General features: G+C 34.4%; 8 protein-coding genes, 1 non-coding gene and 3 pseudogenes across 10 annotated transcripts; 9 read left to right on the top strand and 3 right to left on the bottom strand.

The window, feature by feature from the left end:
- The first annotated feature begins 1,915 nt into the window (after positions 1 to 1,915).
- Positions 1,916 to 3,815, top strand: LOC146953742 (uncharacterized). The gene has a single exon (XM_085749523.1). It carries the CDS (start codon positions 2,423 to 2,425, stop codon positions 3,080 to 3,082), a length of 660 nt encoding a protein of 219 aa, XP_085605649.1. The 5' UTR covers positions 1,916 to 2,422; the 3' UTR covers positions 3,083 to 3,815.
- A 5,086-nt stretch (positions 3,816 to 8,901) lies between these two features.
- On the top strand, positions 8,902 to 9,527 carry LOC146953741 (uncharacterized; annotated as a pseudogene).
- A 1,164-nt stretch (positions 9,528 to 10,691) lies between these two features.
- Positions 10,692 to 11,582, top strand: LOC146953740 (uncharacterized; annotated as a pseudogene).
- Positions 11,583 to 11,621: 39 nt separating this feature from the next.
- On the top strand, positions 11,622 to 13,634 carry LOC146953739 (uncharacterized). Its single transcript, XM_085742483.1, has one exon. It carries the CDS (start codon positions 11,622 to 11,624, stop codon positions 13,632 to 13,634), a length of 2,013 nt encoding a protein of 670 aa, XP_085598609.1.
- A 10,082-nt stretch (positions 13,635 to 23,716) lies between these two features.
- Positions 23,717 to 23,823, top strand: LOC146953738 (small nucleolar RNA R71). The gene has a single exon (XR_015025249.1). It is a non-coding gene; the product is annotated as a small nucleolar RNA R71 (small nucleolar RNA).
- Positions 23,824 to 27,363: 3,540 nt separating this feature from the next.
- LOC146953737 (protein TRANSPARENT TESTA 16-like) lies at positions 27,364 to 30,095 on the bottom strand. The gene is made up of 7 exons (XM_085711607.1): positions 29,859 to 30,095; positions 29,059 to 29,143; positions 28,714 to 28,881; positions 28,244 to 28,285; positions 28,082 to 28,123; positions 27,699 to 27,889; positions 27,364 to 27,607 (listed from the first exon to the last, which is right to left on the bottom strand). The coding sequence occupies exons 1-6, from the start codon at positions 30,044 to 30,046 to the stop codon at positions 27,716 to 27,718; spliced, it is 699 nt and encodes a 232-aa protein (XP_085567733.1). The 5' UTR covers positions 30,047 to 30,095; the 3' UTR covers positions 27,364 to 27,607; positions 27,699 to 27,715.
- Positions 30,096 to 42,288: 12,193 nt separating this feature from the next.
- MOS2 (D111/G-patch domain-containing protein) lies at positions 42,289 to 46,278 on the top strand. Of its 2 annotated transcripts, none has more exons than XM_085711618.1 (2): positions 42,289 to 43,776; positions 46,009 to 46,278. In XM_085711618.1, exon 1 carries the CDS (start codon positions 42,363 to 42,365, stop codon positions 43,725 to 43,727), a length of 1,365 nt encoding a protein of 454 aa, XP_085567744.1. In that variant the 5' UTR covers positions 42,289 to 42,362; the 3' UTR covers positions 43,728 to 43,776; positions 46,009 to 46,278. The 2 variants fall into 2 exon arrangements, with proteins under 2 accessions (XP_085567744.1, XP_085567738.1); XM_085711612.1 differs by lacking the exon at positions 46,009 to 46,278 and adding an exon at positions 44,318 to 45,039.
- A 2,120-nt stretch (positions 46,279 to 48,398) lies between these two features.
- Positions 48,399 to 48,809, top strand: LOC146953735 (protein argonaute 3-like). Its single transcript, XM_085742465.1, has one exon. It carries the CDS (start codon positions 48,399 to 48,401, stop codon positions 48,807 to 48,809), a length of 411 nt encoding a protein of 136 aa, XP_085598591.1.
- A 990-nt stretch (positions 48,810 to 49,799) lies between these two features.
- LOC146953734 (lysine-specific demethylase JMJ13-like) lies at positions 49,800 to 53,287 on the bottom strand. Its single transcript, XM_085742454.1, has 9 exons — positions 53,182 to 53,287; positions 52,653 to 52,809; positions 52,343 to 52,562; positions 52,127 to 52,180; positions 51,962 to 52,041; positions 51,597 to 51,874; positions 50,703 to 51,098; positions 50,431 to 50,606; positions 49,800 to 50,306 (listed from the first exon to the last, which is right to left on the bottom strand). Exons 1-9 carry the CDS (start codon positions 53,285 to 53,287, stop codon positions 50,055 to 50,057), a joined length of 1,719 nt encoding a protein of 572 aa, XP_085598580.1. The 3' UTR covers positions 49,800 to 50,054.
- A 2,341-nt stretch (positions 53,288 to 55,628) lies between these two features.
- On the top strand, positions 55,629 to 56,042 carry LOC146953733 (uncharacterized). The gene has a single exon (XM_085742444.1). The coding sequence runs from the start codon at positions 55,629 to 55,631 to the stop codon at positions 56,040 to 56,042; it is 414 nt and encodes a 137-aa protein (XP_085598570.1).
- Positions 56,043 to 61,970: 5,928 nt separating this feature from the next.
- On the top strand, positions 61,971 to 62,998 carry LOC146953732 (protein argonaute 2 pseudogene; annotated as a pseudogene).
- A 1,113-nt stretch (positions 62,999 to 64,111) lies between these two features.
- On the bottom strand, positions 64,112 to 67,741 carry LOC146953731 (lysine-specific demethylase JMJ13-like). The gene is made up of 9 exons (XM_085749430.1): positions 67,362 to 67,741; positions 66,991 to 67,147; positions 66,675 to 66,894; positions 66,386 to 66,439; positions 66,208 to 66,287; positions 65,843 to 66,120; positions 64,948 to 65,346; positions 64,763 to 64,860; positions 64,112 to 64,515 (listed from the first exon to the last, which is right to left on the bottom strand). Exons 1-9 carry the CDS (start codon positions 67,714 to 67,716, stop codon positions 64,237 to 64,239), a joined length of 1,920 nt encoding a protein of 639 aa, XP_085605556.1. The 5' UTR covers positions 67,717 to 67,741; the 3' UTR covers positions 64,112 to 64,236.
- Positions 67,742 to 70,775: the final 3,034 nt, after the last annotated feature.

The following is a 70,775-nucleotide window of genomic DNA, read 5'->3' as shown; positions in this document are numbered from 1 at the left end:
TCTTCACGAAGCTCGCGGTTCTCTTGTTCAAGCTGATCCATTTTTTGTCTTTGCATGAGTGTTTGCATGTGCGAGCTGAATTTGAATGAAGACATCAGACCACTTTTGAAATGTTTGACCTTTTGAAAAGAAACAACGACTTGTGAGACTCGGACTTGAAACTATGAAATGCAAGATGATGCATGATGTTTATGCAAAAATAGAGACTTTTTTTTTTATCGAAGGACTTGTCAAAATAATTGTACACATCATAAGAAACATTGTTTCATTTGATAATTTGAAATATTACAGACAGTTCCCTTAAGAGCAAAATCAAAGTCCAGGAAAAAGACCCCAACAAAGGCTAAGGTCTAGTTAAGACTTTTGAAAATGAATTTCTTTGTGTTCCTCTTTACAAGGTCCACACCTCTGATGTTTACAAAAACTTATCTAAGTCCTTCGATATTTAATGAGAAAAAAAAATGTGTTTATGAATGTATACATGTATGCATGATTATGCTAAAGAACATAGAAAACATGGTGAGGTTAAGTCCATCATGTTGGAGTCAAGGGTAAACATGCCATTTGGTAAGGACTATGGTTTCTAATGTACCTGTATCATGGGTTCTACCAATTTCTCAAAGTTGTCAACCCATTTTGAATATTATCGGCTTACAGGACTGACTCCTGGTCCAATAATATTTGCAAGGAAGTCTAGTTTGGGTATAGTATCACGTGTCAACTAATTCAAGACTGCTCTTGGTTAGTCACCGCACTAAAAAGGCCAAGATGGGTTAAAGGTAACTCTAAAGGTTCTCAACTGCAAGGAACACTCAAAAATAATAATGTTGATCACGACTGCTGATAAGTGTCATAAAAGTGTTAAATTCATGTTATATTTTAAGCACTTTTTGTTGCTTGCTTTGCAAGTAATTGAAGGAAAAGCCGAGAAATAAGCGTTAAATGCCTTATTACGCTTTACTTATCATTACTCTATCCTTTTGTGCAGTAATTAGCCTCAAGACACTGATCAAAGTCCAATTCATCATGAAAAAGTGCAAAATGGTAAAAGCTGTCCAGCAAGCTTGAAGAAATGGCGCTAATAGCGTGTTCTACGCTATTAGCGTGTTCAAAGAAGTGTCAAAGTCCAGAGAGATACGCTATTGGCGTATCTGGAGCTTAAAGAAATTTCGCTATTAGCGATTTTGGCGCTATTAGCGTAAGTTAGGCGGTTTGCTCAATTCAAGTGGCCCACTTGCTATTCTTGGAAGATATTATGTTAGATATTATTTAGATATTATGTTAGATATTATTTAGATATTTTGGGCTTGATATATTATATATTATTAGAATTTCATTAGAGAGATATATAGTTCATATTAGTCTTAGTAACTTAGTGAGTTTTTTATAGCTTTTCTCTTAGTTTTCATTGTAATATCTTAGAGAGAAAATAGGGTAGATCATATGAAGTGAGAGTGATTTTGGAAGTTGGATCCTTATTCCTTTGTTGAGACATCACAAGTGTAATGGTTCCTTCCTTTTCAATCCATCCTTGCAAGGCTTCCATGATGATGTGTAGCTAAACACTCTTTGTTGGGATGAGAGGTACTTGATTCTTGCTAACATGTAATCTTTTGATCTTGCAAAATATGATTCTAGCAATTTATATTCAATATTGTTGTTATTCTTGTGTTAATGCTTTCAATGAGATTCAAGATGATTTGGACACAAACTCTTGAATCTAGAGCTAGAGTAGCAATATATCTTAGGTTATATCATTCTTGACAAGTTTGTTAATCTTGTGATAATCACCATAATCAAGAGTTAAATGCTTTCGGATACTTAATCAGGCTGGACACGGTCGATTAGGTTATTCGATCGACTTTGTTATCGTTTAAGGGATTTGGACACGAATGTTTAAACGATGCCTTAGAATTAATTATATCGGTTTGGACACGAAGGATAGTTTAGAATTGATTGTGATAATGTTGTTTATAAAGCTAGAATTCGTATGGATCATTAGTTTACGTGTGACGCTTGGTTAAGAAACGCTACTCCTAACAAGTTTCAATCCTTATTAATCTCATCTTTTACTTTTTGCATTTAGTTAACATAGTTGTAAATTCAAACAAACAATCACCCTTTTTACTTAGAATGATATTTGATGTTGAAATATCCGTGATGTCGCACTAATCCCTGTGGAGACGATACAAATACTTATCTTGTTTTTGATGCAAAACTACTTCATCAAAATGGCGCCGTTGCCGGGGATTGGTGTTTAGATATCATAGATAGAACGATTGATTTATTGTTTTAAGTATTCGTACATATTCCGTAAATATTTTTCTTTACTTAATAGTTGTTACCACTAACCCCTCTTTGATAAACAAAGAAAAGTTTCTTGTTAGTTGTTTCCATTTCAGATCATCACCTAGACAAAATCATGGCTGATCATGGTTATAACAACTTCTACACTCCACCCGAGTATGAACCATATCAACAGCATCAGCAATATCCTTTTGAAGATGAACGAATGACCAATGTGGAAAATACTTTGAATATCTTCATGCAACAATCCATGATAAACATGCAAAATACCAACCAAAGATTGAGGAATTTATCAATTCAGTTGGAGATGATTCAAGCTCAAATCATGGATAACCAAGCCAACATTCAATCCAATCACGGAGAACATGAAAATTCGTCAAATCTGTGTGAGGAAAATGGAGAGACTGTTGAAGAAGGTGTTGATGAAAATGAGGAAGATGCAATAGTAGAGGAATGTGGTGCACCACATGAAATCGAACTTCCTCAAGTAAAGTCATTTACTGAAGAGGACAAAACTGTTGATATTGGAGAAGCAATGAAGGTGACAGAGAAAAAGGAACGGTTACTAATCAAGGAAGACTTAGTGGAAGCAAGGGGGAAGAAAGTGAGCAAGGCTGAAATAGACCGGGTCATTGATGAAATTTGCGCCTTGTTCAAATCAAAGTTAAGGAGGACATGGACTCCACATCATTTGTATCTTAAGTTCATGGAATTCCTCCCGAAAAGAAGGAATACAAAGGATGATGTATTGTCCGTCTCATTTTGGCCACCCTAACGAAAAAGGCGTCGAGCTAACGACGTTAAACAAGCGCTTGTTGGGAGGCAACCCAACTTGGTAAGTTCTCTTACTGTTAAAATAATGTGTTAGCACTTTTGGTTAATTTAGTACTTCATATTATAGTGGAAGTCTTTTGTATCACTCTTGCTTAATTTCAAATCTCAGATGATTGGTAATGATTCATAGTTGTGATCAAAAGCGCAAAGCCAAGGTACAAGTTTCCAGTTTTTCTAGGTTTTTACTCGAATATGGAACGGGTACTTTGTGTAAATTTCATGTCATTTAGTTCTTCGCAATAATGTGTTTGTTTGTGAACCACTTAGTTCTAGCCTAAAAGTGAGGAAACCTCAAGTGTTTGTACATATGCAAGGAGACCGGATTCATTGTTTAACTCGATTGTGTTATTTTAAATCCAATAATTGTTTTGAATTGTGTGAAGGCATGGAAGTGATCAAGGCACATTTTTTGTTAATGAGTGAAACATACTTGACCACAAATAGCCTACTTTGTGAGAAGAGCGAGTATTTGCTAACCCACTTGAGCCAAATGAATCGGAGTCCTCAATTACGAACTGTCAATTCATAAGCACAATGCTTGATGAATTTGCCTTTAAAACTTTTCAATATCCAGTTCATTTTTGACACACTTTAAGACTCTGATATGTTTTTAATTATTGAACCCTAAACCTTCAATGTTTATTTGTCTCTTTTGCCTTAGAGTAAGGGAACATTCAAATAGGGTGTATTTTAATTCAAGTTGGGGAGAGAAGGTAGATGTAAATCTTTTGTCAAGTATAATGGTGTAATTTTATCTTTGATCAAGACAACATGTTGTTGTAAATATAAAAAGAAAAGAAAAACAATGTGTACATGAAAAGAAAAAGAAAAAGAGAAAAAGAACGAAAAATCCAAAAAGAAAATAAGTTGTCAAGATCAAAGTTTGTCATGTTTAAGCACCAAGGGTTTGTGATGATTGGTAGGAAAGATTGTGGATTTTAATGGTTGATACAAGAAATGTTTCTCTTTGATAGGCTTTTTGATTTCAATTGCCCCACATATGACATTTCTTTTGTAGCCAAGCCAAGTTATAACCCTCAAAGACCTTTTGATCCATGTTTTCATGCCTTTTGAAATGATATTTGGATGGACACATAACTTGATTGGAATGTTAACTTGATTGCCGGATGTGTGTTCATAACCCTCATTTTTATGTTTTCAATTGTTTATCTACTTTCAAAAAAGTGTGTTAGGTGTGGTTCGTGAATAATTATATTATTGTCTTGAAATATTTGACATGAACTTTGTACTTAGGACTCATCTCATGTTGGTAGTAGAATTTTAGATTAGTTGAAAACTTAGACTTGCCCGCGCATTCACTTTTAAATCATTCGTCTGAGAAAGTTTTCAAAACCATTTGTACTTGTGTCTTGTCATTTACTTGTTTGATCTTTTGTTTGAGGACAAACAAAGAGTTAAGTTGGGGAGAGTTTGATAAGTGTCATAAAAGTGTTAAATTCATGTTATATTTTAAGCACTTTTTGTTGCTTGCTTTGCAAGTAATTGAAGGAAAAGCCGAGAAATAAGCGTTAAATGCCTTATTACGCTTTACTTATCATTACTCTATCCTTTTGTGCAGTAATTAGCCTCAAGACACTGATCAAAGTCCAATTCATCATGAAAAAGTGCAAAATGGTAAAAGCTGTCCAGCAAGCTTGAAGAAATGGCGCTAATAGCGTGTTCTACGCTATTAGCGTGTTCAAAGAAGTGTCAAAGTCCAGAGAGATACGCTATTGGCGTATCTGGAGCTTAAAGAAATTTCGCTATTAGCGATTTTGGCGCTATTAGCGTAAGTTAGGCGGTTTGCTCAATTCAAGTGGCCCACTTGCTATTCTTGGAAGATATTATGTTAGATATTATTTAGATATTATGTTAGATATTATTTAGATATTTTGGGCTTGATATATTATATATTATTAGAATTTCATTAGAGAGATATATAGTTCATATTAGTCTTAGTAACTTAGTGAGTTTTTTATAGCTTTTCTCTTAGTTTTCATTGTAATATCTTAGAGAGAAAATAGGGTAGATCATATGAAGTGAGAGTGATTTTGGAAGTTGGATCCTTATTCCTTTGTTGAGACATCACAAGTGTAATGGTTCCTTCCTTTTCAATCCATCCTTGCAAGGCTTCCATGATGATGTGTAGCTAAACACTCTTTGTTGGGATGAGAGGTACTTGATTCTTGCTAACATGTAATCTTTTGATCTTGCAAAATATGATTCTAGCAATTTATATTCAATATTGTTGTTATTCTTGTGTTAATGCTTTCAATGAGATTCAAGATGATTTGGACACAAACTCTTGAATCTAGAGCTAGAGTAGCAATATATCTTAGGTTATATCATTCTTGACAAGTTTGTTAATCTTGTGATAATCACCATAATCAAGAGTTAAATGCTTTCGGATACTTAATCAGGCTGGACACGGTCGATTAGGTTATTCGATCGACTTTGTTATCGTTTAAGGGATTTGGACACGAATGTTTAAACGATGCCTTAGAATTAATTATATCGGTTTGGACACGAAGGATAGTTTAGAATTGATTGTGATAATGTTGTTTATAAAGCTAGAATTCGTATGGATCATTAGTTTACGTGTGACGCTTGGTTAAGAAACGCTACTCCTAACAAGTTTCAATCCTTATTAATCTCATCTTTTACTTTTTGCATTTAGTTAACATAGTTGTAAATTCAAACAAACAATCACCCTTTTTACTTAGAATGATATTTGATGTTGAAATATCCGTGATGTCGCACTAATCCCTGTGGAGACGATACAAATACTTATCTTGTTTTTGATGCAAAACTACTTCATCAACTGCTCATCATGACATAGCATTACTTTCGAGAGGCCTCCATTAAGCGGGGTTATATCACATGCACGCAATGTGCATGACTGCTCCTGGTATGGCACTATGATTATACCACCATCCTATCTTATATTTCCCTTAAGTGCGGGTATAGGACTTATATCGCACCATTCACGTAAAAAAGATTAAAAAAAACATATATGCACGTATTTCCATCTTTTATTTTAATTTTATTTTAAGCAAGTTATAGCACATAAGTTTAAACAAATTCAAGTTAGGCTCAATCCTCTTTGGGGAGTCCCCAGTGAAGTCGTCATTTCTGTCGCATCATTTTTTTGAAGGTCAAGCTATTTAATTAGCATAGACTCACAATTTTTATTTTATGACTGAACTTTTAATTTTTCAAAAGAAAGTGGAAAAAAGTTCAAATTACCATAGTTTAAAAATTAGGGTTTGGGGCTTAGTTACGTTTAGGGAAGGTGTTATCACCCTAAACATTCGTAATATTCTACGAGAACCTCTTGATTTTATTTGATTTTCGTGCTATAACTTACTTATTTAGAAAATGAAATTAGAGAAGGAGTGGTGATTATAAAAGAAAAAGGAAGGTTTTTTATTTACATTTTTTTATTGATTTGGAAGGACTAGGTCATTTGCCTACGCACCAGTGAGGGATCAAAACCTCATAGTTCGGGGTAGAAATTACCGTTTGATTGGTTTTGTGTTTTTTATTAGTTTTGAAAAAGTTTAAAAATAAAAGCCAAGTGGCAAAGTAAGAATTTGTTTGTATTTTTTAATATTAAAAGAAAATTACTCAAAATATGATTAAATTGATTGAAATTTGATTAAGAAAATAAAATAAAAATGGGAATCACTTGATTGAAAATCAAGGTTTATTATGAATTTTTTTTTTTGTGAATTTTGGTTATTTGAATGTTTTTGTTGTTTTTAAATACTAATTAGAAACTAAAAAATAAAACTAACGTGACAATGAAATAAAAGCACGATAATGTCGTAACCTATTTTTTTGCATTTTTTATATATATAAAAGCAGGATAAATAAAAGGACACATGCATGATTTATTCATTTATAGTTACATTGGCCCTAAATACATTCTAATTGCAAACAAATAAATGACAAAAATTAAAATGCTAAATAGAAATAAAATAAAATGCAAAAATGATAAAAAGAAATAAAGTGCAAGAAAATAAAATAAAGGGACAACCGAAGGGACAAAATTCCGAAGAGACTTTTCCGAAGGGACAGAAAAAGAGGGAGAAGAAAAGAATAGCTCATCAACACAAGCTAAATGAGGGAGAATAGAGAAAAGTTCTTTGACAACTCAAGAGAACTTTTGGTGTGTGAAATTGTGAGAGATGAAGGCTCTATTTATAGGTTCTATGGTTGATAAAAATGGAAGATTGGTTTAATGAACTTTGATGGGAAATTATGGTGATGGAGCACGTTTTGCTTCTTTTGGAAAGAAAGTTTTGACTATGCATTGATTGTGGCGTGGAGAAGAAATAAAAAATTTGGACCCTGGACATTTTATTTTTGGATCTATTCTAAGTAATAAATAAAAAGAAAATAACCTAAAAAATAAAATAAAATAAAAGTAAAAATAAATTAAAGATGGAAATAAAATAAAATAAAAATAAAAGGACTAATAATAATAAAAATAAAAAAGTGAGAAGAGGGCCCGAATCGGAAAAAAAAAGAGGTATTTTAAAATACTTCTCTGCCGAAATTTTCACTGTAAAGACAGAGAATACTTCGGGTCCGAGGACATATGTCAGTAGGACCTTAGGTCAAAAATTGGGGTATAACAGTTGGTTTTGTGCAATTCATTAAATTTTTTATCAGTATCATGCATATATTGTTGAATCACTTAAACTTTGGATGTTCAAACTTTGCATCATTCAAGCATTCAATAACAGGTTTGAAAACAAGAATTTAGATACAAAGAATTTAGACCTATAATTTAGATAAGTATGTCTATACTTACTTTTTCATTATACAACAAATTTTTCTATAATAAAGATTGTTGTTGGTATCATTAAAAAAATAAGAATTTAGATTATAATTTTTGTTATATTGTTGGTGTCATTAAAATAGATATTAATAGTTAGTTTGATTTGTTATAATTTTAAAGCAAAAAGCATTTATATTTTTACTTTTAATCAAAATCAAAATTCATACAAACATCGTTAATAATTTTCAAATGTTAACGCAATTTGCGTGTCCGTCTTTTCGCTAGTTATTATAAAAATAATCAAGACTCCACATATTTTACCTCACAAAATTAATTAAACAGGAATCCGGGGTGTTACGCAAATCGTGACATGATGCATTCAAAATTTCAAATTTCACATCTGGTGCTCCCCTAAATTATGCCATGATATGCAGACCGTGTCACTATTTTCTGGCATGTGGCAATTCTCCAAATCTGGTCAAAAACTGTGTTATGATGTAAAAATTTGTGACAGGATGCTATTAATCAGGCCGGACCTTGGGGAGTGCAAGAAGTGCTACCGAACCGAGCCTCTAAAAACTATGGGCCTCAAAAAAAATTATAACACCCACCTCCATTAAAAGAATCACAACAATTATTTTTTTTTCGCATAAACCATTCGTTTTCCCCTTTTCTACGACGTAAGAGTGACATTCCAAACGACACCGTTAGGTGAATTTCACATCTCTTTCACTTAATTTTATTTTGTTTTGTTTCGTGTTTAAAAGTTCTTCTGATTCTGATTTTTTAATGAAGCTTAGCTTTTGCTGGGGCCTATTTTAAAAATAGAACCGAGCCTCCTATTTCATAAGAACGACCATGCTATTAATTCAACTTCTTCATATTTTTATGCTTTATGCATCTCCAGAGTATCGAAAAATGCTACAGACTCAATAAAAACATCAAAGTAATTGATAAAAACCATGTAATGACAACATGTCTTCACTGCATTATCCTTTGATAATGAAGTTGATTATAAGAATATTAAGTACACTTTTTTTGCAGCATGAACAGTTTCTGGGATTTTGCATGCAAGTTTATATTTTGATTCAATTTTGTAACCCTTATTATACCGGTTTCTACGCGTTAATGTCTTCGACACTTTCAGGTGAATGTGCAACATGTGTGTGTAGGAAAGAAGCTTTGGTTGTTGGAGGGAAACTAGTAAAGTACAACGGCTGGTCAATGACAACATTTTTTGTTGTTAGTGTTCTTTGTTTGAGAATTATACTTATGTAAAATCTTTGGAGAAAATGTGGGGAAATTTGTGTCCATGATTAAAGTGTTGATGGAAAGGTTTAGTTGGATTTTGATAAGTTTGGATTGTGTTTATTTGATTGCAAAGTCACCACCAGAAAAAGTAATGTCGAGAGTTGTTGCTTTTGGAGGCATATTTCTTTTGATTTTGCTTCGAGGCTTGTAGTCAAATTTGTGCAATGGCTTATGTGGCAGAAAAATTGAGATTGGTGTCATATCAACACCAATTGCATAAATAAAAAAATATGTAATATCAAAACGATGGTTTAAAATTGCGGTCTGCAATATAAAGGGTTTTGAGGTATCTGCAAACAGAATCACAACTACAATTTTGATCGCATCAGTCATGCAGTTTTAAAGTATTTGTTTTTTTCTTGACACAGTTTTGTTTGCTTCTGTACATCACATATGTACAACACAAGTCAGCTTTTAGAAGTCACGCTTTATTTTTCAAAATATTTGACATATTATCATTTGTGTAATATAATTCTTAGAAATGGTAGTTGAGCCTAATACACCACAAAATCAGTTTGTGAGGTGAGGATTGCCCCCTCTTATAAACACATTGTCAGATCATCTCCTATCTGATGTGGGACTCTTAACACACCCCATCACGATCAACACTATTGAGCTTGGTTCGTGGACATTAATGGTGGGTGGCCCGATAGCAGACACCTGATAGCAGGTGGTCCAATGGATCTTGAAGAGGCTCTGATACCATCTTAAAAATCGTGGTTGAGACTAACAAAACCCTTTAAAATCAGCTTGTGAGGTGAGGATTGCCGACACTTATAAACGCATTGTTAGATCATCTCTAATATGTGGGACTCTTAACAATAATTAAATGAAATAAAATGAAAAAGCAGCAAAGCATGCCAACAAAATGGAGATGGCCTTAGGAATGTGTTATAAACAAGAATTTTGCTCTCCACCCAGCACATTTTGCTCGCACCCTGCAGTCATGCCAATTTTGCCCTTGCGCAAGTTAACTCACGCTGCGCAAGTTAACTCACGTAATGTTCCTGTTTTTGAACAAAACCCATTAGTCAGAACTCCAACCACCATTTTCTTTCCCTCCACCTTCAAGAACCCAAAAAGTGCGATTTTTTGGGTCAAAATCATCATCCCAAATCATTGCAAATCGTCAGGAAGAAAGTTTCTACGCTCATCAAGTATCAAATATCAGGTATTGTACCATCTAAACTCATCTCATTTTGCTGGTTTTTGAGCTTGGTTCGTCTGGTTTTCGTAGGCACTAGGGCATGGTACGCAAGTTAACTTGCGCAGGTTAACTTGATGCGCGACTTAACTGGCGCAAGTGCATTAGTGCTACGTGACTTAAGTCACGCCACTGTGCAGCCATGTTTTTTGAATTTTTTGCGCCACTTTTGTTCTTGGTTAGCTTGTTCCGCAAGTAATTTATTTATTCTTCCTTTGTAATTTTTTTATTCAATAGATATTTAGGGAGATGGTTGACAAAGTCGCGGATGATGACGTTGAACCGAAACCGGCCAAAAAAGAAGGTTCCGGGGAAGGTTCCGGCAATGTCAAACCAAGCTTTAATTTCAAACCATTTAAAGTCCAAATTCCAATTCAAGCTCGAATTGGTAAAATTCAAGAACCTAAACCGGTACCTACCGGTGTTATTTGTGAAGCTCGTGACACCGCCTCATTTTTTACAACAAATGCAAGATGGAGAGAGCGAGAAGAGTTACTTACTTGGGTTCGCGGACAAGGGGTGAAGGCCGGATTTGGTGTTTATATAGATAAATCCGTTATAAAAAGGTTGTACTTGACGATGCAATGTGAAAGGAGTGGGGTATACAAGCCACCTAAGACAAGGAAGAAACCGAATCTTGAAGGCATTGACTCAAGGAAACGTAATTGTCTGTTTAGGTTGAAAGGTTTCTTTGATAAAGATACAAATGATTGGTGGCTTGCAATGCTTTTTGGAATGCACAACCATGACTTGGAGGTGGGAAAGTTACAAGGACACCTAATTGCGGGTAGACTTCGTGCGGAGGAGAAGAAAAAAGTTATTGAAATGACAAAGAGCTTGACGGTGCCTCGGAATATTCTCACCAATTTGAAGGAAAACAACAATGAAAGTGTGACAACAATCAAGCAAGTGTACAATGTGAGAACAAGATGGCGCAAGGGGGAAAGAGGTGACATGACGGAGTTGCAATTCTTGATTTCAAAGTTGGTGGAGCATAAGTGCGTCTATTACACAAGATGCAATAGTGAGGAAACCACTCTTGAGGACATCTTTTTTACTCATCCGGAGTCAATTAAATTGCTCAACACCTTTCTGACCGTTTTGGTCATGGACTCAACGTACAAAACCAACAACTATTGAATGCCGTTGTTTGAGATAGTTGGTTGCACCTCTACAAAAATGACGTATTCCGTTGGTTTCGCCTTTCTTCACTTTGAACTAGAGGATAACTTTGCTTGGGCACTTACGATGTTGAAAGGTCTCTTGTACTCAAAAGACAACATGCCTAAGGTGATTGTCACCGATAGGGATGGTGCTTTGATGAAGGCCGTTGGCACAGTTTTCCCTGAAACATACACCATGCTTTGTTATTTTCATATTGGGAAGAATGTAAGGTCCAAGTGCATCACGGATTGTAAAGTGGTGCCAAAGCCTCCTAAGGGTACAAAACTAGACAAGAAAGAATTGAAGAAGAACAAGATGCAGAATAACAATGTTGTTGAGAAAGTGGTGAATGCTTGGAGAGAATTGGTTGAATCCCCCACGGAGGAATCATATTCAAGTAATTTGTTGAAATTCAAAGAGGTATGCATGCCATTTCCGGAATTCTTTAAATATGTCGAAGAAACGGTGTTGAATCTTAAGGAGAAATTTGTGAGGGCATGGATGGATAAAGTCTTGCATCTAGGGTGTAGAACCACCAACATTGTTGAATCCGCTCATGGTGTTTTGAAAAAATATTTGAGGAGTAGCGTGGGTGATTTGGCATCATGTTGGGATGAAATTCACAAGATGTTAGCAGTGCAATTTGGTGAAATACAAGGTAGTTTCGGGAGGAACAAAACGGTGTTTGAGCACAAATACAAAAAGATCAAGATGATGAAAGAATTGGAGGGTTATGTTTCTAGGAAAGCATTGAGATTTGTCTATGATGAATTGAAACGCTCCAAAACATTCGGATTTGGTGAGGAAGATTGTGGTTGTGTTCAAATGACATCCTACGGGTTACCTTGTGCGTGTATTATTGCCATGAAGAGCAAGCAAAAATTGCCTCTTGTCTTGGATGATATATACCCTCACTGGAAAAGGTTGTGTGTACAAGGAGAGAAGATTAATGATGACTTTTCCATGATGGAGGAGTGGTATGGCATTCAAGAACTTCTCAAGAAAAACCCTTACAATATGAAGCTCCACATCAAAGAGATGATGCGTCAAATTGCATTTCTGGAAACCACATTTTTGTCTCCGCCTTTGAAAAAGGTGGTAACCAAGGGAGCACCTAAAAGGAAGAGGACTACACTCAAAGTGTCATCAACAGGTCGAATCCCCTCTAGGTGGGAGACCATTGATTCTCAAAATCCGGATAATCAACCTTCACAACCAAAGAGGTCACTTCCAAAGAGGAAAGATGCACGCCTTGGCACTTACTCCCGCTCACAAGCTTCATCCTCCGCTTCAAAACCGTTTTGGAATATCCCATACATTTCACAAATTCCAAATATCATGAGGCCTTTTGTTGAAGAAATTGTGAATGTTAAAGGGGATGGTCATTGTGGATTCCGGGTGATAGCTAGGCACTTGGGGATGGATGAGGAAGATCATGTATTGATTCGTCAAGCACTTATTCAAGAGTTGAGAAATCACAAAAGTGACTACATGCCGATATATGACACGGAGGAGCGTTATAACATAATCTTGAATGGTTTATACCCTCCAAAACGTACAATTGGTGTTGCGCCTCCAGATAAGTGGATGACCACTCCGGATATGGGTCACATTGTTGCTTCTTGCTACAAAAGACCCGTTGTTCTATTGACTTTGTCCGAAACGACGGGTGGTGTATGTGATACATATTTCCCAATCCGAAGTGCTCCTCCACTTAATCCACATTCCAACATCATGTGTCTTTGCTTAATTCCCGGCCACTATCTTCATGTGATTTTGAAGGAAGGTTGTCCGTTACGACCGAGTTGTAAGGAGTGGATGAACAACAAGATTGGTGAGGCGGAGAATTGGCATTTTGCGTTTTTGGATAGACAAAACACTTTCAATGAACTCATGTCTAAGGAGCCTAAGCCACCAAAGAAACCAACAAATGAGCACAATCCAATTGTTTGTGGTGATACTTCCACCCCGCAAAAAAAGGAACAAGAATTTGAATGGACGGAGGACATGGAAGAGGACGACAATTAAGGAATGTCACTAGGTGGTATTACACCCCGACATATTTTTTGGTGGTCGGTTATGTAATTTGTATATTTGTGGCCAATATGTAACTAATACTACCTCTGTCCCTAAATATAGGAGCATTTTGCCAAAATTGCGGAGATTAAGAAAGTTGGTTGTAGTATTAAATTTGTATATAATTACTATTGTTTTTACAATTTTATCCTTAAGAGAGAGAGTTAATTGATGTTTTCAATATAATATTTATTGTTGATTGAAGAAAAAAATGTAAAATAAATAAGGGTATGTTGGTAAAGAAATAATTAATGTACTTGGAAATATCAAAGGGGTCTTATAAAAAGGGACAAATTATTTTTTCAAAAGGGTCTTATAATTAGGGACGGAGGTAGTATTATATATATTAAATGAAATGAATTATTTTTTTAGTGGCCGGTTATGTCACACCAATTATTGTTTGCATTACTTACTTTGTCTCTAATTATTGTCATATTTATTTTATCTCATTTATCTCATATCTATTTTTCATTATATTTTTGTGAAGTTTGTGAGGTGAAACATGTCTGAAGATGCACAAGATCTGGTTAAACTTGAAGTCTGTTATGTAGATGTGAAAAAGAGGGCTTGGTTCACTGTAAACCCCACCGACAAGTTGGACGAGTTGAAGGCAAAGCTTGACGACTTCTTTATCCATATTGGTTCAAATCATAGAACACGTGATGTGATAGTAAATGTGTCAGGCCTGGACTTTGGGGAGGATAAGGAAGAGGACTTCTGGAAGACCGTGTATTATCCACAACTTATCAAAGATGTAATCGTTATTTAAGTGTAATAGTGTAATGTTTGACCGTTTATGTGAGACTATGTAATTTTATAAATTTATGGACAAATTTGTGTAATTTGAATCGTTTACGTGTCATTAAGTGTGTTTAAATGATTACGGGTCATTACCGGCGAATTTGTGTAATTTGGACCGTTTGGATCGTTATGTCTGATTATGTGATTGTGAAAAAAAAACGATGTTTTGGTGTAATTTTGATGCACCAAGTCGTATTATCCAATAATATTGTTAAACTGGCGTAATTAGGTTCAATTACGAGCATATTAGGGTTTGGACCCAAACTGCATTCAATGCACATCAGTACAACATTTAATGTTGTACTGATATATCAGTAGTGCGTGAGTTAACTCACGCAAGTGTAATACTATGCGTGAGTTAACTCACGTAGTGCTTGATATCATATATGCCTATGCGTGAGTTAACATGCGCATAGTTTTACCCTTGCGCATCTTAAGTCACACAACGTTACTTAACTAACGCATAGTAATACACTTGCGTTAGTTAACATGCGCAAGGGCAAAATTGGCATGGCTGCAGGGTGCGAGCAAAACGTGCTGGGTGGAGAGCAAAATTCTATGAACAAAGTCATGCACTTTTGGGCTTTTTGTACAGACTTGGTCCAATATTATTTAGAGGGCCTAGATCAAAGTACTGCACAACAACCTTGTCATTGTGATCAAGAAAACACCCTCCTTCCAAGATCTCATTATTTGATATGTAAGTGTTGGATAAGTGAGGATATATGTGTCATTTAAACACACCTCAAAGGTAAGTGTAACCTTTCTTTAAAATAAAATATTGATTGGTGTTTATTTAAAATTTTAAGGTTATTCACGCTTTTTAAAAATATAATTGAGTGTACTTATATTCTATATAATAAAATGAGCTTCATATATGACCATCAAGTCTTAGTTCAACTGATAAAAATATCGAAATTACTCGATAAGATATGTGACTCATTTCGAATCCGACTGATAAATCCCGAAGTCCGATTTGCGATTTGGGCTTTACAGAAGCAGACCGGATAGTCCATTTAGCAGACTCAAACGCATTGGGAATGCTATGATAAGCTTCCATATATATAGGAGATTTACTTTTCCCACCCTATGCATTTCCTAGCGCGCCCTATTTTTTTTCCAAAATTACCCTCGGGACATTCCGGATTACGTTATCCGGACACATCCGGACTATATACTCCGGATTTAACCAGTACACAGAACTGAAACAGATTTGCATGTCATTGTGGCTTTTGAAAGACAAAATCATTATATATGTTTGTATAAGTGACAATTATCTTAAATATTATATCAAAAAATGATTATATATATATATATATATATATATATATATATATATCATTATACCAAAAAAGAGTTGAATTTATATCATTACACATTTCACCTAATGATATACATTTCAACTAAACTAATGATATATATGTAATCTATGGCGCCGAAAGATCAATGGAACTATCATCCACTTCAACCTTCACACCAAGAGCAGGACCAGCACCAACCCTCTCATCATGATCAAGATTTTCAACAACGTACAATCCTTCATCATCTTCTTTGACCGCTACACCCGCCGACCGACTTAGCTCATTATAATCTGCCATTCGGCTGACATATCTATCCGGCCACGTGTCTGCATCCTCTCGATGGTATCGTCTCCATAGAGCGGAAGTGGGAGGAATCGGACAACCATCCTTCAATTTCAATCCCATAAAATGGTTGTCATTCACATATGCCAGACAGATCAACAGATCGATACTTGGCGGCGGCGGTGGACCACATAGAGGGAAAAAGGTTTCTGATTTCCCAATGGACAACACAACAACCGTTTGGTTGAATTTCTATGCCATGAGGAACCCCATAACCGGCATTGTCATCCATTTATCCCGTGGTGCATATCCAATACCCGCGTAGGATAGATCGTCTAAGACTTCTTTATACCGCCTATTGATAGGGCCAAACCGCAAGTGCACGGCCTATCGAAGTAATAGTAGTAAGTAAGAGTATCGTTCCGCTAGGGAGTTGGTCAATCTAATTAGCCTTTAGATATTGATTAGAGGAGAAAGAATTAAGAAGTTGGAGAGTGCAGTTTTTGAAAGTAAATAACAATAATATTAAAAAGCCTCGGGATCATTGGTTCATCATAATAACGAATCTTTTCACAAGCAAGCCTTAAACTTATAATTAAACGTTAATCCTAATTACTAAGGACAAGTTTCTCTTTAGCATATCACAGCTCCTCTCGAAGTCAGTGAGTGTATCCCTCCAACAACCACACCTATTCTCATGGGTGATTGCCTTTGGGACCCTTGAAGATCGAAACTTTATGCGTCCCAAGGTTTGCTAGACTATTCTCATGTTTCGCAACCCTTGTCTAAATTCACTTGTTCGGATATCAAAGCTCCGCGTTCGCTTTATGAATTGATATCTGTGATGATGAATTAACCGTTATCAAACCCTCCGCGTTCGCTTCCACAGTTTGATAATAATTAATTCATGTTTAAAACGGTGAATTTAGATTAGGAATTAGGGTAACAATTAATTAAGGTTTAAGACTTGGCTTGATCCGGATTACGTCATTAGACTTATCCAATGATCCCAAGACAAAGAAGTCTACTCGCTTATGTTCATCGTAGACATGGGGGAAGAAGAGAGAATGCGATAAAAGTAAATTGCAAGGAAGAAAGTAAAACGAAATAAAGACTTTATTAAAATAGTACTGAAAATAAACAAAGTAAAGGATGATTGTTTATGGTGGAGAGCTACTCTATTTATAGCTTTACAATCGACTTAGAAACTAAGCAACTAAAAGGGTAAATCAGTAAAGCTGCAACAGGGTAACTTGGGCCCGAAGAAAAAGCAGCAAGAGAGGCTCTGGGGACGGGCACGGCCGTGCCACATGTTGGCACGGGCCGTGCCAAGCTTCTGGTAAGGGGAGATCATATTTTTGCCCCGTATCTTCGTATTCTTGCGCTGTATTTTGCTCCAGTCCTCTTTCTTTTGCTCCAAGGCACCTTCCACCATATATTCATTCCTAAAATAAAATAAAAGACAATTTGAAGTAAAATATTCTAAACTAAAATAAAATGCAATAAAATAAAATCAAATCTAAAATAAAACTAAACTAAATAAGGCAATAAATAAACTAATCTATGACTCATCAAACTCCCCCACACTTGAATCTTTGCTTGTCCTCAAGCAAAAGGCAGCAAACATAGTAGCAACAAAAGATTTGATTTATGGCAATATTAAGAACATAAGTCTCTAGAGAAAGGCCTTGCCTCAAGTACACTAATTACAATTTCAAATACTTCTCATGAACCTATTCTACCCAACATCAAGTCTCAAGTGAGTGTGTGTGTGCAGTCCAACCCTTTTCTTGCTCCTGTATAAGACAGATATTATGAGGAATAGGTTCTATCCTTAGTGCTAAAGTAACCGAGAAAAGTCCTTTCTTCATTTCATATAAGAGTGATGGGAATTTGAGTTAAACATTAAATTAGATATAACAATTAAGCACAAGGGGCTGCAGATGCTTAGGGGCTATCTATCCTCGTAGGGAGTCTTCTCGGATGTAATTGTCCTTTCCCCCTAGATTCAAAATCACCCTAAGTAGTGCTGCAAATTTATTGTTTGTTTCATCTCCGCGTAGGAAGTCTTTTTGGATGTAATTGTCCTTTCCCCCTAGCATTGATGAATTTGTTTCACTTTAGGTTCAAATTAGGGAGTCACCACCACAATTAGGAAGTTAGGGATTGTCCTTTCCCCCACATGTTGGTGCCATTCTCCCGCCCCATTTAACATTAACAAGTTAATAAGAATATAACAATTAAGAACAATTTGATTAATTTTCCCACACAAACTTATACTACTTTTACTCTTAAGACTTTAAAGGGTCTAAGTTAACACTAAAGATAGAATGTGTTCCTTAAAATACCTATTCATACATTTGCTCAAGGATTGCAACCGGGTGCTTTTCTCATTGGAGAATTTCACAATAAAACATGATATGGGTATAGCAAGAACATAAGAAACACAAGAAACTATTTTCATGTACAAGAGGCGACCTAAAGAAGAGATAAAACAAAAATTTTCATGCCATATTTACATTAAAAACAAGCTACTTAGTCATGCCTCTTGCTATAAAAACAAAGCAAAAGAATAAAGTTCAAGGGAGTTTGGACACTACGACTCTAGACACTTTATTAGGCCCCCCCCCACACTTAGGGGAAGCATTGTCCTCAATGATTCAAAAGAAAAAGAAATTAAAAGAAGAAGGAAGAAGAGAGAAGGGGTGCAGAAAGCTCACAAGGTGTTGTAGATAGCAAAAAAAATGAATTTTTGGACTCTGGAAGCTGGCACGGCCGTGCCAACCTCAGCACGGGCCGTGCCAACATTCTGTGGCTGGCTACTAATTTTTCTTTGCAAAAAAAAAAAACATGGCACGGCCGTGCCAACCTTAGCACGGGCCGTGCCAACCTTCTGGTTCCAAGGACTTCAATTTTTTTCATTTTCTTGAATCGTATTCGGACAATTACCTACAAAACAACTTGAAACAAAACGAAAGCAGTTAAATGCGTGGGTTGCCTCCCACGAAGCGCTCTTTTACCGTCACTAGCTTGACGAAAGATGCAAGAGTGGTTCCTCATGGAGGATTTAAGAGGGCTAGTATCGTTTCTTCTTCAACAGCTTCACCTGCATTGTAAATCTTTAGTCTTTGGCCATTAACTTTAAAAGGTCCAGTTTTTTCAGAAAAAATTTCAATTGCCCCATAGGGGTAAACAGTACGAACAGTGAATGGACCAGACCATCGTGATCTTAACTTACCTGGAAAAAGCCTTAGCCTAGAGTTAAAGAGCAGTACAAGGTCACCGCTCTTGAAGTTCCTTTTGAGGATATGCTTGTCATGCCATTTTTTAGTTCGTTCTTTGTAAATACGGGCATTTTCATAGGCATCAATTCTAAGTTCTTCTAGCTCACTTAACTGAAGCTTTCTCTTTTGACCAGCTAGATTGGGATCTAAGTTGAGGTTTCTTATGGCCCAATAGGCTTTATGCTCAAGTTCAACCGGAAGGTGACAAGATTTTCCATAGATTAGCTTAAAAGGTGTCATTCCAATTGGAGTTTTGTAAGCTGTTCGATAGGCCCAAAGAGCATCGTCGAGCTTACTTGACCAATCCTTCCTAGAGTTTGAAACTGTTTTTTCAAGTATGGCTTTTATTTGTCTATTGGAGACCTCAACTTGTCCACTCGTTTGTGGGTGATAGGGTGTAGCAATTTTGTGTTTCACTCCATACTTTTGTAAAAGTTTTTCGAAAAGTTTAGATATAAAGTGAGACCCTCCATCGCTTATTACAACCCTTGGCACTCCAAACCTTGGAAAGATAATCTTTTTGAAAAATTTTATAACAACATGTGCATCATTAGTGGGTGAGGCAACAGCCTCAACCCATTTGGACACATAGTCAACTGCCACCAATATATATTGATTTCCAAAAGAAGAGGGGAAAGGTCCCATGAAATCAACACCCCATACGTCGAAAATTTCGACTTCAAGAATGTTGGTTAAGGGCATTTCATTCCTCTTAGTAATGTTACCGGTGCGTTGACATTTGTCACATTTAGAAACGAATTTATGCACATCTTTGAAAAGCGATGGCCACCAGAAACCAGATTGAAGAATTTTGAAAGAGGTCTTTTGAGTACTGGTGTGGCCACCATAAGAAGAGGAAAGACAGTGGGTTAGAATACTACTTACCTCGTTTTCAGGAATGCATCTTCTGAAGATCCCATCTGAGCCTCTTTTGAAAAGGTAGGGTTCATCCCAATAATAATTTTTGAGGTCATGGAAGAACTTCTTCTTTTGTTGGTAGCTCAATCCAGGTGGTAGTACTCCAGCTGCAAGAAAGTTAACAAAGTCTGCATACCAAGGTGCGTTAGTTTGTGCCAATAAGAAGAGTTGATCATCCGGAAAGGAATCATCCAGGGGTAACTCATTCTCATTGGTCTCCCTAAGGCGGGACAAGTGATCAGCTACAACATTTTCGGTACCCTTTTTATCTCTTATTTCAAGGTCAAATTCTTGAAGGAGCAAAATCCATCGGATCAACCTCGGCTTGGCATCTTTTTTGTTTAACAAATATTTTATTGCCGAGTGATCTGTGTAAATGATGATTTTTGATCCTACCAAGTATGGCCGAAATTTGTCAATGGCATAAACTACCGCTAACAATTCCTTTTCTGTAGTGGCATAGTTTACCTGTGCCCCATCAAGGGTCTTACTTGCATAATAAATGGCATGCATCTTCTTGTCTTTTCTTTGTCCCAACACAGCCCCTACTGCATAGTCACTCGCATCACACATTATTTCAAAAGGCAAGTTCCAATCTGGTGGTTGTATGATAGGGGCAGTGACCAAAGCTTCTTTTAACCTGCAAAAAGCCTTTAGGCATGCATCATCAAACAAAAAATCTGCATCCTTAAGGAGCAAGCTTGTTAGTGGCTTAGTGATTGAAGAAAAATCTTTAATGAAACGGCGGTAGAATCCCGCATGTCCTAGAAAGCTTCTAACTTCTTTGACCGAGGTAGGAGGAGACATTTTTTCAATAATTTCAATTTTTGCTTTATCTACCTCTATACCTCGTTCAGAGACTAAGTGTCCTAGGACAATTCCTTCTCTTACCATGAAGTGACATTTTTCCCAATTCAACACTAAGTTTACCTGTTCACATCTTTCCAAAACTTTTTCCAGGTTAGTCAAACAATTATCAAAACTAGATCCATGCACAGAAAAATCATCCATAAAAACTTCCATTATATCTTCAACAAAATCGGAAAAAATAGACATCATGCATCTTTGAAAGGTAGCGGGGGCATTGCAAAGACCAAAGGGCATTCTCCTATAGGCAAAGGTACCAAAGGGACATGTGAAAGTGGTTTTCTCTTGGTCATTAGGGTGAATGGGTATTTGGAAGAATCCGGAATAGCCATCTAAGTAACAAAAGTGTGAATGCTTAGCTAACCTTTCTAACATTTGGTCTATAAAGGGGAGTGGGAAGTGATCTTTGCGGGTTGCTTTGTTAAGCTTCCTATAGTCAATGCACATCCTCCAGCCGGTGACGGTTCTAGTTGCAATGGATTCATTTTTATCATTCTTAATAACTGTAAGACCACCCTTTTTAGGTACTACTTGAACCGGGCTAACCCATTTAGAATCAGAAATTGGATAGATAACACCTGCATCTAGGAGTTTTAAGACTTCTTTTTTCACAACTTCTTTCATGTTAGGGTTTAGTCTTCTTTGGTGTTCAACGGAGGGCTTATAGTCCTCTTCAAGTAGTATCCTGTGTGTACATAATGAGGGATTTATTCCTTTAATGTCATCAATGGTATAACCTATGGCTTTAGGGTATTTCTTGAGAACATAAAGTAATTTTTCAGTTTCTACCTCATTCAAGCTTGCATTCACAATAACAGGGTAGGTTGAGTTAGGGCCTAAGAATTCATACCTCAGGCTTGGTGGGAGTGGTTTAAGCTCCACCTCTGGTGCTTCCTTTGGTGAAGGGGTTGGTTCTTTTCCTATTAGCTCCTCTATGCCCACATTTTCCATAGGAGGAGTTCCATCTAACATCTTCTCATACTCTTTGGCGTCTTCATCTAGTTTTGTACCTGCATCACTAACCAAGCATACTTCTAAACCATCATGTGTAGCTGATGCCAAAGGGCACTCTTTCACACAATGGTCAATTATATCAAACATGTAACAAGAGTCTTTAATGGAAGGATTTTTCATTAGTTTAGCAAGTTCAAATTCAACAGTATCCTTACCAACATTAAATTCCAATTTCCCATGTTTAACATCTATTATAGCCCCAGAGGTAGCAAGGAAGGGCCTTCCCAAAAGTATAGGTACTTGGTTATCCTCCTCTATTTCCATCACAACAAAGTCCGTAGGGACATAGATCTCTCCTACCTTGACAGGGACATCCTCTATGATTCCAGCTGGATACTTAAGGGAACGGTCCGCTAATTGTAGGGTCATCCTAGTTGACTTAAGCTCCCCCAATCCCAATCTCTCGTAAAGAGATAAAGGCATCAAACTGACACTAGCTCCTAAGTCACACATTGCCCTCTTTACTATTTCAGACCCTATGACACAAGGTATAGAGAAACTTCCTGGATCCTTAAGCTTGGGTGGCAACTTATTTTGGATAATGGCACTACATTCCTCCGTAAGGTTCACCGTTTCACTTTCCTCAATTTTTCTTTTTTTTGAAAGAATTTCTTTTAAAAATTTAGCATAGGTGGGCATTTGAGTTAGGACATCGGTGAAAGGAACGTCAATGTAGATTTTATTCATCATTTCAATGAACTTTTTAAATTGCTCATCAAGCTTAGACTTGGCAAATCTTTGAGGGAAAGGAATCTTTGGTTTGAAGGGGGGTGGTGTAACTTCCTCACTTTGTGGTTTCTCACTTTCTTCTTCAGCCACCTCACCTTGCGGTTCTCTAGTCTTTTCCTCACTAGGTTTGACTCTTAAGGGGCCTTCTAATTGCTTACCACTCCTAAGTGTAACGGCGTTCATTCTAGGTTGGCAAAATTGAACAACTAGAGAGAGCTGAGCCTCTAAGACCTTATTGTGAGAGGAGATAGAGTCTACTTTTGATGTAAGTGAAACAAAAGAGTCATTCAAAAGTCTAGTTTGATTTGCAAGCTCCTTGAGCTGCTCGGATTGATTAAGAAGATAATTTTCCATTAAAAGTTCAAGATTAGACTTTTGAATAACCTCTTGGTTATTAGCATAACTTGGTGGTGTTGTTCTTTGAACCAAGGGATTTTCATTAGGGCTTTGGTCAAGACTTATACCTTGGTTGTTTTGAATAAAGTTTATTTGTTCAACACTACCTAGTTTGCATTCACTACATGTTTTACAAGGTGATGTAGGAGTAGTATCACTAACATTAAGTTTTTCAAATTTGTGGGTTAGTGCATCAATCCTAGAAGCAAGGTGGTCATAATTAGAGACTTCGTACATACCTGCCCTCTTTTTGGAGGGTGAAGACTTTGTAGTGATTTCTTTATCAGTCCATAGAAAGAGGTTTCGAGCCATGTCTTCAATCAACGCGTAGGCTGTTTCGAAATCTTTGTTCATCAGAGCACCGCCTGCAGCTGTATCAACAAAAATTTTAGTAGCATGAGATAAACCATTGTAAAAAGTGTGAATGATCAACCATTCCTCTAGTCCATGGAGGGGGCAAAGTTTAAGCATATCCTTAAAACGTCCCCATGAATCGTGAAGAGATTCCCCCTCTTTTTGAGTAAATTGAAAAAGCTTTGCCCTTAGTTGGCCAATTTTTGATGGGGGAAGGAAATGGATGAGGAATTCACGCTTCAATTGGTCCCATGAGGTGATGGAACCAACTCTTAGGGAATGGAACCAATTGAGAGCTTTATCTTTTAGAGAAAAAGGGAAGAGATGTAGTCTCAAGGTTTCTTGGTTTTTCTTATACGTTACGGTGAGCCGCCAAAAAGTTGAGATGTGGAGATTGGGATCCTCATCGGGGGATCCCGAAAAACAATTTTGCTGCACCATTTTAAGTTGGGCAGGCTTAATTTCAAAATCTTCATCTTCAACCGTTGGATACACAATAATAGCATATGGCTCTCCCATTGAAGGGGTCACGTATTCTTTAAGAGCACGTCTTTCAGCCATGTTTGGTATTATTTTTATGTTTTCCAAGAAGTTAATGATGAAGGAAAAGAAAAAGTTAAAAATAAAAAGAAAAGAGAAAGAAGAAGAGAGAATTCTAATCACTAAGAAAAAGCTAATCAAATTAGTTAACTCCCCGGCAACGGCGCCAAAAACTTGATAGGGCCAAACCGCAAGTGCACGGCCTATCGAAGTAATAGTAGTAAGTAAGAGTATCGTTCCGCTAGGGAGTTGGTCAATCTAATTAGCCTTTAGATATTGATTAGAGGAGAAAGAATTAAGAAGTTGGAGAGTGCAGTTTTTGAAAGTAAATAACAATAATATTAAAAAGCCTCGGGATCATTGGTTCATCATAATAACGAATCTTTTCACAAGCAAGCCTTAAACTTATAATTAAACGTTAATCCTAATTACTAAGGACAAGTTTCTCTTTAGCATATCACAGCTCCTCTCGAAGTCAGTGAGTGTATCCCTCCAACAACCACACCTATTCTCATGGGTGATTGCCTTTGGGACCCTTGAAGATCGAAACTTTATGCGTCCCAAGGTTTGCTAGACTATTCTCATGTTTCGCAACCCTTGTCTAAATTCACTTGTTCGGATATCAAAGCTCCGCGTTCGCTTTATGAATTGATATCTGTGATGATGAATTAACCGTTATCAAACCCTCCGCGTTCGCTTCCACAGTTTGATAATAATTAATTCATGTTTAAAACGGTGAATTTAGATTAGGAATTAGGGTAACAATTAATTAAGGTTTAAGACTTGGCTTGATCCGGATTACGTCATTAGACTTATCCAATGATCCCAAGACAAAGAAGTCTACTCGCTTATGTTCATCGTAGACATGGGGGAAGAAGAGAGAATGCGATAAAAGTAAATTGCAAGGAAGAAAGTAAAACGAAATAAAGACTTTATTAAAATAGTACTGAAAATAAACAAAGTAAAGGATGATTGTTTATGGTGGAGAGCTACTCTATTTATAGCTTTACAATCGACTTAGAAACTAAGCAACTAAAAGGGTAAATCAGTAAAGCTGCAACAGGGTAACTTGGGCCCGAAGAAAAAGCAGCAAAAGAGGCTCTGGGGACGGGCACGGCCGTGCCACATGTTGGCACGGGCCGTGCCAAGCTTCTGGTAAGGGGAGATCATATTTTTGCCCCGTATCTTCGTATTCTTGCGCTGTATTTTGCTCCAGTCCTCTTTCTTTTGCTCCAAGGCACCTTCCACCATATATTCATTCCTAAAATAAAATAAAAGACAATTTGAAGTAAAATATTCTAAACTAAAATAAAATGCAATAAAATAAAATCAAATCTAAAATAAAACTAAACTAAATAAGGCAATAAATAAACTAATCTATGACTCATCACCTATCATCATTAATCCTCCGATAGGGCATTTTCTACACCGATAAGCTCTTTGTAAAGGTTGTACCAGACTAATGTGTGATCATCAACAGTCAAGTTACGTAGGACCGCAACTGCTCGGAACCCACAATGGCCATCACGGGGTACATTCGTAACCTTTTCAATAAAGCCATGCATCCAAATTGTTGTTCTTTGTGTGGTATGTGGACTTCAACGGGTGTTGGCTTCTTTGGATTTTTTGGAATTGGCTTCGGAGGAGTAGGAGACATGTTGCTTTTCCTTGCACTCTTTCTACTCGTCCCTGTTGACCGTGTCTGTGAACCCTGTGTTTCTTGCTCTTGGGAGTCAACAATCTCCCATAGGGAAGGGGACCGCCTTGTCGATCGAATGCTTTGCTTATCTTTCTTTGGATCTCCTTTGGTGGTGACCTTATTTGGCGGTGGACGCATAGAGGTGGTTTTCGGTAAAACAAATTGTCGGAATTGTTCTTTCAAATGCACCTTCATATTGTAATCGGCGTCCTTGAACCGGGCCTACAATGTGTAAAAAATTATCATTTTGTTTGTTGATGGAAAACAGTCGGAAACATGCATTTTTTTTTTGTGGTGGCCGGGGTTTGAACCCCAGACCTTGCATATAATGCATTGTCCCAACCAACTGAGCTAAGCTCACGAGGACGGAAACATGCATTCTGTTACTACTACTGATGCCTTCGGGATTATACAATCCGAAATACATAAGGTAATCCGGAACTTCCCGATACACCCTTTGCATGAGCCTTAAATGCACTTGCATGGGGCGTAAATGCTACCTATCCGGATTATATAATCCGGAAGCCATCGATTATATCCGGATTATATGATCCGGATTGCACCAGTATAGAGTACAGAAACAGAAATCTTGGGCAGAACTTAAATCTTGGGCAGAACATAAAAAATACCTGGAGAATATCCCATTCTGGCAATAGAGAGATGTCTTCTTTTTTAAGCTTCGGGTCAACCTCGTACTCGAACCCCAACCTCTTCCAGTGGGTGTGGATTTCTTCCAAACGGATGGCGGTGCCGTTCTTGATCTTCAAAGCTATCATACACGCACACGGTAATCCGTAAGTGATCAAACTCAAACAACCACATCTTGATTTATCCGTACCAATTTCAAGTGCTTTATTGTACTCTACTACGAGATGATGCAAAGCTTCCCTTGAAATGTTCCGGATCAACCTAGACCACAAAACCTTGTCTTTGAACCGATGTTCAAGCATCATAATGCTCGTCTGAAACGAAGCATGTATTGCGGTATGTTGCAACTCTAGCATGGCATGAACGGATTTCCAGTTTGTGCTCAGATCACCCATACTACTACTCAGATACTTTTTCAAGTCCCATGAGGTAGGGTGAATTCCTAATCTTTTCGGATTATATGATCCGAATTTTGTCTGGATTATATAGTCCGGATAAAGGGTATTTTGGTCAAAAAACAGGACGCGCGAGAAGGCAATAGGGTGAGAAAAGTAAATCTCTATATATAGAGGCTTGTGGCTATAACGACAATAACTAATGGTGACAATATATAGATTACTAAAGATGTATATAGTAGCCCTTCTTATATACTATGATATGAATAAAATATATAGTATAGTATATATACACGCAAATCAATTAAAATTACCCGTGAATATATAGGTATCTATTACATATACCTAATTAATACTCCCACTTTAAGTCATAAACATAAACAAACATAATAAGTATTTGTTATAAAGATGTATAGTAGCCCTTCTTATATACTATGATATGAATAAAATATATAGTATAGTATATATACACGCAAATCAATTAAAATTACCCGTGAATATATAGGTATCTATTACATATACCTAATTAATACTCCCACTTTAAGTCATAAACATAAACAAACATAATAAGTATTTGTTATATGGAGTACATCTCCATGAAACTTAACAGGAAAAGTAAAATTATTATAAAATGTCCAGAATCAAGCTGCAGGATATATGGTAGGGCATGATCGATATTCCACAATTCCAAGTTACTCTGCAAGTCACAATTCCACAAACATGTCATTAATTAAACATAATATAATATTAATATAAGAAATTAATCAATGATGTTTAATAATATATACCATTAACAACTTAATCTTTAGGGCTGATCGAGGTCCCTAGTCTTGAGATTATAATCTTGAAAAACTGGCTGACCAAGCTGAAGATAGGGATTAACAGGTGCAGCAAGTTGAAGGATCCTACTAAGAGGTTGATCCTCAAAAAATGAAAACTGATCCATCACAGCTTTGTTTTCCATCAGTGCCTTGTGCTCCTGATCAATTAAATTAAATGCCCAAATTAATTAATATTCCATCAAGTTAATTGATTGGTCACATTAATTAGGTTAATATGTCATTAAAAAATTAAATAGTTTAAAAAATACATAGTTAATGTATGTGTATATACAAATCCAGATTCAAATTCAAAAGGTGGTAATAACATTAGTAGGAGTAAATATTCTTACCCAGTTGGATAAATTGATATTTTCATCTTGCAAGATTCTTTCCTGAATCACAACAACATATACACATTTATGGATGATGTGTCTATAAATGATCAATGATAAAGTTGGGAACTATATGTGAGTACATGTTAATTAAAAGAGAGAGTTAGTTATATTTGTCACCTTCCTTCTCAGATTCTCCATTTGCTGCTGCATGAGCTCATTCTGCATTGAAAATAATGTGTCAATAATTTGTGTTGAAGGATAATCATGAAAATTTTACTTGGTAAATTACAAGGTCAGAAAAAGAGATATTATTGATTAAAATTAACAAGAAGTACTCTAATCTAATTACAAAGAAAATTAAGTGAGTAATAAAGACTCCATATAAAAGGTTACACCTTTGCAAAAACAACCTTGAAGATTAATACACACAAACCCTATGTTTCATTGATAGTATATTGTTTTCATTATACATTGTGATCAAGTTAATTTCATTTTCATTCCTATACGACAAAAACTATGAAAATGATTCAGAAAATGAAAGTTTAATAAAAGGAAATTTCATTGAGAGATAAATTAATTTTGATTAACCTGACGGTTAATCAAAACCGTCAGGTTAACCTGACAGTGTAACCAAAAAAAAGATTAACCTGACGGTTTCGAACTTTTGCAAGAGAGATCTCTAATTCATGTTCAATTTTAGTCAAATCATCAAAGTGTAAACACTTCATATCATCTCCAAGATAGCGTTGAATTCCCAATTCAAGACGAAGACTTTCCTGCCTCAGCATTGCCATGTCATGGAACATTTCTATTTCCTATAAACAAATATTTTAATTTACCAACAAAATTAATTACATTAGCTACTAATTTATTTATATATGTGTATCTTGTTATAAAATAAAATAATTAACTAAGCTCTCTCACACAAGCAAGACTTAATTATTTTTTCATAATAAAAAAAAAAAAATTTAGCATATGAGTGAGGCTCATACCCTGGGATGAATCTGATGATCATCATGTTCAGCCATAATGCGTTTACCTGTACTTCTCTCATACCTCTCAATGATTTGGTCCATCCTGAAAAAATTTCATTTCATTATTATTACATGAATAAAATCCATGACAGAAAATAATATCATACATTCATACTTTAATTTTATTCCACTATCAGAAAATAAATTAAATTAAATTCACAGAAACAGTTTAACACTTTGGTTGAAGAAATTCTATAAACACCAAAGTTAAATAACATACACAAACATTTACAAATGTTTCCACAAACTCTCATTTTGATCTTGTTACTTTGTAATGTAAATTTCATAAAAAAATGTAAATGAAAAGTAGGACAGATAATTGATGCAGCAAGAGACAACTGTAATTTGATTCTATAATTTCATATTCATTATCTATCTACATAATTTCCAGCAGAGAAGCACATGATGTCTGAAAAAACCAATTATAACATGAAATCATCATCTGAAAAATAAACTAACTGCCCATGTCTTAACACACTCAAGTTGGTCAACCTTTGTTTGATCGAATGAAAGAGACCAATAACTTCACTTTATGTCCTTGTCATTACAAAAAAGAGAAATTATATAACATATTAACTTAGAAGAAAGCACCAGAATAAATCATTTATGGCTTTATGGTGCATCTAAATTCAATTATCTTTTCCAACCCCAAAAATTAAACACTCTGTACATTAATTCTGAAGAAAGAAAAGTAATTAATCAAAATTCAAAAAAATAACTCCAGAATATAAAACAAAATGAAGGATAAATATACATACCTAGTGGTATCAGAGCAATACTGGGAGAGTTTTCCAGTGCTAGAGAAAATGATGAGACCAATTTGAGCTTCACATAACACAGAAAGCTCATGAGTCTTCTTCAATAATCCAGTTCTTCTCTTGGAAAATGTTACTTGCCTTGTAGTTTTATTTTGAATCTTCTTAATCTCAATTTTTCCACGCCCCATGATCTCTTGAACAAAACCCTACAGCTAGCTAGACCTTTTTTCTCTTGATCTATTTCACTTACAACATAAAGAATCAAACAGAAACATATTAACAAGAGTACACAAAATTAAACAAAACACCACATTTTTTTTCTAATTAACCGCAAATTATAATTTCAAGAATATTAATTATGTTCATATGTATAAGAAGAAAGGAATAATAAAGAGAGAGAAGAAATGTTTGTTACCTCTCTATTTGGAAGAAAGTTTGATGAAAATGTCATGAGATAATAGGAATATATATCAACTTTATGAAGGCCAGAAGGAAATGACAAAACTACCACTACAACTTTTTTTTATTTGAGAGAGAGATAAAGGTTATAAGTGTTATTTTGAGTTGATGATACAATCAATATTGTCGATGCAGGTACGAGGAAGATAAATGTGGGGTCATGAACATAAAGAGTTGTTGCAAACTTGCAAAAGCTATGACACTTGCTGTTTGGTTTGTATCATGAAGGGAAATATCTGAATTTGCTAAAATAAGAAAAAGGTAAAAATATTAAAATTGCTATAAATGGAATTTTGGAGATTTGTTTTGAAACCACAGTGAATAAGAATCCCTGCATACAACATTCATTGCCATGTGCTAACAGAAGACCAATCATCATATATTTTGAAAATAAGTGTTCAAGAACATCGTTTCAAAGTACATATATGCAATATGTATGGCTTATTTCTATATGCAGATTTTGGTCATATATATATGTGCCATATATTGTTAGTTTCAACCATTTGCTTTTCAAAATATGTTACAACCATTTTCAAATACTACTTTTTTTTTTCACATTGAAATATTTTAGGACGGTGAAGTGTCTTACAGATGAAGTTGTTGACATTTTTGTTTTGTTTCTAGACAAGGATACACTAGGTATAATAATGAGTGTTTCTGTTGAAACCTTTCTTGGTTCCTAGAGTATCAGATAGTGTTGCAGATGTTAATGAGAGCAACTTTAATTGCTATCCCACAATGCGGTCATGTCCAATCTCTACCACACGATTTCCAGATATCCTTCAAAGAGGCAAAGTGTAAATTTGTATTTATAGCTGTAGAAAACCAAGACCATAATTTATCAGCTGTTTATAAAATAAAAAAAAAGTAGTCGAGTCATATATTTTCCATTAGGCTGAAGTGGAATGATTTGACTATCATTTGCATCTTAATTAGCTGACATTGGAATCAGTTGATGCTAAAACCGGTAAACAATTGATGTTGATTCGTCTGACAACTAATGTTGAATCGGGTGACGAATGAGCATAGCCACCAAGCCCCCAACGGTCTTGGAGGCTATTATTAGGTCCAACTAGGGTTACTCATGTTTAGTTCGAGTCCAAGAGACTGCAACATGGATTTGACCAAGTCCAAAGGCCATACAACTACTTTCCTAAATGGATATCCATAATATCCCGCCCTGTGTCTTCTCGGTTGGAGTTCTTGGTTCCTTTGTACACATCACTCTTTTAACAACCCAATATAAAATATTGTTTTCCTCCATCAAAACCATTAATGATTGATAAAACATTAAGATCATGAAGCAACAATGGTCATATGTGTCAAGGGCTAGCCGTAGGAGCAACATTTTTGGATGGAATAAAGGAGATCAAAGCCAATAGAGGCATTAGAGAAAAAGATAACAGTTAGGGTAAATTAAAAGAGTCTCTGAGAAAAATCATAATATTCAATTTAGTCGATGAGAAAAATAAAAATCACTTTTAGGGGGATGTATTGGATTAGGATTCTATGGGATTTTAAAAGACTTTTTAATTATGAAAATGTCTTGTGGTATTCAATCAAGACTTTTTGCAACTTAAAAAAAGTCTCGTGGTATTCAATCAAGACTCTTTGTCATTTTAAAAAAGTCTTGAGGTATTCAATCAAGACTTTTCATCACTTAAAAAAAGTCTCATGGTATTCAAAATCATTCAAATTTCGAAGGATTGTTTAATAAATTGGATTTTGATGGATTTTGTGGGATTTTGTAGTGTAATTTTAACAAGAAAAAGTCTTTCATGAAAAGATGAGATTTCTTGGGATTGTTTTTCATTTAAAAGTTACTATCTCTTTCTTCTCCCTTCTCTCTCTCCCCTCCCCCCTCTCTCCTTTCTCTCTTCGTCTCTCTATCTCTCCATTCTCTCTCTCTCTCTCTCTCTCACCTCTCTTAGAAAAACTCAAACGACTTCTCTAATTTCAAACACAAAATGAGGGCTGACACAATATTTTTTTTTTGAAAGATTTGTAAGGGCTGTCATAATTTTAAATATGTACAATTGAATTTTGTGGGAATAACATTTTTAACAAATAAAAAATGTGTATGGAGAATAATGTGTTAAGAGTGTTTTTTAGTCCCTTAAAATCTTATAAAATCCATAAAATCCTTAAAATTTTAAAATCAATAGTAAAAGAATTTTTTATTGGTTTTATTTTTCTTTATTCAAACGCTAGAATTTATTTGTTCATTATTTTTATCATTCACACTTGTAAGTTTGTTCTTTTTTCCCCTAAAATTCATTGAATCCTTTAAAATTTTAAAATCCCATAAAATCCTTTGAAATCCTCAAAAGTCAATGTGATAAATCCATTAAAATCTTGAGTGTATAAAGTCTTTTACATAAAAAGTATTTTAAAATCTCACAGAATCAATACAATCTCACACAGTCTTTTAAAATCTTAAAGACTTTTTTTATTAAAATAGTCTTTTAAAATCCTAATCCAATACACCCCCCCTTAGTTTCTAAGAAAAATAAATAAGGCAGCTTAGTACATATTTTCTTTACACTTTATTTGGTTGATGAAGCAAAGATAAAGAAAAGAAAAGTGAAAATAAGATGATAATTTAGTGGTTTGGTAGGAGAGAAAATTAAAGATAATCATGATAGGAAAAACATGTGTATTTATAAAATGACCTAAATATTGTTAAAAAAAATTAGATATGATAAATATAAATAAAAAAATTAATTCATTACTATGAAAAAGAATAAAAAATAAAATATATTCCATAACAAATTTTTATAAATTAGAAATACTGTTTTATTAATAAAAATAGAAAATAAAAAAAATTATTTTTATGCATTTAGATTACATACTATGAATAATAAAATTTAAAAAAGATAATGTAATTTGATGAAACTAAGATAAAAATACCACTCATACACTATTATAATTAATTAACTATTTTTGATGTAACCAAACAAAAAAATTAACTATTATTGAAAGAATGTTACTATTGTCATTTTGATTGTTTGTCACCAACTTCTCTATTTTCTTCCCAATTTGACATGATTAGTTGTTAGAGTAAAAAATTCATTTTAGTCTCTGAAAAAACTGTGGGACATAATTTAGTTCATGAAAAAATAAAAACAACTTTTAGTCTTTTAAACATTGGCATGGAAATGTATAAATATATTGAATGATAGGTAATAATTGTATAATATGATTGGTTTTTTTATTTTATTTATCAACATAAGTTTCTTACAAATTTTGTACTCATATATATAATACTCTGTTAGATTTAATTAATAGTACATATTTTTGGATATCAACATGAGAATATTTAAACACTTTCATGCGCAATCTTGCACGTACACATCCCATATCCGTGTGAACGTGACCTCTCCAAGGTTGCTTCAATGGTGAAATTTTAAAAGTTTTAAATTTTTCTATATGGTTAAAAATAAAATCAGTTTTTCTCAAATGAATAAAATATTACGAAGAATAAAACGAATGATCAATTGTCTGTTACAAGTTACACATTCTCACCACTATCATAGACTTCCATCAAGTTCTCTTTTGAAACTCTTTGCAATATCACTGTAACTTCACTGGAGAACTACCTCTGTCATTAACTAGAATACCTCTATCGTATTAGAAAACCTCTTGTACACTTCACATTGATCGAATATACTTCGATCTAGTATACACCATATCGTAAATCATAGTAGAAATAGCTAGGTTGGTACACATATTCTTCAAGATGTCTACAATTTTTATCATTTGCATTTCTATTTTGAGGGGAAAATATTAGACCATGTGAAATTCACCGGTTGAGTAGTAGTTATGCATATATCCGTGACAGATACATGAAGAATTGTGTGTATTACTATATACTCATTTTGATTTATAAAATTCTGGATTTTTTTTAATCATAAAGATCTGGATGAAGTGCACTTTCAACCACCAGTAAGTTTGGAGCTTAACCTTTTCTGCTAGCGACACGTTGTTCCGTCTGATTGTGAAAACCCTTATGTTACGATCCTTCCAGATGATAAAGAGAACCGATATCTAGATAATGTCAAAAGTCATCAGAGAAATCATGGAAAAACCAACGAGACCTCAAAAATGAATAGAGCGAGATAGAAGATTCCCATGTAGAACAGTAGAAACTCCTTGTCTTATCTTGGTTTTCAGGTGTCAAACATTGATTAAGTTTGAACTTTTTTAACCTTTGATATCTCATTTTTTCTTGGGAAGGGAAAAAATAAGCAAAACCCTTGAGAATCGAGGTCCGGGAGTTGTTTTCGCTACGGGAAGGTGTTAGGCACCCATAACGACTATAGTATCCTATAGGAACCGTCTTTACTTTCTACGCGCGCGCTTTATTTTTTTAAATGCTATTTGAAAAATGATATTTGCACCTAAGAGTTTACTAAGTCAAGAATTGGAGGGAGAAGAAGATGTTTGAATTTTTGTTTTATTGGACTTGGAGAGGTTTTGGCCTCTTGCCTACATACCCTTTTAAGGGATCAAACTCCATGTAGTTCTCTTCCACAAAAATGTTTTTGTTTTTGTTGGTTGATTTTAATTTTGAAAAATGGAATTTTAAAGAATGAGAGAGAGAGGCCTCAAGGGCATAAGATTGTGAAAATATGAGGTTGAATTAGTCATTTTGCAAAAGAAAGTCTAAGTATTATTAGAATTCATTAAAGTTATTGTTTAAGAAAATAAAGGGAAAATACAATGGGATTTTGATCCCAAGGTTTATTTGGAAAGTGATTTGAGTGATATTGTTCATATTTTTTGGAAAAGAGAATTTTCTAAGTATTGTGATTCCTAAGCATACATCTAAAGCATACATTCCCTAAGCATACATCTGAAGTATCCATGTGATGTGTGTGCATGTGTCGGTGTACATCATTAGAGTCCATTGTCCTTTACATCATTTGCCCTAGTTTACATTCTATGGTCTTGCAAGGAATTAAAATTGCATGGAATAAAAGTACAAGAAACACCTAAGTTTTTTACATGCTAAGTCTTAGCAAAATTTGTGAATTGCAAGAAAATAAAAATAGAATGTGAGATGAGATGAGCTTATGGGATGCATGAAACAAGAAGTGAAAGGGTTAGTAACATAAGGCATAATAGAATAGTAATTATAAGCAAGTAAAATAGTACTAAAAAAGCAAAAACTTATCAAACAAAGTAGCAAATTATGTCTAAAAGTCTACTATAATAACAAGGCAAGCACATGACCCATAATTCTCATATCATGACCATTTAACCAAGTGTCTTATCTCAGCCATAACACAAGAATCATAAGGAAATATTAAGCCAAAGAAATCATAGTACATTTTAGGCATGTTTCACACTTCATTTTCACAAGAATATTCACATTACTTGCAAAACAAGAAAGCACAAAATTAAACACACAAAGCAATAGGACCTTAGACATTTTCAAAGGTAAGCACATCACAAAATCAAGACTTAAGCATCAATACCACATAGCATAATATCTTGATCAAGGTATAGCAAAACTTCACAAGATTTATCAAGAAAAGATAAACAAATCACAAGCCATCATCACACATATTTTTAATCAAGATTTATCATGTAAAACAGATCAAGAATCATCAAAAAAAATACAAGAGCAACTAGGAAAATTTTTAGGGATTTTAACAAAATTTTCATGTGAAACAGTGGTGTAAACAACAACATGTAGTGTTAAAATAGCAAGGATATAGGCAACAACGAAATCCAGTACAAAAAAACAAGCCCAAGCCCACACACACATGGATCCTGGATCATAAGGAAGATTCTAGAGCGTAGGATTGATCCAGAGAGGCTAACCCTAGATCTAACGGTGGATATGTTGGTCCAGAGGTGAACCAGACTGGTTCAAACGAACCGGTCTGGTTCATACACCTATATATTCACATGTACACCGGTTCATTCATTTCTCCCATTCGTTTCTCTCTCTAAGGTTCAAACTTCTCTCCCTTCTCTCTAAGTTTCCGATCATCTTCTCCGGCGGGTTTGACCACCGCCGGCGAAGATTCCGGTGACGGAACCCTAACTTTCTCCGATCTACATGGATCTAAACCCTAAACTACTCTATTTTTCATGTTGATTTCAAATATGAGCTTAGATTTGAGAAATAAACGGTGGAACTCTGTAGATCTACGTTTGATGTTTCGGTTTCGAATCTTTTTCAACCTTTTTCAATCTTTTTCGAAAGAACAAGTTTTGGAATTTGTTAACCTACTTCGTTTCACCGTTTATATACGTTTATGAACCTTCGATGAAGATTTAAAACGAAAACGAAAAGGTTTTACGAGTTTACCTGAATTTGAATGGAGATTCGAGTGAGAAGACGAAGAGAACCTTCGCGAACCTTCTTTGAGCTTCTGGTAAGTGCTTCGTTGTAGTTCTTCTTCTTCTCTGGTTCACTTCGAATTCAACTTCTCTTCTTCTTTCTCTCAAAACTTTCCTTGTGATCGTGTTGAATTCGTCGTGATTGTTGACGAATTCACGCTTGAATTGCAAGGAAGAAAGTTCAGTGATGAAGATTCTCACAGAGAATCACTGAGAACTTTCGCTAAATTCGAAAAGATTTGTTGAATTGAAAACGTTTTGGCTTCGATCTTCTGGAAATTTGTATTGATTTTATGTATTTGATGATGAATTTGTTGATTTGCGTTTGTTTTGGTGAATCTGGAAACGGTTAGGGTTTGTTAGATGATGAAGTTCTTCATGAGCTTCATCATGTTCTTGATGAGAAAGTGGGTTTGATCCGTTTTTTGAGAGTGAGAAAAGAAGGTTGTGTTTGTGTGAGTTGGCAGAAAATGATTGATGATTGGTACTGTTGCATTGATTAGGTGGCCTATTTATAGCTGACATGTGTATTGCCTTGACCAATGGATTCGTGACACCTGGACTGGACTTTGAGGAATTCGACCTTGCTGAGTTCTTAAACTTGAGGACCTTTGTGCAATTTCTGAGACTTTGGGACCAATATGCAATTTGCAAAAAAAAGGACTAGACTGCAATTTTTTAAAGACTAAAGGACTAAAATTTAAATTGAAAAAGATTTTATGGACTGAAATGAAAGAAAAGAAAAAAGGACTAAAAATGCAAACTTTAAAGATTTTAAGGACTGAAATGAAAAAAGGACTAAAGTGCAACTTGTAAAGACTTTAGGGACTAAAATGCAATTAAAAATAAAATTGGGTAAAAAATGTAATTTGAAAACAACGTAAAGTGAAACCAATAAAAAACACCAAAAGGACTAAAATGAACCAACTACGTAAATGAGGTACTTCAAAGTAACCTCTCTCTGTCAAAATTTCATGTGAAATGGCCAAAATGCCCCTAGGGACTAAAATGACTCAAATGCAATTTTAAAATGGTTTTTTAACAGGGAATTAAAGCAAGAGTTTATACAAGCTAAATGAAAAGACTCAGAGACAATGTTTAGGGATTAAAAGAGTTTTAACACAGGAAATGACTAAAATGCCCCTAGGGGCCAAACTGACTCAAAATGACTCAAATGTAATTTTTGAAATGGATTTTAACATGGAATTGAAATAAGGACTTATACAAACCAATTGAAAAAGACTCAAACAATTTTCAAGGACTAAAATGAGTTTGAATGCAGGAAATGACTAAAATACCCTTTTTCATGAATTTTGCAAATAACATTGAAATAAAATGCAGAGAAATAAGCAATTGATCAGAGACAAATTCAAATGACTTGAAATGCAAGAAAAAAAATATTTTGGATGGTTTATTATGCAAGAATAAAAGAATTGAGCCAGTATTTTTAGGTCCAAAATTAGGGTATAACACTCCTAACCACCCTGATATCAAAAGCCATAGACGACCGTAAAAATCACACCTGAAGAACAAATGATCCGTGTCCTTTAACCCTCCACACAATGCCGAACAAGAAACTTGGAAATCAGCAAGAACACATTTAATATACAAATTGACTTTCGCAGCAAGTCTATTCAGAAACAGACGCCAAAAAAGTATATTCATCTTTAACGGAACCGCCTTGAGCCACAACAAATGATTATAACCTTCATTGGGAGCAATGTCAACTACAGTTAAGTAATGATAAGCTGGTTTAACCATATAGCGGTATGAAGAATGAAACTTCCACACCCACCTTTCATCCCCTCAAACCTGCAAAACAATGGAAGACAAACTACTCGCGCAATCTCCAACCAACCCTTCCTCCCACACAAACAACCTCCTCCGCCACTTCTATGCCTCTACATCCACCTCCCACCCCGTCAAAAACATCTCGTCAACCGTGGCTAGCTTATTCTCCGCTAACTCAAACAACCTACTAAAAGACCGAGATAATGGAATGTCATCAGGCCACGAATCCTCCCAAAACAAAGTGGTCCTCCCATCCCCTACCTTCCTAATAATATTACCCACTAACCCCTTGTCATCTAAAAATCCCTTCCCCAATCGAATTTGGTTCAAATTGTGCGACCAAATCAACCTTCCTCCTCCGCCATAGCGCAACTTACCCCCTCCTCCCCATACCGAGCGCCAAGAACCTTGTACCACATACCCTCCCCTTCCTCCAGCGCCCTCCAGACCCATTTCCCAAGTAAAGAAATATTAAACTTCTTCAACCTCTTCACCCCAAACCTCCATTTTCTCTTTATAAACAAATGGTGTCCCATTTAATCCAAGACAGTTTTCTAAAATATTCACCACCCCGCCAAATTTTTTTTACTGAAAATAAAATCAAGGGAAGAAATGATACCTGAGGAGCCTTGAAGAAGGAAAGGAAATAAACCAGAATGAAGGATAGTACAGATTTAAGCAGAATCAACCGACTCTGCAAAGATAAATTTTTATTCTTCCAACTAGATAATCTATTATAAATCCTCTCTACTAACAGGTAGCAAAACTGAAGCTTCCGAGGATCCCCACCGATAGCCAACCCCAAATACAATAAAAGAAGGCGCCATGTTTACAATTGTTGACCACAGCCGCCTCGTGTAACCACGACTCATTCATGTTGACACCAAACAACACACTTTTATGGAAATTTACTTTTAAACTTGAGATAGCTTCAAATAAAAGTAAAACAACCTTCAAAGTTCTAACATTTGCCCGACTTTTGACCCCAACCAACAAGGTATCAACAACAAACTGTAACTGAGAGACCGAGATGCATGCAACCCTATACCATAACCAATAAACAAGCCATTCTCCACCATTGCTTTCATCGTCACATTTAACCCCTCAGCTGCCAAAAGAAACAGGAAAGGGAAAAGAGGGTCAACCTTGACGAAAAGTTACATTCATCATTTAGATACTACTTTAACGTCACAAATTAGTTTGACTAATGATGACACAATAAAAATTATCTTAAAATTTTGATACATTGAAAGAGAGTTTACCGTGGTTACTCGTTATATATTCAGAATGAAAGTAATTTTTTATTTTTTAATAAAGAAACAAAAATTACCATCTACCCATTATTTTTTAACTTATATATTTATTTTTAATTTTTTAGTTCCGTCAATTAAATTTTTTCTACCTTTCGAAAAAAAATTATTTCTCCCCCTCAAAAAAAGGGTTAAATATGTCTTTGGTCCTTATAAATATACCAACTTTTCGTTTTAGTCTCTCTAAATTTTTTCTTTGAACTTTAGTCACCAAAAGTTTTCCATCTTCATTTTTGGTCTCTCTTTTTAAGAAAACTCATATTTAGTTTTCATATTCTTGAATAAAATTTAGGGTTAAATATGTTTTTAATCCCTATAAATATGTCAACTTTTTATTTTAGTCCATCTAAATTTTTATTCAACTTTTAGTCCCTCAAAAAATTTTCATCTTCACTTTTGGTCCTTCCTTCAAAATAAACTCATATGTAGAATTCATATTTTTGAATAAAATTTTTAGAAAAATTCATAATATTTTAAGAATCTCTCAAAAAAAAAAATAGAAATTTTTAACAAAACATGAATTTAATATGAATTTTTATATTTTTGACGGTTAAAAATGAAGGTGACAAAAACACAAGAAGGGGGGTTGAATTGTGTTAACTTTTTCTTCTTTTTAAAACTAAGTCTGGTATTCAGAGTCTGATAGAGTTCAGAGTTTTATGCATCGAATATCGTAAAAAGATAGAGAGAAGAGAAAGACACAAAACAATTATACAGGTTCCTTCCACAATCCGGAAGTAGTCATGTCCCCCTTGCACTTCCAAGGAGAGTTCACTAAAATCAATATCTGATTACAGTTGCTCAAGCACAAAAGCAAGAGACTTCAAACTACTCAAGCACAAAAGCAAGAGGTTTCCTATGCTCAAGCACACACGCAAGAGACTTCCTATGCCCAAACACAAAAGCAAGAGACTTCTAAACAAGCACAATTACAAAGGAAAATGTTTGAGGTTGAAAATTTGATATACAATCAGTGGTGTTCACAAATACAAATCAGATACAGACTCTTAAGACTCTAGAATTTATAAGATATGAAAGTTGTTAAGAAATTCTAAGTGAATTTGATGTGGAAACAATTTCAGCAGAGTTTTGACACTTGTAAAATTGTTGTGAGTCTCTTACAATCTTCAAGTTTTCGCTCCTTTATATAGAGGTGTGAAAGAGACGTTGTTGATTGCCAGCACATCAAAAGAGTCGTTGTTGAAGCTTGATAATCACCAATGATATGTTGCTTGATTTGGTTATTGTCCTATGAGGGAACAATTTCAAATTCATTCCTTGAATAGAGAATAACCAACGTAGACACAACTGTTATCTTGTATTACTGTAGACATGAGGAGTGGAGTAGTGGAGTAGTGGTTGTACAATTGTACTATGTCCTTTTCATGCGCTCTTCAGTGGATAAACATCAAATGCCTTTTAATTCCTCTAAAATAGCCGTTGCTCCAGGCTTCCATTCCTTCTGCAATGATATGAATTCAGAATAACAACTTTTGACTGACTCAAGCTTCCAGTCTTCAAACTCTTTTGAACTTCAGCTTCTGATGTTCTTCAGAGTCTCTGATGACGTCAACTTCTGGTAGTCAGCTTCTAATGATCTCCAGACGCTATTTTCTTCAGACTTTGTCTTCAATCTTGCAACACAAGCTTCCTTTCGTAAATTCCATTGCTCTCATTTGTTCTTTCAGAACCAATACTTGAGTTTAAGACGTATAAATTATTGTCTATGGTCCTGCACACTTGAACAAATATTAACATATCCAATTGACATTTTAATACCTTATTACATCAAAACTTAAGGTGGTAATGTTAAACACATTTTGTTCCAACAAAAAATTTATATTTAATTTATGTTTTGTTAAAAAATTATAATTTTTTGGGAAAATATTTTACAATAATCTACACATTTCTGCATAATTTTATTAACAAATACAAAAATCAACTTAAAAATAGAGACGAAAAGTAATTGGAAATTTTATAAAGACTAAAAGTTGAAGGAAAATTTTAGAGGAACTATGAAAAGTTGGTATATTTATAAGGATCAAAATCATATTTAACAATAAATATGTTAATTAATTTTTGTATTTTTTAATGAAATTATGCAGAAATGTATAGAATATTGTAAAAAAAATTAGAACTTTTTTTAACAAAAAAATTCAATATGAATTTTTAATCGTTAAAAATATAAAAATTCTTATTAAATTCATGTTGTACTAAAAAATTATATTTTTTTTTTTGAAAAAGATTAATATAATATTATGAATTCTTCTGCAAAATTTTATTCAAATATGATTTTTACATATAAGTTTACTTTTAAGGATTGACAAAAACAAAATTAAAAACTTTTTGAGGGACTTAAAAGGAATAAAACCAAAAATTGAAATATTTTTAAGGATAAAAAATATATTTAAACGGATAAAATACATATAACGGATAAAATACATATTTAACAAAAAAAAAACAATTTTCTTTTTGAGCATCCGATTATTTTTTCTTGTACAGAGAAAATATTTCACAATTTCTTCAAAATCAATTCCGTTTTTCCTTCATCTTCTTCGTTCTTCTTGCGTTGAATCTCGTAACATCAACAATGAAGGAAAAACTTTCATTCTCTCTCCCATCTTCAAAATCATCCTCCAAATCGAACAAACCCTCGAAAACCTTCAACGAAGATTCTTCCACAAATCAACAACAAAAGCAATTAATCACTGAATTCGATCCTTCTAAACCCCAAACCCTAATTCCCAAAACCCTAATTCCCCCAATCGAAAATCAATGGCGTCCACACAAGAAAATGAAGAATCTCGATCTTCCAATCACCGATTCACACTCCGACCATTCCCTCACGTTTGTACCGGATACTACAGTTTCTGATCAACCTGAGAATTCATCGTATGGTCTCAATCTCCGTGACAATGATAAAAAACCACAATCTGATGATGTTGTTGTTGATGCGCCGAGGCCGCCGAAGGCTTCGGTTGAGGTTTCTATGTTGCAGAAGTTTAAGGAGGATATGGAGAGGTTGCCTGATGATATGGGGTTTGATGAGTATAAGGATGTACCGGTGGATGGGTTTGGAGCGGCGCTGCTTGGTGGGTATGGATGGAAAGAAGGAATGGGGATTGGGAAGAATGCTAAGGAGGATGTGAAGATTGTTGAGGTGAAGAGGAGGACTGGTAAGGAGGGTTTAGGGTTTGTGGCTGATTTGCCACCTCCGAGTTCGAAGAAAGGTGAGAGGAATGGGAGGGGGGAGAGTGAGAGGAAGAAGAAGGAGGATAGAGTTGTTAGGATTGTGAGAGGGAGGGATGTTGGTTTGAAAGCTAGTGTTGTGGGGAGAGATGGGGAGGATGTTGTTGTTTTGAGGGTTTTGGGGAGTGGTGAGGAGGTTAAGGTTAAAGTGGAGGATGTGGCGGAGTTGGGTTCGGTTGAGGAGGAGAGGTGTTTGAGGAAGTTGAAGGATTTGAAGATTCGAGGTAGGGATGAGGAGAAAGGGTCGAAGAGTAAGCGGGGGAGGGATGAGGTTGACGAGAGGAGAGTGAATGGTAATGGCGGTGTTAGTGGTAAGGAAGAGAAGGGGAGGAAACAGGTTTCGTGGCTTACGAGTCATATTCGGGTAAGGGTGATTAGTCGAAGTTTGAAAGGGGGGAGACTTTATTTGAAGAAAGGAGAGGTTTTGGATGTTATTGGGCCTACTACTTGTGATATATCTATGGATGAGAGTAGGGAGATTATTCAAGGGGTGTCTCAAGATATGCTCGAGACGGCTATTCCACGACGAGGGGGACCTGTTCTTGTATTGTCTGGTAGACATAAGGGTGCCTTTGGAAGTCTTGTTGAGAGGGATTCGGATAAGGGGATTGGTACTGTTAAGGATGCTGATACCCATGAGAGGCTCAATGTTGATTTTGAACAAATGGCTGAGTATATAGGGGACCCAAGCTTACTGGGACATTGATTCTGTTGTATGCATTACGGTGTAGAACATTGAAGAAACAAATTTACAAGTATGTGTTTTGGGAATCTCCAATGCTTTTTATCTTCTTCTTCTTTAACACTCATGTATTTTAAGGATGTTATGATTGGAAACTTTTCTGTTTGTTTATGATAAACATGTTATTCTATTTTTCATTATAGCTTCTATTATGGTTTTCTTTTATTGATTGAGCTGTTCTGAATGAATAATAGATGGCTTTGTTGGAAAAATATATTTGCATTGTTTTGTTACGTAGCAGTAATCTGTGCAACATTTGACATGTCTTTTAATATATTACATAAGTTGTATTACCCCTGTTTAATTGGGATGAAATGTAAGTTGTATTAACCCTGTTTAGTTGGGACATAATTTCATGTTGACCTTTGAAGCCATGCTGTTGTCATTGCACTTGTGGTTTATTCTAAATTCTAATTGATCGGTCAGCACCTCAGTGGTTTCTCTAGTGAGTAGGGATGAGCATGGATGTATTTCTAAAAAACCTAAACATGCATGTTTCTTAACCGTTTATGCAGATTAGATTTTAAACCAAACTGCATTATCCATTTTTGCAGTATATATCAGTTCGTTGCAAAGTGATTGGTGGATGATACATATGACAAGTTCAATGTCCTCCAAAGGGGATATATTTGCAGGCAGTGGCAGAGGGCTTCCTGGTTGAAACTTCTTTGAAAGACCAGAAAGTTCTAATTGCAATTCACCAAATCCACGGAAATGAGAGTTTGAAAATCAGACAATTGATTTGAATATAGATATCCAACCGAATTTGGAAAACAATGAAACGAGCCTGTTATTTTGTGTTAACAAACAGCTGGTTTCTTAAAATTGATTTTAGATATAGTTTTTAGTTGGGGCTGGGAAGTATTTCACCCCTACTAGTAATACATTGAATACTTTTTCTGATTCATGTGGATGAAAAAGGCCTAGCTGAAGAGACCTTAGAATTCAGATAAAATGAGAATGACATATTTTAGAAATTATGCTGTTGTGATTGTGATGTCAGTATATAGACTAGAGAGACTGATTCATTTAAAATTTTAGTTCAGTTGGCTTTTCATTTAAGTAGCTTTCTTCATGTCACCTCTTTTGTATATTTGTCCTGCAAAGACACTGACCCACCACCTCTAGGCCATTTATACTTGGTCAGTGCTGGCTTTACTTACTGTTCGTCAAACAATACCTTCTTTCTTGTCATATAATGTATTGATAAAAAATAGTATAGTGAATCATGCCATTTCAGATGGAAAATGAAGAAGTTTGAGATGGACTTAAGGTATGCTATTCAGAGTCACTTTACACTTCAAACTCTAATTTGTCCTTCTGAATGTTGTGGCCTTTCTTTTGGGGAAGTACAATCTTTGGGTCAATTTTATTTTTGGAGTGTTGTTTTTTCTTTCTTTGCCATTGTATTATTTTTGAAGTAAATTTCTTGGTAAGTACTGTACACATTTGTATTAAGTATTATTAACAATTAAAAGTTCAGGCACTGTAACCAAAATCCGTGCCTTCAAGACACACTATTCCTTCTCTGCAGTTTTTTATATATTTGTGTGATAATATTCACATAAAGCTTTCCCTCCAGATTCAAAACAAAAGTTTATTAATAGTACAGTAGTTGATAAGTGATCTTATCCTTTGGCCTATAACTGATGCCGGGCTTGCTTGTACATATTGCTGTATTTTGTTTGATTAGTTGGTCTTGTTTTTCTTTTACATTCATTCCGGGGCACTGGCTTTGAACCTTCTATCTTTTTTTCAGAGATATTTTTGTTACTGTTGTTTATAATGTTGATCTGGTGATGTTCCAATGCATGCATGGTTTATTTTCTGCAATAACTAGTAGAGCAACTAGAGAAACACTCGTATGTATGGATTAGCACTATGTTGGGATCTACATGTAGCAGTAATGTATGATTTCTCAACTGAAGTGAACCCTGTTTTCATGTATATGATTTGCTGATTTTGTGTTACACATAAACTTTTGCAATTTTGAATTCAAGATCTTCGTCTTGGATTGAGAACTTCTTCATGATCCATGTTTATCTCGAGCTGCTTTTAACCCGCTATATCTTGACCTTTTGACTGTCGAGTTTGTCATTTTATTTTCTGTTTCCTGTGTATGTAATTTGTTACAGTAGATCATTCTCCTCAATTCTGATGCTTTTAGCTTTCAGCTTTGTCACTTTTGGTAGTTACTAAATGCTTGTTTTCAATTTTCCACATGCCATTCTGAATTATCTTGAAGGGCCTTTACGTATGTACCCAGCTGGATGTAGCTAGTGGTTTCAAAAGAGCCAGAGCTGGGAACAGAAGTCAACCATGTATAATCCTTTTTCATGAATCATGTTTTACTTTCTAACTGCAAATTTTACTCCAATCTCTTCATTTCCAAAACTAATGACACCCCAGTTGCTTTTGATGGTAATAGTAACTATTTTTGTTGTGGAACTATATCTGTGCAGTGCTGGTCCTCACATAAGATAAACAAAGCATAAAATTTGGTTGATATTTTAAAGGATATAAATAAAATTGGTTCTACATTGTTTATAGTTTTGTCTAAAGGAAGGAATAGGTTATGATACTAAAATTAATTAATTCAAATCCTATTTGACATGGAAGCTATGATTAGGGAATATGGCGAATGGTCGTGAAAACACTTCTCTAATTGGTGAGTTGAGGAGGAACGTGTATATGGCCCTCCGGTCCTTATTATAAGAAACAATTAATTTTTTTGGTTCATTGTGCAAATGATGTATCTAGTATATATTTACAATAAAGATACATTAATTATTCTATGAACCTAAAAAGTCAACTTTTTCTTATAATAAGGTGGAGGGAGTACAAGATAAAGGATTCACACCTATGTTTGGTGATTATAAAGTTTGCAAGACTTGTACCCAACATGAAGGTAGATGGGAACTATTTAAAAAAAAAGTTAGATGGGAACATTTATTTTCTTAGTGCTTTTTGTGGATGGCATACTTGAAATGACGATACAGATGATGCAAGGTGCAAATATGTTCATGAATAAATAGGTAAACACAACCTTTTTTTTTTTTATTAGAAATATGAACACTGAATTTTTGTTTGAAGGAGAAATATGAACGTTGATATCATGCGAAAAAGGTGTAATATTAAAAAAAAAAGGACTAAAAAGGATGATAGTCCTAGAAGTCATGAATATTATATTATATATAATGGGAACAAATTTTGTACACCATAACTAGTATGTTCCCCTGTGTCTATTAAGTAGTAGGTGTAACTAGCCAAGCCAATATCAAACAAATCTCAGTGACGAACATTGACAAGTTGTTTAAAATCGTCCGTAAGTACAGATCAACGAAACACCTATTCCTCATTAATGGATATTCTAAATAAAAATTACTAAAGGTTATATTGATGCAAGTTTTAAATGTATTAGAAATTAGGGTTAAATATGTTTTTGGTCCCTATAAATATATCAACTTTTCGTTTTAGTCCCTCTAAAATTTTCCTTCAACTTTTAATCCCTATAAAATTTTCAATCGCTACTTTTAGTCCCTATTTTTAAGTTAATTTCGTATTTTTTTATGAATTGTGTACAAATGTGTAGAATATTGTAAAAAAAATTCCCCCAAAAAATTAGAATTTTTTAACAAAACATAAATTAATTATGAATTTTTAACCGTCAAACATATAAAAATTCATATTAAATTCATGTTTTGTTAAAAAATTCTAAATTTTTTTGGGAGAGATTCTTATAATATTATGAATTTTTCTGCAAAATTTTATTCAAAAATATATATTCTAGATATGAGTTTACTTTAAGAGGGACCAAAAGTGAAGATGGAAAATTTTTTAGGGATTAAAAGTTGAAGGAAAATTTTTGAGGGACTAAAACAAAAAGTTGGTATATTTATAGGGATCAAAAACATATTTAACCCTAGAAATTATATCAAATATTCTTAGGTGAAGTTATAGGGGTTCAAACAAGCTATTAGGTTCTCTCTCTAATATGATCAATTTTAATCCTATCACATCTAGTCTTACCACACATTTATTGCAACTTCGTCTCCACGACATTTATTTTATTCTCGTATTGGTTCTTTACTGCCCAACATTGATATTGTCTTAACCCACTAATTTTAAGGCTATGAGAAAATAACACAAAGTAATTTTTTTTTTTTTAATATTGGTAAAACTAAAGAGTATTATAATAAATTTCAATGTCAGATCAGATGGAGTAATAGCAACCAGAGGTTAACCCACATAATAAATTTTATTTTATATTTATGTATAAATAAAGATTCATCGTTTTCATAAGGAAGAGGTAACAATACCATTTGTGTGCTATTAATTTTTGTCTTGATCCTGATCATATTGAATTCTAAGAAAGTAAATACTTGGTCAACACTCAACACACATGACTGCAAAAAGAATTAATATGGGTTACAGAAATTACATAAGCTGAAATAGACCTTATTTCCCTTCTCATGTTTTTTATTCTTTGGAAGCTACAAATCATGCAGTTTCTATTTCTAGAGACAGATACAAATTTCAAACATTAAAGGCTTTTGAAACCAAGTCTCTATTCTCTTCTCACCATTATCATTCTCTTCATTACTCACCACTATTTCTTGTCTTGATCACCTCCATATGGAAAGAATAGTTCGTAGAAGAAAAGATGGCCAGACATTACTCAGTTACATCTCTAATAAAATTAAAGATTTCAAAGTAGAAGATGATTTTGAGAAGCATAAGGAAGAAGTTGAAAATCTTCTTTTAGGTCTAAAAGTTAGGTTCACTTACAAGGCAAGGAGACCTTACAAGGTTGTTGGAGTAACATCTAACAATGTAAGAAACATCAGTGTCTATCATGAAACCAAAACCATCTCCCTTCTGGAATATTACAAGAAAAAATATGATGTTGATGTTGTACATCATGATCTACCTGGAGTTGTTTTGAGAGTTAAAAAAGGTAGAGACAAGTTTGTTCCATTTGAGTTATGCACTGTAGCTGAAAAGCAATCAACTCTCTATGCTCAAATGCATGGACTACACATTTGACATTGATTTTAGGTACCCTTTCATTTCTTTTCTTTTCTGTTGTGGATAACTGAAACTATGTTTCTCTTGTGTGTGTGTGTTTTTCAGTTTGGATTCACTAATTAATGACTGAAACTATATATTCTGGAATAAATCATAAAGGGTTTTCTCTTTTGGCAACAAAAAGTGATTTTTAATTTTTTTATTTTTTTTTGCAATTATGAGTGTATGGATTTTATTTTTGATGATTGTAATTTTTACTCAAACAAGTGAATTGATTTTGGCTAACTTGAATTCATAATTTCAAAGTGATTTTTTAGGTGGTCGTGAATATAATTTTCTTCTAGTTTTGATGATGTAGTTTGTATGCAAAAACTTGACATCATAATATAACGATTTACTCTTTTAGGCGATCTTGGTGATCTGTATGCAAATACAGTTTCCTCATTGTGATCATTCTGTTTGCCGTGCTACTGCTGAGAATTTGATCTGCGGATAGAATTTGTTTGTAGTTGATGTACTGGCTACTTCTGCGTAATGACTAAGGTTTATATATGTATGGCACGTTTGATTTGTGAATGAATCTTTTAATGGTTATGTAATATGACACTTTGTGTTATTACTTAGTAGCTTTACTAATGAAATCCTTTTATCTGTAAACAAAGTTGTTCAAATCATTATTCCCTGAACACAATTAAGTGAAGGGCAAGGGTTGTTTCTCAGTGGCTGATTCTGAACAGAAAATTGAAGTGGTGACTATGTTGATAAACTTGATGAGAAATTTGGTGGGCTAAATTTCTCCTGAATTTGACTTTGATCTAAATTTCTCCTATTTAAGATAGAGAAAAATACCTCCAATCTGTTATTACTCAGTTAGAATTCAGTTAGTATAGTTGATATATATGTAGTAGATATAAAAATAAATTTGTAGTCCTCTGGCGAAGACTTTTGTTTTTAGGAAAAGAATGATAACCATTTCATTCAAGGAATATAAACTGCAGAAGTATAAATTGTGACAAGCCTTACATGCTAAAAAATATGGTTAAATATTACATGATATAATACTTACATCAAGTTACTCCAATAACATATTGCAGAATAAATTGTCTAAACCTTTGAAATTGTTGTATATTGCCTTAATGAATTGAAAATAATGACATATCAAAATAATGAAAATACTAACTAAAATAATCTACCACAATCTGAACATTGCCTTTCCTGTCATGCAAGTAAGATGATAGTTTACTTTGATTTTTCAGGTGTCGGCTAAAGGGAAGATACTGCAGGAACTTTGTTAATCAGTTCAGATTCATGTTTTCTCAAGTTATAAAGGACTCGTTGTCTTTTGGTACTCATCACTGATGGAGACGCATTGTTTCTACGTCGATTCTTTGTCTTCTTTTGATTATTTTCAACAGTGTGCTTGATGTTGTTCGCAACTCTTGTTTTCATTTTAGATGTTGCGCCTAGCGAGTTAACAGTTCTTCTAGCACTTTTTTCCTCATGCCAGTTATTATTCTGCTTTCAGTTACAATTTCAAAAGTTAAAATCAATCAGATACAATAACATAAGCAACCTGAAGATAAAGCAATGCATACTTGTATTGCAATAAATCAATATCATAGTTTAGACTTTCACATACCTTGTGTTCTTTGATGTATTCATTTATGTTATAGGAGAATAAATTTGTTAAAGATAATGCATCGATGCATTCCTTTTCCAGTTGAAAACTTTTGGCAGCATCTTCGAGTTCTAACATGTCATTCCTCTTAAATACAGTAAGTTGTCTCCCACATAAACAATTTTGTGGCACAATGTCTGAATATAACCATAATAAGCAAGTTTATCCATCAATAACACAAGCAAATTAAATAACAATTTCTGAAATAGTCAAATAGAATAATGAGGTCTTACCATGGAAAAGGCAAATTGGATCTGAATAGCATTTCTTGCACAACAAGAAAGCTACATAACAATCCCTATAGCAGAGGCTGCATGTCACAGAACCTAATGATGTATTTGAGTAGCTTGAAAGCTTTATCGAACTGTCGAACCGTGATAATGATGTCTTATAAAATTGAATAAGATGCAAGTAAGACAGTACAATAGCTCGATAAGATGTGTCTTCAGGTTTGATTTTGTAACCTCTATCTTTTGAGGAGTTGTAGATAAGCAATGCATCTTTACAAAGAAGTTCCTCATATGGAATTATAGGTAGCATTTTGAGATGCGAATAACGTTCGCTAGCTGCAGCCCCGAGTGGAAACCAATCACCAATAGCAAAGTTTACAGCTTCTCCACAGTTAAAACCTAAAATCAACATGAAAATGATTAAATAATTAGTTACTATCTTTAGATTTTGTACTAGATTAGTTGCTATCTTGCACATCAAGTAAGATACATAAGTATTTAAAATAGCAGGAACTGAAATTCTGCATGGGAAAGACTTTAATAAGAACAATAAATTGATGTCTCTATATGCAGTAACTATTAGAACTTCAGGCATGGTACAAAAATAAACAGATTACAGAGAACATGCGATATTTAATTATGGAGTTCGGCCTATTGTTCCTACGCCGCTGCATAGTGGCGGAATTACCTTTCTATTATGCAAGCTTAGGGTTTACTGATTACTTGTGTAAATACTACGGTCTAGTTTACAAGATTAACCTTGAAACCTACGTACCTTTCTATTATTCAATCGACCTGCCTACTTATCCGTAAAATATAAGCAATATCCATCAGAAACATAATAACACCAACACATTTATAGAGAGAGAAAGAAAGAGAGAGAGAGAGAGAGAGTACCGTGACTAAATCCAGCATGATATGAATTAGGAAAGGTGATGACAAACTCTCCCGGCTTTTGCATCGCCTTGTAAACCGGCACATTATGTTCTAACAAGACATCAGGAGAGAACATGGTTGTTTTTTGTGCAAGAAATTGGAATGCACCATTCTCTCCATGTTCTGTTAAGATTTTGTTGCAATACACATGATCCAAGACAGTCTTTTCAAATTGAGAGGCTGCAGAGCTAGGCACGCCATACCAAGTTTTATTTCCACCTGAGTGATGATAATTTATACTGCAAAAAATACGGTACTATATATTAAGATATGATTATACATTTTCAATCTTAAACAATATTTGAAGCAATTTTAAGATAATATACCTGTACAAATAGTGATCTTCAACATGCCATGCAAACATACTGAATAGCATCCCAATGTAAAGCATAGGATCTGTTAATCCCTAAAATTTTGAATAAAATTAAAATAATAATAGTAATAATTAACAACTTTTAATTCAGATTAGGTTACAAAAATTGATTCCTTACTGGAATTTTTCTGTCAAGTAAACGTAATGGAGACTGTGGCAGCCGCGGCAAATTCTAAAATCAAATGAAAAGTGTTAATCAAACAATAATTACACTTACAGAAGAATAGTGCCACAAGTAAAGATTAATAGACTGAATTCAAATATAAACTCATAGTTAAAGATGTTAAGACAAAACTAACAATGAATTTAGCAAACATAAATTTTGAAAAGAAACCTTCAAATTGAAATTGCTTGTTCCAAGCTTATCATCAGGATCACTTGAAAAGGCGCTTTCCTCAACATTGACTCCATACTCAACTGTTCCTTTCTCTCCATGTATTATTTCGTGCCAGAACACTTTTTCAATATCTAAACAAGAGAGATCTTCTTTACCGCAAAATCTATTGGAAAACGCCTTGTTTGCAAGAGCTTCAAATTCATGATATTTATATTTTCTAGTAGAAACATCAAAAACCAAGTTATTTAATTTTTCATCATTCAAGCGCTGTTTAAAAAATTGAAGAAAAATTTATGTTCTTTCTTACCTTCTTCTCTTAGAAAAAGTTATTTTATCCATCTCATTTGATTTGAAAACCCTAAGAGGCTGTACAATTGTGTTAAACTTAAAATCCTTTTTCTCTTCCGTTAAGACAAAAGAAGCAGGATTAGAGGCAGCGATTGGTGAAACAATTTTGCATATACCTGAAATATTAAGATCAAATATAAGCATACAAACAGAAAAAAAAAAAAAAAAAAACAAGACCTACAAATGCAGAATCTGTTGTAGACAAATTTGCCCTATATTAGATTACATCGTTATGACAAATCATAGCGTGCCACTGTGATTCTATATTTTGGAGTTTCACTTTGTCACAGTGATTTTACAAATTCACCGTTAATCTAAACATGCACGCGAACTTGAGTACTTCAGCGATGGATCCAAAAGAAAGTAAGTAGCATTCTTACTATAGTTGGGAAGACAAACAATAATGTTGCATAACTTTGTTTAATGACAGATAAAAAAACCCTAGAAAACAGTGATGGAAAAGAAAATAATACATAATCAGTTATTACCATATTTAGAAGCCTCAGGAGCAATTTTCTGCATATAAACTAAAGGATGCTCAAACTCTTGTTCTGATGGATAATAAGTTGGACATTCTTGAGTAATGTTCGTCATTGTATTGATGGTTTTTTTATTTGCGCTTTTGTATTTGCAAAGATTTATCTTTATATGAAGAAGACTCTTGCTAGATTTTATCTATATATAAGATAACTTGTAATACAAATATAAGATAACTTGTAATACAAAACATATTTCTAAATCATATAATTAAATAAGAAACAAATCTTACAAACATTCTAAACACAAATATAAATTATAAATTGTAATGATATCTTAATAATATCTTATTTATTGATTAAAATCTCATTTAAAATATAAATCTTAGATATATTTAAATATAAAATCTTTAAAAAGATATTTAGACATGATTTTTTTGCCGGGTGTGGTTTGGAAGGCATTAATATTTCCCCAATTTTAGATTCTTTGAGGCTTTTTTCCAACTTTATTTACTTTTTGTTTTGCGTTTGGAAACAATTGTTGTAAACCATAAAAACATTTCATGTGAACCATTTTGTTTACTTTTTTATATAACAAACCCTAACCTTTCATGTGAATTTCCATTCTTGGAGGCTTTTTCTCCAATTTTATTTAGTTTTTTTTTTTTATCATTTTATAACATTTGTTGCACCCATTTTGTTTATTATTTATATAACCAACATCTAATATTTCATGAAATTTCCACTCTTTAAGGCTTTTCTTCATTGTTTTATTGCATTTGACAATGTTTGTTTTGTTGCATTCATTTTGTTTATTTTTTGTATAACAAGCATATAACATTTCACGCAAATTTCCACTCTTTAAGGCTTTTTCTCCATTTTTAGTTGCATTTGACAACATTTGTTGCATTCATTTTGTTTATTCTTTGTATAACAAACATCTAATATTTCACGCAAATTTAGCTCCTTAAAAAAAAAATAACGCAAATTTAGCTTCTTCAAAAAATTAACACAAATTTCCTCTCTTCAAGGCTTTTTCTCCATTATTTTGTTGCCCCTTCTCATGCATGTTCTTCTTTGGTAGCTGCATATCATGCAGAAACATACAGTTTCTGCTTCCAGTAGTATTCAATTACAACATACGAATGGGACAGATACATATTTTCAACATAGGGTTTTTTTGACCAAGAAGCCTCTCACTCTTCGTTTCATTTTTCTCTTTCTTTTACTCTCAGCAACAAGTTACTCACCATGGGAAGTAGGGGTGGCAATAGGATCCATCAAATTCAAATCCATCCAATCCATCTACCATAATATCCATCCATTAAATAAAAAAAATAGTCAATGGATTGGATTTAATCAATCCATTTAAAATTAGAGTATTACTTTTCCCACCCTATGCCTTTCCTCGCGCGCCCTATTTTTTTTTCCAATTTTACCCCTTGTCCGGATTTCGTTTTCCGGATTGCATTGTTAGAATTTTGCAGATGTATCCGGATTATATAATCCGGAATAGTGTTTTACCAGAACGTTTGCAATTTCAAGCTCTACAATTCGTAAAATAAAATGCAAATAAAATAAAAAACAGAAATAAAAAGACACAAACATAAAAACAATTCATTTTATTAATATATGAACAATACATTACAATAATTTTCAAGCTTTTTAAGCTTATGACATCCTAAAACTATTTCTAATCCTATCCTATTACATAAGCTATACCAGTGGCTCCAGCTCCAGCCACTGGTGGAGAGGAAAGAGGGTGGGTGGAAAGAAGATGGTGGGGAAGAAGAAATGATGTTGGTGGGGAGACAGAGGGAGCACAGGTGCCTCCAGGGAACAAGAGACCATGATGGTCAACATGACACCCAGGCAAACCAACATCAGATTCAGACTGACCCCCTACCCTATTGACCGATCATATGACCCCTGATGGATTTCCAAAGAGGCATCTTTCTATGAAAGACCAGCGATGGAAACACATCGTAGAAGAGGAGAAGAGAAGAAAGAAGAAGGTGTGATAAAATGTAGAAGAGGACCATATTTATAGGGGAGGGGGAATAAAAAAACGGTGGGGAAGCCATCAATGCCGGTCAGAAAACGTGTTTTTACACTTGACCACCACCCAAAATGTTTGAAAAACGTTTTCTTTGTGGTGCAGACCACCGACCAAAAGTTTCTGGTGCAATCCGGAATATATAATCCGGAATGCACATACATTCCGGAGTATATATTCCGGAAAGATATGATCATGGGGTGAATCAAAGGAGAACTTAGGACTTTGTGTATGGCGATGCTTGGTTCGGATTTTAAAATCTGGATTGCTTCAGCATTGGATTCTTTTGTGTGTCCCACATTGCACCGACAATTTTCGTGGTCCACAACACCCATATACCTCTATAAATAGGGGTCCCTGTTTTCATTACAAGTAAACTACAACGCCCAGATACCTCGGCAACATGGAATTCCCTAGCTTTGATCCGAACACCAAGCAAGCGACAGTCTACTACAACGGTGGAACACCACCCCATCTGTTTAGGATTCGCGACGATGTCACCCTCTCCGGGCTGAAGGATGAGCTGGATCAAATCAACCGTCAACTCAACCACAGAGACACGAGGAGGGTGGTCGGTGTTGAATATCGATGTCCATTGTCCGACTCAGTTGGATCTCTACGCTTCAGCCGGATGAAACTCACAAACGACAGCGACGTGAGAACCATGTTCTCTGTCTTTGGTCAGCATAGCGCTAGAGGACCGATCGAGTTGGACGCTTCGTTGGTTAGATCTGCTGAACAAATTCTGAAAAGTTTGCACCGGCCCAGGAACTACGAAGAGATCAGGGATCTGCTGGAGGGACCAGAGGAGGAATAAGAAGTTAGTTTAGATGATCCGTGATAATGTGTTATGTTTTAATTAATCGCGTGTTTTATGCTGTTTTAATTGCGTGTTAGTTATGTGTTGTTGAATTAAGTTGTTGCATTATGTTTTAATTGCGTGTTTTATTGTGTGTTAGTTATCTGTTGTTGAATTTAATTGCGTGCTTTATTATGTTTTAATTTATGGTAAAGATGTTCATTTAATCGATAAAATAACCAAACATATGCTTTTCGGATTACTAAATCCGGAAAAACATAGGGCGTAAGTTTATTCCGGAAAACGAAATCTGGAATGCCTCAACATAGGATTCTTTTGTATGGACGACATTGCACTAAGAGTTTATGTGGTCCACAACATCCAAGGACCTCTATAAATACATCCTCTCCGGTTTTCACCTTCAATACCATCAAAACACACAAACACACCAAAGCAAACCATGCAAATTTTTGTCATCAAGCTGAGGATCTTTCTCATGCTGTTTTAAATATATAGATCTCTATATAACGACATGATGAAGATCCTCAGCATGCTGTCAAAAATATATAGATAGTCCTTGATGCCTCCTTGATAGATATATAACTCAAAAATATCAAGAGGTTTCTATGAGTTAGATCTTACTGCCTGCCAGATGAATATGTCATTTGGCAAGGCAGCAGGATCTAACTCAAAGAAATCCTCTTGAAAACACCTTGCCTTTCTTCATTGTGTTGCAGATCTTACTCCAAAGAAGAGGTTCTTATGAACTCGATCATGTCGGCCTGCCGATCGTAACATGTCAGTTGGCAGGCCGGTAGGATCGAGTTCAAAAGCTCCTCTTCGAACCACCTTCCCAAAAGATTCATTATTTATGCTATTCTGATGCAGTTCATACTATATAATCCGGAAATACTTCATGCATTCCAGATTATAAAATCCGGAACCACTCAGTAACAACTTGGCCGGTGAGGTTTCACCAAAGGTTTGGCCGGTTAGTGGAGTTTTAAAGCATTTTTTGGACGATTTTGAATGAAAAACACGTTTTCTTTGACTTCCAAATCACATAGGACTTGTTTTAGGCTATAAAAAGGCTTGGATCTTCAACATTTTCCTTCGTTCTTCTTCGCATCCTTTCTTACATTTCTTCAAAAAATTTAAGTTTTTTAGGTAGCTTTTAGGAGTGTTTGTGGTGTCATGGTCATTGTTGACCGCTCATACGACCCCTGCAATAGCATTGCAGCTTATGCGGGGTCGTATAACGGTCAACAGAGACCCTTGACATCAAATAAAGACACAAAATATTCATATCGTATTTGTCCGGATTTTATATTCCGGAAACACTAACAATCTGGTTCGGAAAATGTAATCCGGACCAGGGGTATTTTTAGAATTTTTGCAGGGCGTGCGTGAAGGCAGTAGGGTGGAAAAAGTAAAACTCTTAAAATTATGGATACATCCAATCCATCCACCTTATTTTAGAAATCCATTGGATCATCTAAAATATTAACAATAATCCATTGGATATAAAATTATTTTAAGTATGATTTAAATTAATTTTGTTAATAAATAAAAATAAACAGTTTTTAGTTATGGGGTCCTAAACAGAAATATTTTGATTTTTTTCCTCAAATGATTGACCCATAAGATTCAGTCCATTAATAAAAATAAAAATAAAAGAATATATGGCCACCGGAGCTCCGCCGTAGCTGCCGAACGACCACCACCCGCCGCCGTGAATTCACCGGAGCGCCGCCGCTCAACGATGGTGGTCAACGCCGGTGCACCACCACCTTTTATTTTTTATTTTATTTCAGTTTTGGACTTTAAAAAAATGTTTTGGGCTTAGACGAAAATAAGCATTGGACTTAATTAGAAGAGCAGTTCTGAATGTATTACTTTATGCACCAATTAATTAACAAAATAATTATGTAAAACCAATTAATTATCTAAAAAATTATGTAAAACAAATTTAAAAAATAAATAATACATTTTATTTAATGGATCAGATGGATAATCCATCCATTTAAATTTAAGGGATAAGTATGAGATTCGTCCCTGCAAATAGGGGTCGCTTAAAATTTCGTCCCTGCAATCGCTAATCCTTTTTTTTTGCCCCTGCAAAGTTTAATCAGTTAAAAATTCGTCCTTTGACCCAGTTAATCACTGCCACGTCAGCAATTTACCAAAAATGGCATGGGAATTGACGAAAGTACCCCTGGCTTATTTTTTTTCCTTAAAATTTTTTTTTTTAAATTAAAAAAAATCTGAAAAAATAATTAAAAATCATAAAAAATTTCGGACAAAAAAATGTTAAAATTAAAACTGAAATTTTTCGGAGAAAAAATTGCAAAAAAAAAAGTTGGGAAAAATCTGGAAAAATTTTTTTTTTGAAGGAAAAAAAAAAGCCAGGGGTATTTTCGTCAATTCCCATGCCATTTTTGGTAAATTGCTGATGTGGCAGTGATTAACTGGGTCAAAGGACGAATTTTTAACTGATTAAACTTTGCAGGGGCAAAAAAAAAAAAAAGGATTAGCGATTGCAAGGACGAAATTTTAAGCGACCCCTATTTGCAGGGACGAATCACATACTTAACCCTAAATTTAATAATGGATGGATTAGATGGACATAAAACCTAATGGATGGATTGAATGGTTTTTTTTTTCAAAAAAGAAATTGGTGGATTTTAATGGACTAATGAATTTTTTTGATCCATCCATTAGGATTCAAATCCATATCCATCCATTTTGCCAACCCTAACAGGAAGAAGAGGTTGTAAGAGAAACTTAGGTCGAAACGGCCGTAGCCAGTGTCAGCACCTCCGTGATAGTGTCCATGCCGGAGGCAACCCTTCCCTCACCAATCCTCTTCCAGGTCAAGGTATTCATCTTCTTTAATATTAATATTTTTTTTTCATTTTTCTATGGAAAAAAAACAAAATAACCTTTTAAGAACTTTCTATTTGTTTGATACATATATTCTTTAAAAAAAGTTAGAGAATCTAAAAAATTATATAAATCTATAAAAAATGAAAATTTAAAATCTCAGTTGCCTATAGGAGATTGGTGGCTGGTGTCTGCCTTATGGAGGGGATAGGAGCATGTTTGAGATAGTCTAATTCTGCAATTTTATAGAGAATATGGAATTAGTTGACATTCTTAGAAAACAAGTATACTTGGTTTGATAAGAGACTATAGGGAGTTATATATCAAAGTGTGGGGGATAGAGATATTTCTGACCATTGTCCGGTGTAGATAATAAGGATGTGCCCCAAAAATTAACAGATTATAGACCTATCTCTCTTGTAGGAAGTCTTCACAAGATTTTGGCTTCTAGACTCAAAGAAGTGATTAATTAACTCATTGATCCGTGTTGATCTTCCTTCCTACTGTGGAGAAACATTCTAGATGTTTCTTAGGATGGGGTTTAATAGCAAATGGTGTTGGCTGGATGAGAACCTATGTTCACTCAAACTCTATTTCAGTTCTATTTAACAGGAGCCTTACCGAAGAATTTGTAGCCGAGAGGGGACTAAGGCAAGGAGACCTGCTAGCGCCTTTTTTATTTAATTGTAGCTGAAGGGCTCTCACTATTGATGCGAAATGCTGTGAATTTGGATCTGTTTAAAGGGATTCAAAGTGCATGATTCGCTTTGGTATCACATGCTCTAGTTTGCGGACGATACTGTCTTACTTTGTGATGGAGATTTGGATTTTCTTTGCGCGATTAAGTCAGATTTTAGGATTTTTGAGTTGGTCTCTGGTTTAAGTGTTGTTAAGACTCTGAATCAAAATTCAAATAGATTTTCGCTAGTGCGGGTTGCATGAGGGGAAAAAATTGCCTTGGGTGAGTTGCGACAACGTGTACAAGCCAAAAATGTCGGAAGGACTTGGAGTAAAAAATATGGATTTGTTCAACATGACGCTCTTGGCGAAGTGGAGACGGTGGTGCCTAACAAACATATATACAATTTGGTTTCCTCTTTTACCTGCTGAATCTGTGCACTCAGGATCATGTCGCTCCTGACATAGTAAAGCTTACAAGCTGCTTTGGAAGAGTGCAGTCGCCTCTAAATTTATTGTTTTTAATTTGGTTGCAAGGTCTTTCACAGCAGAATTGCACCAAAGGTAGCACTTCGACATAGAGGCATTTTTCTTGCAAATGTTGCTACAGGATGTGTGTTATGCTCAATTGTGGACGAGGACAGTGACAATGTTATCTTCTCTTTCTCATTCGCATATCCGGATATCCAAATCACATCTATAGTTGGAAAAAGGTAAGACATCTCATTTGGCTAGAAGCGATTTGGTCTCTTAAGATGGGTAGGAATAATCTAATTTTTGAAGGGAAGGATACAAACCTAAATGAGGTCATTACGAGGATTAAATTTTTATCGTGGGGATGGTTTATCTGGAGAGAAGGGATGAGAACGGGAAGTGATTTTTGTGTCTGGTGTTATCAATTGTCATTGTCCATCATTCTAGCATTTCTGCACAAAATTATTTTCTTTATGGTAAACACAAATAACTTATCCTTTTTATTCAAATCTCTAAAAAAAGAGAAAAATCTTTTTATTTTTATAAAATGGAACAATAAGTTTTCTAATTGCTACAAAAAATAGTATTTCACATGCAATTTTTAAAATAATCTGTAAATCATTGAGTAATTAGTTTTCTAATTTCTATGCAGATAGCATTAAGGATGATTTTAGATGTCCGATAACTAGACCTGATACGGATGGAGAAGATGGCCAAATCATACAAGTTATGTGCTGTCAAGTTGAAGAGAAAAAGAAAAAGGTCAAAAAAGATCCAGCCTTTCTGCACAGATTCGTCACCCACACTCTTCACTTATGTCTCTCGTGAAGTACAAGATTTCAATACTGTCGAGTTTTTGAAGCATCGTGAAGAGTTTTTGTAACTGATTATAGGATTAAAGGTGAAGCTTAGTTACAAGATCAGTCGCCCTCAAAGAGTTGTTGGACTTACTGCTCTCAATGCCAAGGATATTATTTTACTCAATGGGAATGAAGAAACCTCTCTGGTTAAGTATTTTAAAGAAAAGCATGGACACGATATTGCATATCAAGATGTCCCTGTAGTTATTTTGAGTGCGTGGAGAAACACATTTATACCTATGGAGTTGTGTATGGTAGTCAAACAGCAAAGCTGTCGAGATGCAAAGCAACAATACAATCGCATTTCTGTTCGCCAATCTGAGCATATTTCTACACAACGGTTCAAGTAAGATACTACACTTTCTAGCTCTACTAGGATAATTTTTTATTTCTGTTATGTGTTAATGTAGTAGCATAGGATAGAATACATAAGACTTTGAGTTCAAGAAAACTGTAGGGACATCTTGATATAATGCAAATAGCAGAATAAGGCCAAAAAGTGTTTAGGTAATTTAAGTGAAACAATAAAGCTCCAGTAAAATGTTTAGTTACATTGACTTCGACGTTGTAGAGGTGTTAAACCGAATATTAGCAATTTATGCAAATCTAGGATATTGGAAATTTGCAAAGAAATTGCAATAACTAATGACCTTGGGCTTATTTGCGTACGTGAATAATTCCAATAACTAATCCTTTTTCTCCCACAAATACACAGTCTAGCATTTCTTTAAGTTCACACAAATTACTTGTCTTAAGTAACAATGCTATAAGAAATTTGTTGGTTTATAATATTTTAATTTTATAGAGACAAATGGCTAATAAAATCTTTTTTGACAGGCATGAAATGATGATCTTGATTGTTTATCACACAGTGTCAACAATTCTATGACAGTTGTGACAGGATGTGTGATTCTTCCTCCATCGTTGAAGTTAGATGGAAATTTGAGTGTGGAAGGAAAGCCGGTTGAACATTGGGCCATTTTAAATTTTACTGGCGATGAGCATGATAATCTAACCAACTTCATTGAGGCTCTTCGACACATATTTACAAGATTGGGCATTAACATGGAGCAGCCTTGAAAATATTCAAGTTGGAAAATTCAGATTCACTTCGTGAATTTCTTAGCAGAATTAAGACAATAAATGGAAGACGGTTGCAACTTCTGTTTTACATAATGTCGAAGAATAATAAAGTTTACAAGTTGCTGAAATTTCTAGCAGAAACTGAAATCGGTATAGTGACCCAGTGTTGTTGCCTAACTCCCTATAATGCGAGGTCACCTGCATTTCTAACGTCTCTTGCTCATAAGATAAATGTCAAGATGGGAGGGAGAAATGCGGATGAAGGACTACTCCCATTCTTTGATTATGAAGAACATGTTATGCTTATGAGGGCTGATGTGAATCATCCTGCTTCCAAGGACTGCAGAGGGAGTCCATCGATTGCAGCACTTGTTGCGAAAGTCAACTGGCCTGCCACAAATAAATACGCATCACGTATTTGCGTTCAGGAGGGTCACAGTGAGAAAATTTCAAATTTCGGAGCAATTTGCTCTGATCTTGTTGGAAATTATGAGAAGTTGAACACAACTAAACCTAAAAAAATAATCGTATTTCGGGATGGTGTCTCTAGGGGAGAGTTTTCCATAGTCCTGAATGAGGAGTTGGAGGACCTGAAGAGAGTTTTTGGTGGCTTTAATTATCATCCGACCTTTACTGTTGTGGTAGCTGTGAAGGGGCATAGAACCCATTTCTTTCCTATGTCTCCAAACGATGGAGATGTCACAAGTAATGTGCTGTCCGGCACAGTTGTGGACACTCTGCAGACTGATCCTTCTGAGTTCTCCTTTTTCCTCTACAGTCTATTAAAAAAAACTGTTCAAATCACAGGTTTTCAATTTTGTGTTTATAAAACCTTCCTTTTTAAATTCCTTCTAATTTCAAGAACCAACTAATTGAAGTGTAAGGGATTTTGAACAGAAAATTGAAGAGGTAATACAATCTTGTCCTGTCAACTGTATTCTGTATGTTTGTATGAGTAAATCTTGATTGTTCATATAATACTTCATTGTTGAAGAATTCATGGTTTGTCTTGATTGCATCTTTTATCCCCTTCTTTATCTTGCTCAACAAAATAGTCTCTCCTTTTAAAAAGAAATAAATGTGGGGAATTGTCAGTGTCTGATGGATATTTTCACATTGCTCCTCCTCCTCCTCATCCATAACCATAACCATAACCATAACCTCTTGTTCATCCTCTTCCACATTTTCTTCAACACGATTATTATCTAGTAATTTGATTCACAATTACACTTGAAGCCATAGTCTTCTAACAATCTCTTCTTCTGCCTACTAGTATAGTTTTCATTGACAAGAAAATAACTCAAACAAATCTCCATACCTTGAGGAACATCATGAGGTGGATTGACATTGACATGTTCAAATATACATGCATTACGAAGTCAATCATGGTTAAAAAACGATGCATAAGGTAAATCCCAAAAACTCTAACAGACCTATGTTCATCATGTTCAGAGAAAGGATTGCATTAAGTCAAAGGCATTGAGCTTGTCCTTGGCAAGAAATGAAGAAGTGAGTTGTAAGAGAACATTTCATAATGGGGGTGTGAAAAGAGGGATGAAATAATGAAGAAACTGAGATGAAGAAATGGTGGCATCATTGTTATCATCATCAGAAGAAGGAGAAGAGAATTGGTTATGAGTTATGATTGGTAGGAGTTGAGAGACAAGTTGAAATGCAAAAGTGATGGTGGTGACAAGAAGGGAACTAATGAGTGAAGATGAGGAAGAAGGTTGATGTAAAGATTTGAAGCAGTGGTCACACATTATATACAAGGAAATTTGTAGTCCTCTACTAAACAAAAGTATTTGGGAAAAGTTACTGCAGATTATAATCAAATGAAAATCACCTCATTCAAGGAATATAAACTGCAGTAGTATAAATTATGACAAAACTTACATTCTATAAAAAATAGAATGAAGAACACAATTTACTGTGTACCCTGATGGAAAGACTGCCATATTTACTGTGTACCCTGATGGAAAGACTGCCATATCTAAAATGAAAATGCTAAACTTTTTTTTTTTTGTGGTGGCCGGGGTTCGAACCCCAGACCTTGCATATTTTATGCATTGTCCATACCAACTGAGCTAAGCTCACGAGGACATGAGAATGCTAAACTAATCTAATGCACACAATTTGTATATAGTAAAAAAAAAAAAAAAATAGAATGAAGAACACAAATCTACCACAATCTTAATAGTATATTTCCTGTTATCAGAGAGTAAGAAGATAGTTTATTTTGATTTTTCAGATCTCACCAAAACAGAAGATATTGCAGGAGCTTCTATGATCAATTTTGATTCATGTTTTCTCAAATTATAAAGGGTTCGCGGTCTTTTGGCCCTCATCACTGATGGAGAAGTATTGTTTTTACGACGATTCCTTGTCATCTTCTGATTCTTTTCAACACTTTGCTTGAAGTTGTCCGTGACTCTTGTTTTCAGTTTAGAAGAAACTGCCCTTACAGAGTTGACAGTTCTTCTAGAACTTTTTTCCTCATGCCAATTATCATTCTGCTTTCAGTTTCAATTTTAAAAGTAAAAATTAATCAGATAAAATTAAATATGTTCTACCTAAAGATGAAGTAATGCAGTATGCTTGTGATGCAAGAATAGAAATGCTACTATTTTAATGAACTTTTGAGAATTCTAAATTGTAAATCAGTTTCATTGTTTACATTTTTCACAGATCTTTGACGCATTCAATCATGCTATAGGAGAATATACATGTTAAAGATAACATGTCAATCAATTCTTTTACCTGTTCAAAACTTTTGGCAGCATCTTCGAGTTCTGACATGTCATTCTTCTTAAAAACGGTATATTTTCCCCCACATAAGCAAGTTTTTGGCACAATGTCTGAAAATAATCACAATAAGCCAATTTATCTATCAAGAATAAAAACAAATGAGATAACAATTATCAAATAGACTAATGAGGTTTTACCATGGAAAAGGCAAATTGGATAGGAATAGCATTTCTTGCACAACAAGTAAGCTACATAACAATCCCTATTGCAGAGGCTGCATGTCACAGAACCTAATGATGTATTTGAAGAGCTTGATGACTTTCTTGAATTGCTCAATCGAGATAGTGATGTCTTATAAAATTGCATAAGATGCCAGAAAGACTGTAGAATGGCACAATAAGATGCCATGACTTCGAGTTTGCTTTTGTAACTTCTGACTTTTGAGGACTTGTAGATAAGCATTGCTTCTTTACAAAGAAGTTCCTCATATGGAATTATAGGTAGCATTTTAAGATGTGCATAACGTTTGCTTGCTGCAGCCCCAAATGGAAACCAATCACCAATAGCAAAGTTTACAGCTTCTCCACAGTTAAAACCTAAACTCAACAAGAAAATAAATAAATAATTACCATCTTTACATTTTGCACTAGATAGGGATAGGAATAAAAGTTTTTTCCGAACAAGTATGCAACATAAGTATTTGAAATATCAGGAAGTGAAAGACTTTTATGAGAATAAGTAGATGTCTCGTCTCTATATGCACAAACTGTTAGGACTTCAGCCCTGGTCCAAAAGTAAACGGATTACGGAGAACAAGCAATATTTGATTACGGAGTTCGACAAATTGTGCCTAGTGGCTGAAGTACCTTTCCATTTTTCAAGCCTAGGATTTTCAGATTACTTGTGTGAATACTATGCTCCAGTTTACAAGATTAACCTTGAATCATACGTTTCAATTATTCGAGCGATCTGCCTACTTATCCGTAAACTATGAGCAATAGCCAACATAAACATGACTAAATCACACCAACACATGTAGAGAGAGAGAGAGAGAGAGAGAGAGAGAGAGATAGAGAGAGAGAGAGAGAGTACCATGACTAAATCCAGCATGATATGAATTAGGAAAGGTGATGACAAACTCTCCTGGCTTTTGCACCGCCTTGTAAACCGGCACATCATGTTGTAACAAGACATTAGGAGGGAACATGGTTGTTTTTTGTGCAAGAAATTGGAATGCACCATTCTCTCCATGATCTGCTAAGATTTTGTTGCAATACACATGATTCAAGACAGTCTTTTCAAATTCAAAGGCTGCAGAACTAGGCACACCGTACCAAGTTTTATTTCCACCTGAGTGATGATAATTTATACTGCAAAAAATACAGTACTATATATTAAGATATGATTATACATTTTCAATCTTAAACATTATTTGAAGCAATGTTAAGAAAATCTACCTGTACAAATAGTGATCTTCTACATGCCATGCAAACATACTGAATAGCATCCCAATGTAAAGCATAGGATCAGTTATTCCCTAAAATTTTAAAAACAAAATTAAATTAATAATAGTAATAGTAATAACAATAATAATAACTTTTAATCCAGACTAGGTTCCAAAAATGGCTTCCTTACAGGAATTCCTCTGTCAACTAAACGCAACGGAGACTGCGGCAGCCGCGCCAAATTCTAAAATAAAGTGAAAAATATTAATCAAACAATAATTACACGTACCGAAGAATATTGCAACAAGTAAAAAATAATAGATTGAAGGCTAGATTGAATTCAAATGCATACTCAGTAGTTGAAGATTTTGAGAATCATTGGTCACTAGACAACATTTATTACTACAAGTATAAAGATGTTAATAGAGAAAGGGAACACTGAGAACGGATTTAGCAATCATAAAATATTAAAAAGAGACCTTCAAATTGAATTTGCTCGTTCCAAGTTTATCATCAGGATCACATGAAAAGACACTACCCTCAATGTTGACTCCATACTCAACTGTTCCCTTCTCTCCATGTATCATTTCGTGCCAGAATGCTTTTTCGATATCTAACGAAGAAAGCTCTTCTGAACTGCGAAATCTGTTGGAAAATGCCTTGTTTGCTATAGCCTCAAATTCTTGATATGTAAATTTTCTGGTAGAAACAATATCAAAAACTAAATTAGTTTATTTTTTCATCATTTAGGCAGTTTTAAAAACTGCAGCAAAACCAATTTAGTTTATTTTTTACCTTCCTCTCTTAGAGAAGGTTATTGTATCCTTCTTATTCCATTTGGAAAGCCTAAGAGGCTGTAAAATTGTTTCAAACTTGAAGTCCTTTTTCTCTTTCATTAAGACAAAATCAGCAGGATTAGAGGCACTAATTGGAGAAACAATTTTGCATATACCTGAAATATGCAAAATGAATAAAAACATAAGCCTCGGAAAAAATGGAAAAATGCCGACATATTAGATAGCCATACTAAGGAAAAAATGGAAAAAAATCAAAGTCCTTTCTATGCATGAGGAGTGTTCTTGGTTAAAACTTGCTTAATGACAGATAAAAAATCATAAACGCCGGGATGAAAAGAAAATCATCTACTATAATCTGTTATGACATACCATATTTAGAAGCCTCAGGAGCAATTTTCTGTAGATAAACCAAAGGATGCTCAAATTCTTGTTCTGATGGATGGTAAACTGGACATTCTGGAATCATGTTTGTCCAATTTAGATCATCCAAATCAAATTTACTCGATTTGTGAGTTATTGAACTTTTTTCAACCATTTTTCTTCTAATTTTACTTCTTTTATATTTGACAACATTTGTTGCACCCATTTTGTTTCTTTTTATATAACAAGCATCTAATATTTCTGCATTGACACCAGTTTCTACTCTTTGATGCTTTTTCTCCAACCTAAAATATGTAACAGTTGTAAGGTAACATAGAAAGTAGTAAATGTAGAAAGTTACCATGCTGCAACAATGAAGGTAATATACCAAAATTGGAGAAATTAAATAAAAGATTATGTAAATATTCAAGAAATTAACTACATATATAAAGTGAAGCAGAACTTTCAGAATTAAAATGTAAATATTCTTCTGATACATTTCCATTTCATCCTGGAATATTTTCCAATGATTATTATTGCATAATAATAATGGTATGAATGTAGCAAGTTAAAGGTTAGTTAATTTACTGATATGTAACCACCTTTTCCCTTAAAGGAAAGATAGATATTTATTGAGCATCAAACGTTACACTTGAAAACTTCAAGTATCTTCAAACAAATCTTTACTATATGATATTTGCCTTAGTTTCTATTACCAATTACACAAAGGAATTTATGAGGAGTTTCTAGGAACACTTTTTTTTATGAAGAAAAACAAATGAAGAGATGAAATTGTGCTCTATGAAACGTTAACATAGACATCAAACACGACACTGACACATGACACTTGTAATTGAATTGAATGTAAACACATTTGTGACCGTGTGTCTCGTAGGTGATGGACATCATATCCCCGTTTGAAATGTTGGTGCTACATGGATTATGGTTACTGAATATGATAAGATTCTTAATATTTTTTTGCTTTTGTGACAAACTTAGTGTAAATCAAATCAATGTTCGTATAGACAAAACGTTTTTCCAATAACCATTGTAATTAGTTATAATTAGCAGTTTTATCCAAATTGTGTTGTCATGCAACCGTAACAACAAGTGTCAAGAGGATCTTATTACTAGTAGTTGTATAACCATATTTATATTTTTGGAGATTATGGTTACGAAAAATGTAAGAAATAAATAATAAATAATTCCGAAATGAAATTCTAGTCTTTCTCCAAGTTTTTGGGAGAGATATTTCTTCTCAAATTGGAATACGTACAATATTCAATAATCACTATTCTTTCGGAATGTTAATTGCAAGATTTTTGAGGAAAATAATCGCAAAACATGTTCAAGGCCGCAATCCAAACAAGAATATCGTGTTTTTGGGTGGTTTTAAAATGTGGTTGTAGTCGCGGTTGCAATTATTCTGTGAACCATTAATTAGTCACATTTGACTGCAATTCTCCATAAACGCAGCCGTGAAATCGACTGTGAAATAAAACCATATGACTACTTCATAACATATTATGTAACAAATTAAGATTTGGCTACTCTAATGTTACAAAGACAATTTGGTGATCCATCAAAGAATAAAGAATAAGGACTACTTCATATTATTGTTCCTATTTCTGGGAAATGTGTGTTGACAAAAGCAATGTTACATTGGCATCTTATCATGTTTTGTCAAATACATTGTTGTTTGTTAAACCAAAGGGCTTAAATGTCTTCGATTAAAAAAAATGTCTTAGAAAATAACAAGAAATTCTGAAGGTTAAGCAATGACGTTTGTTTAACAGTTTTATGTTTTATTTTAATTTCAATGAATTTTCTATCTCATAATATCTCAACCGCTGGACTAAATCCAACTGCTATTAATAGCGCAGCATGAATGGCTGAAACAAGTAACTGTAATAACTAATTGACTGCTGACTACAGTGGCGGGAATAATTTAATATACGGCACTTTTTAAGGGAATGCTAACAAATGTCCTTGGGTATTGGTTAAAGTTCTAAAATTAAGTAAATTTGTATTAAAAAGTGGTGTTGTTATTGTTAAAACAAAAGTAAAAACCTATATTTTCAAAACAAAATCTCTCTCAATTACCATGGTTGGTGGCTTTGTCATTTCTTTCGTCTTTCTTTTTGTTGTTTTTTCTTTTCCGACTTTGTAAATATTGTACAGACTCTTTTGTTTTTCCTTGGCACACCTTGCGCTAGGAAGAACTTTTTGTGTTGATGATATATTCCATTTTATCCTCTTCAAAAAAAACTTTTCCTCCAATTTTAACCTTATCTTTATTTTTACCATTTTATCGTTCCTTACCAAGTTTTTGTAGTGTCCATCTTGCCGCTAGTGTGTGTAAATATAAGTAAACTATAGTACATTTTATTAATTAGTACTATTATGATATGTTGTGAGTGAAATAGGCCACTAAAAAAATAGGAGATTTTCTTCGCAACACTTTACTTCACTCTCGACCAAACTCTAATCTATCATAGCTCTCTTCCCCTAACGAGAAAAAAGGATTTTTCCATAAAAAAACATGGACGTTTTTATGAAAAAGAAAACACAAAAAAAAAAAAAAAAAAGGATTTCAATGTGTTTGGACGGGGGATTTTAAAGACATAATGTATTTTTTTTTTTTTTTGAGAATTCAAAGTCTTCCATGTAAATTTTTTGGGAATTCAAAATTCTTCCATGTAAACTTTTTTTTGAGAATTTTTAAAATGGAAGGGTTTTATGAAGTGGACACAATATGAATCTCAAATTGGTTATGTGAAAAATGAATATTATACTGGGTTAGTAGTTCAAATTGGACATACAATATGAATCTCAAATTGATTATGTGAAAAATGAATATTATATTGGGTTAGTTGTTTATATTGGACATATAATATAGACGAAATTTGAAAAATGACCATTCAAAAAAAAAAAAAACAGATTTTGCCAATGTAATTTGAGATTCTTCCTATTGGTGGTAATTGTAATTAACCAATGAGTTATTTGAAATCATTTCAGGTCTGAAGGTGAATTTTTACAAAAGTTTGAGAAGAATTGGCTGTTACTTGGAAGCATTTGAATTGTAAAATTGGTCACTGTTTATTTAATTAGGTCTTCCTACCCGTGGTAAGTCGTGCCGTCTGTCTTTTTGTAGGCTGTTGGACAAAATTCCCAAAATAAAACAAAAAATCCACTATAACAAGTGATGTCATATCCGAAGGTGTGTGGTGTGTGTATGGTTCAAAAGGGTGTCTATGCAACATTTTGATTTTAAAATTTCGTGATATTAACCAAAGCTGCTGTATTAGATGCTTTAATTTCTTGAGAAAAATAATTTATCCTTAACTACGGTGCAAACATCAATTTCTTTTAAATTACACGAGCATTGATTTGTCAATACAATTTTTAACAGAGGGTGTAATT

Source organism: Medicago sativa, chromosome 1 (genome assembly GCF_051527215.1).
Source record: "Medicago sativa cultivar Bolivia chromosome 1, Bolivia_mono, whole genome shotgun sequence".
In the NCBI taxonomy this organism is placed as follows: Eukaryota; Viridiplantae; Streptophyta; class Magnoliopsida; order Fabales; family Fabaceae; genus Medicago; species Medicago sativa.
This window is presented reverse-complemented; position numbering and strand designations above follow the sequence as displayed.

What these genes read in the sequence shown, in the direction of transcription:
- LOC146953742 (XM_085749523.1), top strand. Translation starts at nt 2,423, where the DNA reads ATGGCTGATCATGGTTATAACAACTTCTACACTCCACCCGAGTATGAA.
- LOC146953739 (XM_085742483.1), top strand. Translation starts at nt 11,622, where the DNA reads ATGACGTATTCCGTTGGTTTCGCCTTTCTTCACTTTGAACTAGAGGAT.
- LOC146953737 (XM_085711607.1), bottom strand. Translation starts at nt 30,046, where the DNA reads ATGGGGCGTGGAAAAATTGAGATTAAGAAGATTCAAAATAAAACTACA. An exon ending in TATTGCTCTGATACCACTAG is followed by an intron (nt 29,144 to 29,858) that starts GTATGTATATTT and finishes AAATTTTTTCAG; the next exon opens with GATGGACCAAATCATTGAGA. An exon ending in CAAAAGTTCGAAACCGTCAG is followed by an intron (nt 28,286 to 28,713) that starts GTTAATCTTTTT and finishes TTTTCAATGCAG; the next exon opens with AATGAGCTCATGCAGCAGCA.
- MOS2 (XM_085711618.1), top strand. Translation starts at nt 42,363, where the DNA reads ATGAAGGAAAAACTTTCATTCTCTCTCCCATCTTCAAAATCATCCTCC.
- LOC146953735 (XM_085742465.1), top strand. Translation starts at nt 48,399, where the DNA reads ATGGAAAGAATAGTTCGTAGAAGAAAAGATGGCCAGACATTACTCAGT.
- LOC146953734 (XM_085742454.1), bottom strand. Translation starts at nt 53,287, where the DNA reads ATGACGAACATTACTCAAGAATGTCCAACTTATTATCCATCAGAACAA. An exon ending in TACTTGACAGAAAAATTCCA is followed by an intron (nt 52,042 to 52,126) that starts GTAAGGAATCAA and finishes TCAAAATTTTAG; the next exon opens with GGATTAACAGATCCTATGCT. An exon ending in TCCAATTTGCCTTTTCCATG is followed by an intron (nt 50,607 to 50,702) that starts GTAAGACCTCAT and finishes GGTTATATTCAG; the next exon opens with ACATTGTGCCACAAAATTGT.
- LOC146953733 (XM_085742444.1), top strand. Translation starts at nt 55,629, where the DNA reads ATGGAATTCCCTAGCTTTGATCCGAACACCAAGCAAGCGACAGTCTAC.
- LOC146953731 (XM_085749430.1), bottom strand. Translation starts at nt 67,716, where the DNA reads ATGGTAACTTTCTACATTTACTACTTTCTATGTTACCTTACAACTGTT. An exon ending in CGAGCAAATTCAATTTGAAG is followed by an intron (nt 66,440 to 66,674) that starts GTCTCTTTTTAA and finishes ACTTTATTTTAG; the next exon opens with AATTTGGCGCGGCTGCCGCA. An exon ending in GAAGATCACTATTTGTACAG is followed by an intron (nt 66,121 to 66,207) that starts GTAGATTTTCTT and finishes TATTTTTTGCAG; the next exon opens with TATAAATTATCATCACTCAG.